The sequence below is a fragment of the Eleutherodactylus coqui genome, chromosome 10, assembly GCF_035609145.1.
Source record: "Eleutherodactylus coqui strain aEleCoq1 chromosome 10, aEleCoq1.hap1, whole genome shotgun sequence".
Lineage (NCBI taxonomy): Eukaryota > Metazoa > Chordata > Amphibia > Anura > Eleutherodactylidae > Eleutherodactylus > Eleutherodactylus coqui.
This window is the reverse complement of record NC_089846.1, coordinates 57,489,599-57,556,925: the sequence shown is the minus strand read 5'-3', so window position 1 is coordinate 57,556,925 and position 67,327 is coordinate 57,489,599. Positions and strand designations below refer to the sequence as shown.

The window sequence follows — 67,327 nt, the reverse complement described above, 5'->3', positions numbered from 1 at the left end:
GCGCTTTTGTCACATTTGAGAAAATGGAAACGGCAGACCAGGCGATCCAGGAGGTGAGATTAGGCTGGCATTTAGGAGCATGTGTGTACTGACCTGGTGTGCACTAGAGAAAAAGCCAATTCAGCTCGTACAGAGCTAGAAATCTCCTGCATAGACAGACTTGGGCTGAGCTCACAAGGGGGAATCTTTACCGCGTATAACGCAGGCTCTGTGAAGCCCGTGTGATACGCGGTAACTTGCAGGCAATCCATTACATTGCCTTACACAGTTTCTATCACTTTTGCGTGCTGGAATTGCGTAATATGCGAGCGTAAAAAAGAATGCAGCTTGTTCTATTTTGCCGCCTATATACGCGAGATAGAGCCCATTGTTCTGTATGGGTGTGTATATACGTGCACCTATACGCAATTGCATTGCACATAGGTGGCGTGTGTGTGCGCCGTTGCTTTGTGACACTGCTGAAAATATACACAATAAAAAACAGGTGAATGGTGCATGACAGCGTGCGTAACTACGCTGTTATGCGCAGTACAATTTGAGCACCATACGCAGCAGTATGCAGGGTCACAGTCGGCCCACAGCTGTAAAAACGCTGCGGGATACCCGCAGCGTTTTACGATTATGCCCCTGTGAGCCTGGCCTTAAAAGGGATTGTCCAAATTTAAAACTTTTTCTCTAAAAATGAGTCTCCCATGGCCGTAACATAACAAAGAGCCGATCCTCTCCTCTCCCTGCAATTCCCATGCCAGAGTTTCTGGGTCTCCTTGGTGACATAATGTGTACAGGGTGCAGTCAGCCTGTGCCGTCCTGTAAACCGGTAGCTGCAGCCAATCACAAGGCTCCGTCATGATTGCTGAGCTGTCATTAGTTGCAGCGGAAAGTTTACAAGACATCACAGGCTGACCGCACCCTATGAAAAAGACATCAACCTGGAGCTGCCAGCCGGGGAACCTGCGGAAAGTGGTGAGAGGCAAGTATGGCTTCTTGTTGTTTTGTGGCTATGGGGGACCCGGTTTTAGAGAAAAACTTTATCTCAGACAACTCCTTTAAAGTTTCTGGGCATCTTTGCATTGGAAGAAAAGGATTTCTACATATCTTAAAGGTTACCTTGACTTAAAGTTTCACAACGTTTCAGGATGCAATCTCCTTTCCTTCATTCTTTCCCAAATCCTGGTGTGCAGTTTACAATCTACTCCTAGTTTCAGACTTTTCTCATGTGTGCATGTCCATCCCAGTAATAGATGCTGGATGTCAGGTCTGTGTGTCTAGGATACTGCTGCCCTCAGTAGCTCTCATCTGTCAGCATAGCTTCATTACTGTACTGCTTTCCCCTTCTATAGCTCATGACGGATCTCTTCTCTCTTGCCCTGATGCCTAGGAGTGTGCGACTCCCCCATCCCCGCAGAGTTTTCTGTTGTGTGTTGCTGTCTCTCTCTACAGCCTGTGTGATTCTTCCCCTCCAAGAATTGCCTTGAGCATGTTGTCTTTCCTGCCTACAGCCTGTTTGTTCTGCCCTCCCTGATAATTTGGATGCTTTCTTCCTCTCCATGCTTTGATCTGCTGTGTATAACCTCCTCCCCCTTCCTGCTGCTATCTCTTATACTGCGAGAAGGGAGGACAAGAGCAAAGAGACGCAGCTAGGGGTATTACTATTTAGGTCAGGAGCAGCAGGACACCCAGCTGTGTGGAGGAGTAATGCAGACTCTAAAGTAGCTAATGGTAGAACAGTTTTAATTATGACTATTTAAAAAGTTACTTAATTTTGTATTTAAGAAGCAAATGAACAATAGAAAATTTCACTGCAAAGGTGTCCATAGTGATAAAATTCTAGGGACTTACTGCATACATCTTATATATTGAACTGAATAATAATACCGTGTGCAATGAGATCCTGAGCTCCCCCTAGTGGTGACTGCAGACAGTTAGAATTTGTGTCAGTGCAGGGGAAGAAACAGTTGTGTGCTGTGAACGAAAGGCTCCGGGTTATAGTGAGGCTCTGATCTCTCCTCCCCATGTTTCTGCAGCTTAATAACGCCATGATAGAGGATGTCTCTGTGAAGGTCAGCATAGCCCGAAAGCAGCCCATGCTGGATGCAGCCATAGAGAAGTCGGTGTGGGGTCAGTTGGGTGAGTATTTGGTGGCCACTCACTCTCTTGTTGTGGAAAACCAATTGGATACAGTTTTGGATCGCAAAAACTTTCTTTAGGGCTTATTTGCACAGGTGTATTTTCAGTCCCTGTGTATCTGCCAGCGCACAGATTCAATTAAAGTTGATGGGACTACTCGCGGGATTTTTTTTCTTTTCTTTTTTTTTTTTTTATATATGGACAGATGGCCCATATAAAAAAGAATCGCAGCGCGTGCCCCATTCATCAGTGAGAGGACAAAAAACAACGAGTGCACATGGATGTCATGTTTTTTACTCCCTATTGTTAAGCAATTGTAGAAAAAAAAGTTAGGGCCTTTTTAATTTTTTTTTTTTTTAAATGTTTGCCTGTGTTTAAAAAAAAAAAAAAAAAAAAAGATGACAAATGGGCATAACAACATACACAAGCATCACATGGGGATGTCGCATGCACATGCACACATACACATGCATTGACATTGATACATTTTTCATGGACCAAAAATTCGACATTATGTGAATAAATCCTCAAAGATTATGTAAATTGAAACAATCATTCAGTGTAAGGCCCTCTGTCCACCAGCGTGATTTCGCCGGTGGTAAACTGCCGTCTGAAGCTTTCCATAGCTTTGCTATGGAAAGCGCCGGCCCCATGTCCACGAGCGGAAAATCATTGCGATTTTCCGCTCGCGTCCGGCAGTTCACAGTATGCTGCAAATTGCCACGATTCTCTACGGTCAGCCTTTCTATCAGATAAGAAAAAATATGTAAATGTGACTTGCCATTTGAGTCGTGCTACACGTCTGAGCTCCAGCAATGATCCTCTCCACCTTCAGTGGATACACACCTGCAGCTTCACCGTCCAGACCCAAACGGCAATACAAATACAGCATGAATATTCTCTTATTCTTCAGCAGAAGATCATGAAGCCGATGTGTGATAAAAAGGACATGCTTTTCTTTATTTAATCCGTGCCATTGCATGTCCACATTAAAATACAGCCAGAGGACGCGTTTCAGCCCTTAAACAGAGCCTTGATCACCTGTCAGATAGGCTGACCGGCGGAGATTCGTCTGCGGCCCCTGCTCCCGGGCGTTGCGGATCTCCGCCGCGGGATACCGCATTGCCCGTGGACAGGAGGCCTAAACGTTGCCAGCGACTGAACGATAAACGATAAACGATAATTTGTTTGCTTACCATTTATCGTTCAGGTTAGGCAGGCATACAAGTCAAACAATGATCGGCCCGTGTAAGCTGGACGATGGCCTCTTTACTGTGAATAGAGGAGGGCGGCCGCAGCAATCCCCGGCGCGCTCTGCCTCCATTCACTGAACGATTATCGTTCCCGCGTGAAAGCATAAGAGTGTTGATCGCTGGGACGTCTTGTGTAAAAGGACGCTTAGTCTTGTTTATATGTGCAGTTGAATATAATCTACTCTTCCCTGTTATCAGCTTCTCAATAAGACCAAAACACCTATTTAGGTAAGGCTGCCTGTCCACAGGCAGGTTTGAATTGCGTTCTCCGCTGTGATAATCCGGCCGTGGGGAACGCAGTGAAAGCTGTCTGTAGCGTTGCTATGGAGAGCGTTTCCCCCCCCCTGTCCACGAGCAGAGAATCACTGCGATTCTCCGATTGCGGCCGGCAATGCTGCGATTTGCCGCGATTCTCCGCGGTCAGCCTATCTGTCAGATAGGCTGACAGCGGAGATCCATCTGCCAGCTCCTGCTCCAGGGTGACGGTATCCTGCGGCGGATACCGCAACGCCTGTGGACAGGCAGCCTAAGACTGGCCTCTGCAGCTTTTGCATGTTAGATTTACTGCCCCTTTTATGTTATCATGGGTTGGTCCTGCAGATTGTTTTTCTCCCCATAGTAGTTTACAGCTAGTGTACACAGCTTGTATGCAGACCTGTACGTCTCCATGGTTACAGACTATAAACAACTATAAACAAACCCTGTGAGTACTATGATCATAGTGCAGTCAGGGAATGTCTGTATCCTGAGACACACAAGTCTGCATAGCCGCTGTATACATAGACTGGTAGGATCAGTCTTAGGATAGAGTATTTGCAAAGCTGCTTCAATTTTAGTACTAAATAATGGTCATAAAAGTGAACAATCCCTTTTAGCAGAGTATAGAGGTGAATGCAAACCATCATGTCTCCTCTCCGCAGCCTTCGACAACCGTGTCAAGGGATCTCACAAAGACAAGCGATCCCAAGTCATCTATTCAGAAGATTACTTCAATGTAGCTTCATCCACCTCAAACCCCACTACTGGGTAACTGGTGCAGAAGGACACTCATGTGAGGGACGCGACAAGAAAGAGGCTTGAGGCATTGGACGTCTCCTAGAAGTGCGGATTTGTTATGTTAAAGGGCTTTCTTGCCATAGTGTTTTATGATGAACCAATAGAACACGTCATAAGGGGTCGGTTCAGCCGGGACTTCTCATCATCATGAAAAAGGGCGACAACACATATTGGGAACAATATCCTACAACTCTTAGAAGTTCCCCAATTAGTGATTTATGAATTGTCCTATCAACATGTCATCAGAAACTGGTGGAAAAGCCTTGTAAAGTGATTTGTGTTGTAGTTACAGGGGTTGTCCCACTTCCCACTTGTAGTCGTTTTGCTACAGGAAGCAGAGAGCTCCGTACATTGTACAGTGGCCAGGGCTGGTACTGCAGACTAAAACCCATTCACTGCAATAGGACTCATCCTGCAGTACCAACCTGGGCCACTGTGCAATTTATGGAGCTGTCTGCTTCCTCGAGCAAAACCGCTAGAAGGGGGACAACCTTTTTAAGTGAACATCTTTCAGTTTAACTTGTAAATGTGGAATACTGTATAATAAAGTTGTACTACTACACTCTTCTTTATTAGCTGGAGTTTTATAACTGTTCTCTACTCTTTTAAAGGGGTTTTTTCCTGTAAATTCTATTGATGATTTATCTTCAAGATAGGACATTAACCCCTTAACGACCAGCCCATAGTGTTTTTACGTCCTCCCGAAGTGGGCTTTATTCTCTGAGGACGTAAAAACATGCTTCCTGCAGAGAAAATGCCCCTCGGGCTGTGGACGTGACAGCTCCATGCTGTCGGTGTCCGCAGGTAGCTGACAGCATGGAGCTGTCATCCCGGGCTGTTCGGACACCCCCCCCCGGCATTGCGATCGGAGCTATGCAATGGATAGCGCCGATCGCAAAAAAAGTAAATAAAAGTACACAAAAGTTAAAGATTCAGCTGCTCTGATGGATCGGATCCATCGGAGCAGCTGAAATTACTCACCCAGGTCCGGCACGCTGCTCCCCGCTCTCCTGCCGCTCCGGGGCCCGAAGCCGGTCTTCTGCGCATGCGCGCCAGGCGGCATTACGTCAGCCGCATGCGCAGAAGGCCCGGCGGCGCGGGAGATTTAAAATCTCCTGGCTGCCGGCTCCTGTAGGTAGCCGGGAGGCAGGAGATGTCAGCGGGGACTGCGGTGAGCGGTCCCCGGTACCGCGATCGTCGTTATCCAATGGATAGCGCGACCGCGAAAAAGTTTTTAAAAAGTCAGTTTCACCTCCCCTCATGGATCGGATCCATGAGGGGAGGTGAAAATACTCACCCCCAGTCCTCAGCGATGTCCCGGGACCCGAATCCCCGTCTGCGCATGCGCGCCCGATGATTGACATCGGGCGCGTGCACAGACGGGCTCGAGCCCCGGGAAATTTAAAATCCCTCTGCTCCTAGCTGCCATGTGTAGCTAGGAGCAGAGAGATTATACCGGGGACATGATCACTGTCATCCAATGGATGACAGTGATCATGTAAAGTGAAAAAAAAAAAAAAAAAGTTTAAAAAGCGTACGTTTCATCTCCCCTCATGGATCATATCCGTGAGGGAGGATGAAAGTACGTACCTAAGGCCCCCAGATTTATCCGCGGACCTTACCACAGCTTCTGCACACGCGCCCGTCGCCAAAATGGCGGGCGCATGCGCAAAAGCTGTGGATTGCCAGGATAATTTAAATTCTCCCTGCTCCTGGCTACAAAACGTAGCCAAGAGCATGGAGATTTAATGGGGGTCCGCAGTGAGCGGTTCCTGGTCACGTGTTCGCCATTATCCAATAATGGCGATCACGTAAAAGTAAAAAAAAAATTTGAAGTTTCATCTCCCCTCACTGATGCGATCAGTGAGAGGAGATGAAACTTTTTACCGGAGGCCTGCGTATTTGAACCCCGATGCGATCTTCCTCTGTGGACCGCACCGAATTCTGCACATGCGATTGCCGGCAAAAAGCCGGACACATGCGCAGGAGTCAGGGAGCCCAGGAAATTTAAAATCTCCTTGGCTCCCAGCGACCAACGGTCACAGAGAGCCTGGAGCAGTGACGGGTGGCCTCATTGAACGGTCCTCGGTCACGTGATAAAAAGGTAGCGATCTACCTTAGGCCGGCCTCACATGACCGCATAGGAATTACGGATTCCGCATGCGTCTGATTCGCGGTAATACGCAGATCAATCGCATTGGATTACACAATTCCGCTCACATTAGCGGGTCGGAATTGCGTAATCCACTCACAGAAAAGAGAACGCAGCAGGTTCTATTTTACTGCGGATATTTGCAACGTAGAGCCCATTGTGCTCCATGGTCGTGGATATACCCGCAGCCCATACGCAACTACGTTGTATACGGACTGCGGGTACCCCCGTCATCGCTAAGCGACGGTGCGGGAAATACAAAAAAAGGTGTACTGTGCATGACCGCCTGTGTGAGTAGGCAATTATGCGCAGTACATTACGCAGCCGTACGCAGGGTCACAGCCGGGCTCACAGATGGAATCCGCTGTGGGCCTCCGCAAGCGGATTCCGCCTGCACCCGCGTGAGCCTGGCGTTATTCAGACAGCTACCTGTGATACGTATTTTACAAGAAGCCCCAGGAACGCTCGCCTTCCTGCAGTTCCAGGAGCACCTTGTTGAGCGCCTTCTGTGTGAGACCGCCGCACCTCATCAAGCTTACGGAGACTCACGGAACGCCACTTTCTCGTCCGTATCATTGGGGGCCACAGCCTAGACCATGGGATATAGCCACTGCCCTAGGAGGCGACACTAAGCAAAAAAGTGTTAGCTCCTCCCCACCTGGCTATATCCCCCCTGCAGGCACTCAGCTAATTAGTCTTTAGCTTAGTGTCTGCTAGGAGGCAGACGTGGAAAGAGCTATTCACGGGAATCCGGGGAGTCGGGGCTTTTCCCTGGCTCTACTGGCCTCCCGGGGGAGACGCAGGCAGGGGGTGTCTCCACCACTACTGCGGCGTCTCACCCAGAGAAGAAAAAGGGGCCCGACCATGCAATGCGCATCTGAGTCGGTTACCCGCCAGCCATAGGGCTCCCCCTCCCTGGAGTAGCGCACTGTCTGACGGTGACGCGTAGGGGGCAGCACTGCTGGAGCAGTCAACGCACAGGGCAGGCTGTGGCTCCCAGGACAGAAGACACCCCGCTTGGGACTATGACAGCGCGGCAAACATTCCGGCACCACACGGACAGCGCATACCTTAAGGAGCATCAGGACGGCGGCAGCGGCGAAGGCAGCGGCAGCTCTCCCGTCCAGGGATAGAAGCTTGCGAGTTGCAGGACGCCGAGACGCCGGCTGGCAAGCCACTTCCGGGCACGGCGCTCCGGGGGGCGGAGCGCCGTCGTCACGGCCGGAAAGCGTCACTTCCGGGTCGCGGGGACGCTTCCGGGGCAGGCCACGCCCCCTCCGACCGCGGCGAGTTGAAAAGGGACCGCTGGACAGAGGAATGGCCGCTCTCTATGGGACACTTCGTTTGTCTGCACCAGCACCTGCAGCTCTCTGAGCACACAACAGCCTTCCAGCCGTTCAGCCCTGCAGTCCTGCAGTTTCCGTCTGCAGTTTCCTTCTACTACGGAGAAAGCACCCGGACAGCAGCAGCACCTCCTGTCTCAGGCACCAGCAGCAGTAACAACTCCACAGCAGTCCCTGCCACAGCACCTGCCGGGTCACCAACGCCGCGAGATCGTGTGGTACACCAGCGTCGACTTCCGACAGCATACAAGCGTCAGGACCAGAGGCTCCAGCTGGACCGGGGGAACCGCAGAAACAGCTGCTAGACCGGGTAAGCCCTGCCCAAGGCAGCACTTTGCGGTGTTCTCCCCTCGCCCTCCCCGTCCCCCCTGCAGGCTTCCTGTAACGGTACGTAGCTTACCCGCTACCTGGGAAATGTTGTCTGTTGCCATGTCTGACCCTAGATCAGAGGGTTCCAGCCCGGCCAAGGGGAGGGTGAAGCATTACGCTTGCACTACCTGCAGCGGTAAGTTCGCTTGGGTTAAGTCGACCCCCGCTGCGCTAGATGTGCCGCGGTGCGTGCAGCTCCAGGGACCCCGGTGCCCCCCGCCGCCCCTGTGGAGCCAGGGCCCCAACCCCGATGGGCGAGGTCCCTGGCCGCTGCCGTTTCTGGCTTGGCCACATCCTCTGTGGCGATTTTACACCGGTTAGAGCCCAGCTCAGACGCGCCCTCCTCGGAATATGCACGAGGGAGGGCACACAAGAGGAGGAGGTCCCGTAGCAGCAAGGACACTCCCCATAGATCGCGCCACACCGGGAGGCTGTCTAGACCCTCAAAGTCCAGACGATCCAGGGACTCTCATGGCTCTCATGGGTCCAGGGAGTCCATGCATACTTACCATAGAGCAAGGCACTATTCACGGTCCCGGTATTCTGCGAGACCAGCCCGGGCTCGCCATGAGTCCCTTCGAGCATCTTGCGCATGGGTGTCCCAGTACACAGCCCAAGCGGCAGGCGAGGGCAGTGGGTCTGAAGACTACGACCACTCTGCAGGCTTGTCAGTTTCGGAACTAGACGAGGAACAGGTGTCGCGCCTAGCCAGCCTAATCGACGGCCTGGTAATATCCATAAGGGAAACCCTCCAAGGAATGGAGGAACCAGTGGAGACGCCTCCTTCCGCGGCGTCATTTAGACGGCAGAAGAGATCACGACAGGTCTTCCCAGACCATTCGGATTTTTCGGAGGTCCTTAACAAGAATTGGCAGAACCCGGATAAGAAGTTTAGGCAACCCGGGAAGACTTGGGAAATTACATATCCGTTCCCCAGGGGCCTGAAAAAGGGTTGGGCGGTACCTCCGGTAGTTGACCCGCCAGTGTCGCGACTGTCTAGAAGCACAGCGCTGCCAACAGCCGAGGTAGCAATGCTGGCTAATCCTCAAGACAGGAAGCTGGATACGTTGGCAAAAACCGTGTTTCAAGCCACAGGCACCGCCTTACAGCCGATTTTTGCGGCCGCATGGGTCAGCAAGGCATCCATAGCCTGAGCCAAGCAGCTACAGAGAGACATTGTAGCAGGCGCTCCACCGAGTGAGTTGCTCGAACTGACAGACAACGTCATACAGGCAAACAAATGTGTATGCGCAGCAGAACTAGACGCAGCCAAGTTCGTTGCCCGGGCATCCGCTGCATCGGTTGCGGCAAGGAGAACCCTCTGGCTGAAAAGCTGGTCAGCAGATACAGCATCCAAGATGGCCCTAACAAGGTTGCCATTCGAAGGAAACAGGCTGTTTGGATCTAAACTAGATGACATGATAAAGGACGTTACAGGCGGCAAGAGCACGTCGTTACCACAAATGCCGGCAAGAAAGGAGAAGGTTCCACTAAAAAGGAAACCGTTTTTTAGATCCCTTTGGCGTTTTTTTCATCCCGTCCAGGGTCAGGGCAGTGGTCCCAGTCTACAAGAACCCCGACGCAAAGAGGGGCCCCTCTTTCAAAAACAAGGCAAACATGGCGATCCCGACCCGGAACATCTAAAACGGCGGGATCAAAGAGCGCGGCATGAGATGCTGCCCCCACCCAGTGTCACCAGGATGGGGGGCAGGCTCTCCCAATTTCGGGAGACATGGGGGAGGCGCGTGAGCGACAAGTGGGTGCAGGAAAGTGTGACATCCGGTTACGCAATCGAACTCACGACTCTCCCACGGAATTCATTCTGCAGGTCCAGAGTGCCTACCACCCCGGAAGGAGTAGCCAACCTACAGCAGGCAGTGCGGAACCTTCTGGCACAGGGGGTTGTGAAACCGGTACCGGGGGCACAAGAGAGGCAAGGGTTCTATTCGAATCTCGTTCTTGTACCCAAAAAGGGACGGCAGAGTGAGGCCGGTGCGGGATTTAAGGAGGTTGAACCAATTCATCAAAACAAAACATTTCCGGATGGAGTCAATCAAGTCCGTGATAACCTCCATGCAACCGGGCGAATTTCTGTCCTCAATAGATATCAAGGACGCTTATCTCCATATCCCAATTCGGGAAACACATCAAAAATTCCTTCGTTTCGAAACACAGGGAAGGCATTTTCAGTTTACGGCGCTGCCATTCGGCCTGTCGGCCTCCCCAAGGGTCTTTACGAAGGTACTAGCAGCAGTGGTAGCGCTACTCCATGCGGAAGGTATATCAGCCATCCCATACCAGGACGATATACTAATAAAGGCACCGTCGTGGGTCGGCAACATCAAAAGCCTACACGTCACGATGAAGATTCTAGAAGAATTCGTCTGGATTGTGAACCGCGAAAAATCATACCTAATACCGACACAACGCTTGGAGTTTGTGGGCATGATATTCGATACCAGCCAGCACCGGGTCCTGCTACCCCAAGCAAAGGTAGACAAGCTCCGGCAGGGGGTCCGGTCCCTAATACGGGAAACCGTTAACCCTCAGACACTGCATGGCTATCCTGGGCCAGATGGTGGCAGCATTCGAGGCGGTTCCGTTCGCCCAGTTCCGGTCAAAGAAACTACAACACTTGATATTGTCACGCTGGAATGGGTCCCGGATGACCCTGGGACAGCGAATCCAGATAACCCCTCAAGTCCAAAGGTCACTGAAGTGGTGGCTGGAACCTGGGAGGCTTCAGGCGGGACGGCCTTTGGGCCCAAATCGTTGGATAGTAGTGACGACGGACGCCAGCCTTTCAGGTTGGGGCGGAACACTGGGGGACCAGTCTGGTCAAGGAGTGTGGTTTCAAAGAGAGACAAGGCTGCATATAAACATCCTAGAGTTGCGGGCCATATACCTGACTCTCCGACACTTCGGGCCCAGTCTCAAGAGAAAAAATGTACGCGTCCAGACGGACAACACCACAGCGGTGGCCTATGTCAACCGGCAAGGGGGAACACGGAGCGCGTCGGTAATGAGCGAGGTAGCAGGCATACTAACGTGGGCGGAGAAGCATCTGAGCTCGATTTCCGCAGTCTACATTCCCGGAATAGAAAACTGGGTGGCAGATTACCTAAGCCAGGAAACAGTGGATCCCGGCGAATGGGGGCTGCACCCAGAAGTTTTTCGGACGATATGCCTGAAATGGGGCACACCAGACGTGGACCTCATGGCGTCCCGACTAAACTACAAACTACGCCCATTTGTGTCCCGAGCGCGGGATCCACAAGCAGTGGCAACGGATGCGCTGACCATTTCGTGGGGGGAGTACAAGCTCCTATACGTATTTCCACCAATCCCTCTCATACCGAGGATTCTAGGGAAAATCAAGCAGGAAGGGCGACCAGCGATATTAATAGCGTCAGACTGGCCAAGAAGAAGCTGCTACGCGACCATCATAGAAATGCTGTTCGACATACCGTGGCATCTTCCAGAGCAAAGAGACCTGCTATCCCAGGGGCCTTTTTTCTACACCCGAATTTCAAGTCTCTACATTTGACGGCTTGGCCGTTGAGACCGAGGTGTTGAGGAGGAAAGGTTATTCGGAGAAGGTTATCCAGACTATAATACGGCCAGAAAACCAGCCTCATCGGCAATTTATTATAGAGTCTGGAAGCGCCTTTTCACCTGGTGTGAGGAGAGACGGGTACAACCGGTGCAATTTTCGGTGGCCAGAATTCTTGCATTCCTGCAATCAGGCCTCGAAGTAGGATTGAGGGTAGGTTCGTTAAAGGGACAGGTGTCGGCATTAACGGTGCTGTTCCAAAAGCCAATCGCAAATAGAATGGCACTACGTGCATTCCTGCAAGGAGTCGCCCATACGACACCCCCGTTTAAACCCCCGGTCCAAACTTGGGACCTTAATCTCGTGTTGGACACTATGACGGGCCAGCCGTTTGAGCCGCTGAAGGAGATTTCTATGCGACTACTGACCTGGAAGGTGGTATTCCTCGTCGCCATTACGTCAATCCGTAGGGTCTCGGAGTTGGCGGCTTTGTCTATACAGGCGCCATATATGACCTTCCACCAGCACAAAGTGGTGCTGAGGCCATCACCCGAATTTCTACCAAAGGTGGTATCACAGTTCATATTAATGAAGAAATTGTCTTGCCTTCTTGTTGTCCAGATCCAGTACACACAAAAAAAAATAAAAATTCTGCACCACCTGGACGTAGTAAGGGCGCTGAGGATCGATGTGAAAAGAACAAAGGAGTTTCGTAGGATCGACTCCCTCTTCGTTATTCCGGAGGGGACCCGAAGGGGCTTGGCAGCTATCCAAATGGATAATGTCCCTGATAACAGAGGCGTATCGCGCCTCAGGACGCTCGCCGCCATTTCGGGTTACGGCCCACTCCACACGGGCGGTAGGGGCTGCCTGGGCAGTCCGTCACTGAGCCTCAGCCCTTCAGGTGTGTAAGGCAGCCACCTGGACTTCCTTACATACGTTCCCAAAATTTTATAAGGTCCACACAGCTGCATCATTTGATGCAGCTCTTGGCCGGAAGATCTTGCAGGCGGCGATCGTTGACCGCACAGCCGAACTTTGAATGCCCACCCAATATATTGTTTTCGGGACTGCTTGTGGACGTCCCATGGTCTAGGCTGTGGCCCCCAATGATACGGACGAGAAACAGATATTTTTGGTATAACTTACCGTAAAATCTCTTTCTCGTCGCGTTCATTGGGGGCCACAGCACCCACCCCTTATTTATTTAGGCGGTTGCTGGAACGTTCTGTTCTTCGGTCACGGTTCGGCAGAAAATTGTGCCAAAAGTTTGTTTTTGGTAGGTATAAAACATAGTATGTATAAATGTTACTCCCACTGGCTTCCTACTGCTTGCAGACAGACTAATTAGCTGAGTGCCTGCAGGGGGGATATAGCCAGGTGGGGAGGAGCTAACACTTTTTTGCTTAGTGTCGCCTTCTAGGGCAGTGGCTATATCCCATGGTCTAGGCTGTGGCCCCCAATGAACGCGACGAGAAAGAGATTTTACGGTAAGTTATACCAAAAATATCTGTTTTTTACACCCCATACCCACCACTGAGGTCACGAAATACCCCCAAAAAGCATGAGAGGAGGGGGGGGGGGATACCCGGTTTTATTGCCCCATGGGCCCATTCCAACCAGCCTCCGTAATTACCCCTGTCTTCGGAAATACTACACAGTTCACATTTTTACTTTTATCTAAGATTTGCGAACGCCAAAAAGGGCGCGGAGGGGGGGGGGGATTTTTAGGGAGTCAATCTTTATTCTGTACAAATAAGCAATGGGGCCTGGAATTTATTCAGTTGTGCCCTAAAATCCAACAGGTGTTCCGTCCTTTATAGGCCTTGCCATGCGTCCTGTAAGTAGATTAGGGCCACAATGGGTATGTTTCTGAACTCGGGACAAACGGGGGTATCCATTTTGGGGTGAACGTCTTCATTCCTATGTACAATGTACAAAAAAAATGTTTTTAAATTGAAAAAATTGCCAAAAAAATTGAAAATCGTAACTTTTTCCTTCTGCTTTGCTTAGATTCATTCAAATACTGTGGGGTCAAAATATGCAGTACATCACTAGATAAATTCGTTAAGGGGTCTAGTTTTCAAAATGGGGTCATTTGTGGGGGTTTTCTATGGTTTTGGGCACTCAAGAACTCTACAAGTGGGCAATGGGGCCTAAAAGGACTTCAAGCAAAATCTATGTTCTGAAAGCCACCGATTACTCCTTTTATTTTGGGCCCCGTTGTGCATGCGGACATAAGATTAGGGCCACAATGGGTATATTTCTGAAAACAGCACAAACAGGGGTATCCATTTTGGGGTGTAAGTCTTCCTTCATATGTGTGCTGTACAAAAAAAGCTGTTTTTAAAATGACAGAATTGCCAAAAAAACAAAAATCCTAATTTTTTCCTTTTGCTTTGCTTGAATTTATTCAAAAACTGTGGGGTCAAAATACGCAGTACACCCCTAGATAAATTCGTTAAGGAGTCTAGCTTTCAAAATGGGGTCATTTGTGGGGGTTCTCTATGGTTTTGGGCGCTCAAGAACTCTACAAGTGGGCAATGGGGCCTAAAAGGACTTCAAGCAAAATTTGTGTTCCGAAAGCCACCGGTCGCTCCTTTCATTTTGGGCTCCGTTGTGTATCCAGACATAAGATTAGGGCCACAATGGGTATGTCTTTGAACACAGGACAAACAGGGGTATCCATTTTTGGGTGCAAGTCTTGCTTCATATGTGTGCTGTACAAAAAAAGCTGTTTTTAAAATGACAGAATTGCCGAAAAAACGAAAATCACAATTTTTTCCTTTTGCTTGGTTTGAATTCATTCAAAAACTGTGGGGTCAAAATATACAGTACACCCCTAGATAAATTCCTTAAGGGGTCTAGTTTTCAAAATGGGGTCATTTGTGGGGGTTTTCTATGGTTTTGGGCGCTCAAGAACTCTACATGTGTGCTATGGGGCCTAAAAGGACTTCAAGCAAAATTTCTGTTTTGAAAGACACTGACTACTCCTTTCATTTTGGGCCCCGTTGTGGACTCAGATATAACAATAGGGCCACAATGGGTATATTTCTGAACACGGGAGAAATAGGGGTATCCATTTTGGGGTGTAAATCCTGATTTTCATGTAAACTATAGGAAAAAAATATGTCTTTAAAATGACAGATTTGCAAAAATATGAAATTTTACTTTTTCTCCTCTAAATTGAATTAATTCCTGAAAAAAAACTGTGGGGTCAAAATACTCATGACACCCCTCAGTGAATACACTAAGGGGTGTAGTTTTTAAAATGAGGTCATTTGGGGGGGTATCTATTATTCTGACACTCATGAGCCTTTCCAATCTTGGCTTGGTATAGGAAAACAAAGTGTTCCTCAAAATGCTAAAAAGTAATGTTAAATTTGTACGTCTCCTAAATGGTTAAAAAAAAACGAAAGTTTTTCCAATGTGCACCCAAAATAAAGTAAACGGGTGGAAATATAAATCTTAGCAAAAATTTCTATATTATGTTTGCACATATTTAAGATATTGCAGTTGGAAATGTGAAAAAATGATGATTTTTTCAAAATTTTCCCAATTTTGGCGCTTTTAATAAATAAACACAATTTCTATCGGTCTATTTTTTCCGCCTAAATGAAGCACAACATGTGGCGAAAAAACAATGTCAGAATCGCTTGGATATGCAAAACCTTTCTGGTGTTTTTCCATGTTAAAGTGACACATGTCAGATTTGCAAAATTTGGCCTGGTCATTAAGGCGCAAACAGGCTTGGTCACTAAGGGGTTAATAGTTAATTGCCAAGGACCTGCCACTCGGGATCCCCACTTATCAACTGATCGTCTGGTCCTCTGTCAGTGCAGTGCGACCAGATGTTGTCATTGGGTTCGGAGACAGAAGCTTCCTAGAGGGTTTCACTCCCATTGAAATCAATGGAAGCTGAAGCCGCCTATTACACTTCCAGCACTTCTGCCATTGACACAGGTCAGACGCAGAAGTGTAATAGGAGGCAGTGCTCCCTTTGATTTCAATGGAAGTATGATGCTGATCCTTTTGTCTCCGAGACCAATGAGGACGTCCAGCCCTGCTGCAGTGACTGCAGGCTGAATGATCAGCTGATCGCCAGGGATCCCAAGTAGTGTGTCCCCTGTGATTAACTATTGATGACTTAGCCTGAGCATAGGTCATCAATAGAATTTGTCTATAAAACCCCTTTAACTACTGTTCTGTTCTATTATAGAAGACGGCCCAGGAGGATTATAGTATAGTAACCACTTGTTTCCTGTAAACTGGAATCTAGTAATATAGAAAATTTGATAATCTGGGATTTGCTTGGAGTACAAAGCTAAAATATAATGTGGAAGACTTGGAAAGAAACCAATTGCGAAATTCATCTGATGTTAAAGTAAAGTAGTAGATTTTTTCCTGAAAGTTCTTTATCGTTACAAGTTAACACCCGTCCATTAAACCAAGATATCTGATAATCTAGTACCTGTCAGGTTGCATTGGTGCTAGATTAGAAATTTCTGTGTCCAGACGTTCCGTTTGGAACCTTACGGCGCAGATACAGCACACAAAAAAAAACACACCCCTGCGCTATTTTGTCCACTAAAATTCCGTTTATAATGTCCGTTTTTAATGTTGAAAGTCAGATGAGTTCCATGGTAGTCATTGGGGCTCATTCAGCTTCAGCGGTTTTGGTATCTTTGTTGCTCAGCCCTGAGGACGGAGCTAAACAACAGAAATGACTCGTAGCTTCGGTGTAGATGTGAATAGGGTCTAATACTGCATTTTGTACTATAAAATGTGACAAAGTTTAGATAACAAAAAATAAGGGGGAAAAATATATAGACTACTTTTGACTGCCCTGGTGGTCTAGAGCAATAGAGGGGTTAGTGCCAGCTTTCCTGATGGTCAGTTTTAGAAAAGTAGTTAATATCCACTTCTCTGGTTGTCTAGGATAGTAGGAGTTAATGCCTGCTTTTTGTGGTTTAGTATAGTGGAGTTGTTAATGCCACCATCCTTGTTGGTCTAGGCTAGAGGATAGGTTAATGCCAGCTTTTCTGATAGTCTGTGGTAGACAAGTAGTTAATAGCAATATTCCATATTGGCTAAGCATAGCAGAGGGGTTTATTGCCTGATTTCCTTGTGATCTAGTGTAGTAGTTAATGCCACTATCCCTGATGGTCTAGGCTAGTGGAGGGGTTACTACTAGCTTTCTGTTGCAGAATAGTTCTTAATGTTGGCTTTCCATGGTGGTCTGGGATAGTAGAGGGGGGGTTAATGTCTGCTTTCCTTATAGTTTAGTATACAAATGGTATTAATGGCACCATCCATGATGGTCTAAGCTAGTGGAGGGGTTAACGCAAGATTCCCCAATGGTCTATAGTAAAGCAGTAGCTAATATCAGATTCCATGGTAGTCTATGGTAGTAGACAGTGTTGGTGCTTGCTTTTCTTGTGGCTCAGTGTATAGGAGAGGTTATTGTCATCATCCCTGTGGTCTAGGCTAGTGGAGGGATTAATAACAGCATTTCCAATGGTCTGTGGTAGAGAAGCCATTCATGTCAGCTTTCCTGATGATCTAGAGAAGTGGAAAGGGTTAATGCTATGATGTAGGATGCTCATTGTGTTCAGCTTCCTCTTCCTACAGATCGGTGCTGGGCATGGAGAGAGGATTGTCTTCTGTCAGCACATTATTCTCTTTTATTGTGTAGAGCGATGTGTTCATGGAGGGGAGCTGATGTTGATGCTCCATATGGCTTATAAAGTCCAAAAACTTTGCAATTTAAATAAATCAGTGAATTAAAAAAACAACGTGGATATTAAAAAATTTTTTTATTGCAAAGCTGAATAATACACATGAAATGCCGAGCAGGTTCACAATTTCCTATATGTAGCACCTCTCTAATCTTTTGCTACATAAATTATTAATTCCATGAAAAGCAGGCTTGGAAGGGGCTCCTTAAGCTGGTGACTGCTCATACATAAGAGTTCTTTACAGTAACAGAATATAAACACTGGATTGTCTACATAAAAAGATTCCATACTGTAAGAGTTGTTAATATGGTGACTGCTCATACATAGGGACTCTTTACAGTAAGCAGTTAATCTGGAAATTCATAGGTAGGGGTTCTTTGCTGTAGGAGCAGCTAATAGGAAAGGATTCTGTACTGCAAGTGGTTAATCAGGTGAATTTTCATATAAAGGGCTTTTTCTTAAGGTAAAAGCAGTTACAGAATAACTGTATTTTATTTTTTCACTAAAATGTACAAAATTGGTGATTCTTTGCATTTTTGCCATAGGTTTTATCAGCCTATTCTGTACATTTTTCTTAGAAAACCCCTCTTCAGCTAGGCGAAGACAGTGCTGAGAACTCCGTCTTCAGCTAACTAACTGCATAGCTTAACGGGGTGCTCAACTGTGTCTGCTCTGTTCTCTCTAGTGCAGACACAGCTGTTTCCATATAACAATATGTATATAAAAGCCTGCTTTATATTTTACTGATTTTCCACCATGTTTGCTCATGTACCCCCTTTGTCTTTTATTAGTCTTCTGCCTCCGATTATCTGTCGCTCGCTGCTATGTAAGGAGAAGCCCTTGTGTGTTGCAGACAGCTTGTCCTGTTCAGCTATGCAGTTAGCTAGGTAAAGAAGGATTTCTTAGCACCGTTTTCCAGCTGCATAGCTGACGAGGGTTTTCTATGAAAACTGTACAGGATAGGCTGATAAAACCTGTTTTTTACATTTTAGGGGGAAAAAATTAGGTTAATTTACTTTTTCAAACTCCATTGTCTTAAGATAGTGATTCTATAAAAGAAGAGCAGGTAATCTAGAAAATTCATAGGTAGGGGTTCTTTGTGGTAAGAGCAACTAAAAAGTGGATTGTCTATAGGAAGGATTCCTGTAGAGTAAAAGTGATTTATTTTGGTGAATTTTAATGTAAAGGGTTTTTTTCTCTACAGCCACAGCAGTTAAACTGAATTGTATGCAGAAAGTGATTCTTTTCTGTAACAGCGATGAATTTGGTGTCTGTTTATAGGTAGGGGTTCTCTACAGTGAGAGCAGTTAAACTGTGGATTATCTGTGGAAAGGGATTCTTTACAGTAAGTCAGTCTGTGGAATGCCCTACTGAAAAAGGTTGTAAAGACAAAATCATCTAATATGCGTAAGAACAAAATTAGGAAGGTAATGGACTCATGAGAATTTATCTGAACTTCAAAAATATTTTTTCTGAACCTGATGGACATTTGTTGTCTTTTTTTCAATATGTGTAACTTTCTGTTTTTCTCAGTTTTTTTTTTCACTAAAGTACATCTTACATGAGGCATATGCACCTTGGACATTGGAAATTTGTTCTTTGAAGGTTAATATAGTGCAAAGAAGACACTTATGGCAGTTCTTGGCAAATGTGTCAGTCTTCTCTGTAGCTCTGGCATCCCATTCAGAAGGCTGGGAGAACATAATGGAAATTCTAAGACAAATCCACATAAGTAGCATGTGTAAGTAATGTTACATTAAGGTGGGCTACCTGGAATAGCTCATTTGATAACACTGGATGTCACTTTTGTAGCCTGAAAACAAAGAAGCCACTTAATACAGCACATCACCTCCGTCATGTGAGGTGGCCACCATTTGCCCAGAGGTCAGGTCTGTGTATTGTGTCATGTAGGACAGACGACCTCATTGTAGTCCTTTATGCCTGGTTGAAACTCTATTTCTTCTTTAAGGTTTTTGTGAAGCCAGGGCAGGACCTCCAGAACGTTTACATAAAAATCCCGAGCATAACTTGGAAAAGAGGTTTGCCTTTGAGGTGTATGGCAGGGGTTAAAAGTACCAAAACTGAGGATCCCGACCTAAGAGAAGCAAAAACAGTATGAGAAATCATCTTCATGGACTTCTAGGGCTGCTGATGGTCCTGTAGGTAAGAGAAGTGCCCACACACCCTAATGAGTATCTGCACTGTCCTATTTTGCCCCCCATTATTGCACACTGAAGGGCATTTGGTTGAAACAATTACAACACCTTGTATAGCCCTATGATGATGTCTGGGGGGGCTCTTCTACTGGCAGATTATCTTGTTTGTTCCTTTATATCTCACCTGAAAGAATCTGCTCCTATCCCGGGTATTCACAAAGAGAGAGCCTCCGGATTCACCTGTAAGAGAAGAAGATGCCATCCATCATCAGCAACAGTCCTTCCCAAATCAGGCTCTAGATATCTGACTTATGGCACACCCAGCGGTTCCCCTCCTACCCCTACCAGTTACATCCAATGGCACCCTCTCCGGTGCAGCGGACGCTGCAGAATCTTCTATGCTGTCAGCATCATCTGTGGGGTGCACACAGCTTTTCCATCCTCAACCAATCCCAATGGTCCCTAGGTAATTTATGGCACCCTCCTCCACTGTATGTTCCATTAGGTTCTGTTATGGTGCTATTAGTTTTGATTGACTTCTGGCTTTGAGCTATCCCTGTATACCCAGCTTTCCCAACTTCTTCTGTCCTGATCTCAACTGTCCTGATCTCAACTTCTGTCCTGATCTTGCTTGACTGATTGCCGCCACCTACCCTGACCTTTTTGCTTGTCTCTCAATTTTGCAAGAATTCCTCTTGTCCTGACCTTGGGCTGTTAAATCAGCTATGTCTCTGCCTGTTGCTCTAGTACTGTACTACAGTGCTTCTAACCTGTCCATATGAGCTGCCACTGCACCAAGACAACTCTTGGGGTAATGGCCTGAAGACCAATGCAGCTAAGACCAGATCCCACTTGGAGGGGTTAAAGGGTGAACACCAGGGGACCCTAGATTCTGCCTCGAGAGTACACAAAGCCAAATTGACATTTTTCTAGCAGTGACAATTGCTATAAACAGATGAACATGAAAGGGTTTAAATGACCTCCTGGAGAATTATGAGTTAAGAGAAGGGAGTACAAGACCCCCCTCAATAAGCCATAGCGGAGAGTGACTGTGAAAAACACCTCTTGCTTTGGGCATTACACAGACAAACCATTCATTTTTAATGAGCACAATGTAATTCTTCATTTTTTCTGCAGGGGGCTTCAACATTTGCTGCTGGGTTCCCCCAAAGTGTACGTCTGTTAGCTGGGGGTGCTGAGACTTCTTGTATCACTGGAGGACACACTTACCCTTACAAGACATTTGTCCCTGTACACAGAGGTGGCGCGGAGATATCATCTCATGGGGGGTGATGTTTTTATACTTCTCAGAGTTTTGAATACCCAATATGCAGGCTTCTCTCTGGATGATAAAATAAAAGTCATTTGCAGTGACAGGCCAGCTGCTGCAGAACCTCTTTTTGAGAATAAAATGGCAGGTAATTGTCGATCACATGTTTAAATAAAAGCATGCATGTACAACAGCCATGGGGTGACATAAAGGTAGTGCCAACATGTATTACATTGCCGATGCTGTTTTGATCGTTTTAGCCCAAACTATTTTTTCTTCTTAAATCCCTTTGGGGCAGATATATTGGAGACACACACGTCCTTCCTCTATTATCTGTATAGGCAGTATTGGAGGTTGTGTGTATTTAATGGCAGCCATCAGCAATCCAGCGATGATTTTTATGCTGGTTAAAAGTGAGCGACAAACAAAAAGCAAATGAATAGTAAACTATGGCTTTGCATTTAGACATAACAATTATTGCGCATTTTCCTTCATTTGAACAAATTTTGTGCGATAATTGTGTAAGTAGTCCTTTACTACTATGTCTTATCTAGGCCTCCAGCAGTACCATAACGCTATAATTAACTAACCAACACTCTAATGATAATTAGATGACTCTGCTCATTTGTCCTAGTCCACACAGCAAAGCTGACAAGTGAATTATGGAAAATAGTGTCAGCCTATTGTCTGTTCTAATGGGCAGTGTGAAATTATTGAATAGTAACAAAAAATAAAATTTAAAAAACTGCATGAACATATTTTTTTAACAAAAATAACCTGATGATAAATTCCCTTTTAAGTAATGTTAAACAAAATGAATCTATGCAGCCCCTTCATTCATGTTCTGAGAGGTTTAGGGATGGTCATGATGTTGTACCGCCTGACTCTATGGTCTCTCTGAGACTCTACTTATACATTGAACTGAGTAGTAACACAGTGAGGGCCATCTAGTGGTGGCTGCAGGTAGCCAGAAAGTTAGATTTAAATTCTATGTCTATGTCCCCTGATGGCTGGTGGGACGGTTCTTCATAAGTTCTGTTTCATTGACCTCAGGACTCACCAGATTGTTGTTCTTTATGTCCACATGCAGCTCTTTCAGCTCATTCCTCTGTTGCCCCTCTCTGGAAAGATATCTGGCCGGCACCTCACTGCTGCTCAGTAAGAAGGTACCTGAGATGAGGGAGAGGCCATTATGTGGGCAGGTAACATATACAACCTATAACTTCTTTACTTTTCCATCATCCCGTGTAAGGGACTATTTTTGCGGAGTGAGCTGTAGCTTTGCGGAAAGTCTGCACAGAAATTCCTCTGCATTTCTGCCCCATGTGAACCCAGCCTTGAGGGGCTTTTACACCTAACAATTTATCGCTCGCTCGAGCCAACAATGTCAGAGTACACTTAGGCAGCCTGTTTATACATTGTTGGCTCGTTCACTCGTTAAAATGTTCAGTTATTCACATTTACTGTACAAGTGACTGAACGATCGCTATTTAAACCGAACAATCAGCAAACGAGCCAATGATTTTTATGCCTGCATAAAATGAATAAGTATAGGAGTTCTCGTTCATTAGTTGATCATTGGCTGCGTTTACACTGAACGATTATCGTTTATTTTCACTTGTTTAAACAATTTTTTGAATGATAATCTTTCCATATACAGTATAAGGTCCTTTAATTATATACGTGACCCTTCAGGTAGCCATGGCAACTAGAATGACAATATCTATTGTCTATATCACACTGGCGTTCCCCCTTTAAAGGTCCACTCCAGCTAAACCTTTTGGGTTTTTTTTCCAGGGTGCAGTTGGCATAAAGGTCATATTAGGGGATATAACATATCTACACTAATCCCTTTATTGATGAGAAAACCAGTCCGGTCCCCCAGCGCCACAAGTGACCCGCGCTGTAATGAGCTGGATCCTCCAGCATACCAGAAGTCACGGTCTCTATTCTTTTCTATGAGACTGACGTGTTGACTCTCATAGGAATGAATAGAGAAAGTCTCTTCCAGTCCACACAGCAGACACTGGGGGATTCAGCTAGTTACAGTGGAGGTTACATGGGACGTTGGAGGACTACTTTGGGTGATAATCGTCCCGTGTACACACGACTGCTGACGACTGGTATGCCTCCGTTCACTTGAATGACTATTGCTCTTTTTAAGCATGGGAGCAATAGTCAGGCGGTAGTTCTTGGGTCAGCTGTTGACCATTTATACACCTGACAGTTAACCCATGTAAAGGAACTTTTAAGTATGTTATATCCCCAAATATATACTGTATGTTAATTGCACCCCTGGGGAGTAATAAAAAGTTTTTTCAGAGTGGCCCTTTAAATGTACTAGCTGGTATGTAGGTACATTGTCTTCTATTGTGCTAGATGGACACAGATGAGACATTACGGTGTTCTTCGCAGCTTGCACTTTTCTTCTGTTTCATGGCTCTGTTGGCAGGCTCCGTACAAGGAAGACAGATGGGCCTGTAATGCAAAAAAAACCCCACAAATTCACTATTCATTTCCATTCATCAGATTGTCTGGTGGAGAAACCCCTTATGTATGAGCTCCATCAATTAGCCGGAGCAGACAGCAGTAATAAAGAATGTGGCGTTAGAGGTCCCAGAACATCCGGATACTACACAGACACATCATTGATTCCCATAGGTACCATGTAATGCTCCATTTCACCAGTGGAGGTGCTGCAGAACAGTTGATCACTTGTTGCCTAGAGTCGCTGCAGGTTACAGATGATTGCTGGTGTTACCAGCTGAATAACTTGTGTTTAGATTATTTTTGGAGGATCCTTCTGATGAAAGGGGATTATAGTACTATGGACAACTCTTTTATAGGGACTTCCAGGAATTCAACAAAGTGCAATTTGTGGAAGCCCATCCTAGGACGGGCTGAATGCATCTGTAGATCAGAGAGGGAACAAGGCCGAGCCAAGGGTGGAGCTTGACCCCACACTATTTGGACCTGTTAGGCTGAATGGTAAACCTGCAGGAACAAACCATGTGGCACTAGGCTCCATTCCCCGATCCCTTCCCCTTCCAGTCTTGAGATACATTTAACATATCCTAGGATGGGTTTCCATGGGCTGACGTTTTGTTGAATTCCTGTACAACCCTGTTAAGGCTGTCTATTTAGCACATTTGCTGTTTAGGACACTAGCTCTCTTAGTATCCTTAAAAGAGTTCTCATCAGTAGACAACCCCTTTAAGAATTCAGGACCCTGGGTGATCAGCTGATCATTTTGGGTCACGCTCACAGCTTACCCTCCCCCCCAACAAACAGCTGATATTGATTGAGAAAGCCAGAGCAAGCCAGGCACTTCCTCTGCAGGAAAAATGTAGATGAATGCATCACAAGGATGGCTAGTACGGAGCAGCCCTCTGTTCTGGCTGATAGAGGGAGTCCATTAGTGATGGCTATATAAACCTGTATGCAGGGAGCTTCTCTTAGAGATATCGGTATATATCTGTATACAGTGAGCTCCCTCTAGTGGCGGCTGTAAGTAGCCTCTAGTGTAAGATTTAGCAGTTAATGGCTGGGTCCCATAGCAGTCTCATGCCCAGTATAAGTACAACACTGGCCATATTGGTTGCCGCCTTTGCTTAAACACATACAACTGAGAAACAACTCTTGACTGCAGAGGGCGACTCAAGGACTTGCATGTACAGGAAACCACTAAACTGTCCTACCTGGCGCTCTTGGAGAATGTCACTTTCTTGCTTAGTTTTACGAGAGCCACATCGTAGTCGTAATCCTGAATAATCCCTTTACCCACTTTACGGGTAAGGTTGTAGCAGTCGTGAATGAAAATCTTTTGTCCTTTGTATGTTTCTTCACCTATAAAACATGAAACAACATTATAAGCTGTGTACCTTCAGTGTCTGAGGCTCAGTGCACACTGCATCTGACCTCTACCATTATCGTATATGTCATGACAAGCTCCTCGCATATATGTAAACCTATCCATGTGCCCTCATTCAGCCAACGGAGGCCAAAAGATTGTCGTTTTAGTCTCTGTCTGGCCAGTATGCATCTGGGTACGTTGTTTCCAAGTCCATAGGAAAGTACAGCAGACTGTGATTTCCTATACAGATGAACATCGCAAAAAACATATATCATGCGGTATAAATTTTTTTCACAATGGGACCCTATAGACAATGTATGCCACTGGATGCTTATATAGTGGGATAAGTCTGGACCGCATCACATCAAACGTAGGCTCAAAAGCTGTGTACACAGATCCTAAAGGGCCTTTTACACAGCCTGACGATCAGAAAAGAACATTCCTAGGAACTTTTCTTTGCCCCATCATCGGGCGATGTGAAGGTGCCATCAATCACCCATAATCACATCTTCTATGCAGCACAAAAAAATGATCCTTATGATGAGACTAGCTGAAATACCCGGCTTCGCCCGAGTTAATTTGGTACTGGTGTTTATCTGGTGTTCACATGGAAAATCTTATGAAGTCGTGGTTACTTTTGAGATACCGGGAAAAAAATATGTTCACCATTTTGCATGGTTCTTTGCGTTACCCAGGAAACACCACGTGGAGGTAACCATGTGACGTTTCCTTTATATAAAATGACATCAGGAAGTGAGAGAATTAGATTTCGTATGTAAAATTTGGACGCTAATTCTTTTTTGCTTAGGATTGAAAAATCGAGTTGGGACCCACTAGCTTTTCATATTTATGACACAATCAATGGCCGTGCCAAATTTCAAGTTTCTATGACATCGGGAAGTTAGGACCCATTAACTTTTCCTATTTATGACATAATTAATGCTCGTGCCAAATTTAATGTTTCTATGACATCGGGAAGTGAGAGAATTAGATTACGTACATAAAGTTTAGACGCTAATTCTTTTGTGCTCAAATTGAATAATCGATTTGGCACCCCTTTACTTTTCCTATTTTGGGCAGGATTTATGCTTATGCCAAATTTCATGTTTTTACGACATCGGGAAGTTGGAGAATTAGTGGCGAGTCAGTCAGTAAGTCAGTCAGTGAGGGCTTTCATCTTAATGTATATAGATCAATGCCCGTGCCAAATTTCAAATTTCTATGACATCGGGAAGTGAGAGAATTAGATTACGTACGTAAAATTTGGACGTTAATTCTTTTGCGCTTAGAATTGAATAATCGAGTTGGGACCCATTAACTTTTCCTATTTATAACATAATCAATACTCGTGCGAAATGTCACGTTTCTATGACACCAGGAAGTGAGAGAATTAGATTACGTACGTAAAATTTGGATGCTAATTCTTTTGCCCTTAGAATTAAATAATCGAGTTGGGACCAATTAACTTTTCCTATTTATGACATAATCAATGCCCATGCGAAATTTCAAATTTCTATGACATCGGGAAGTGAGAGAATTAGATTACGTACGTAAAATTTGAATGCTATTTCTTTTGCACTTAGAATTGAATAATCGACTTAAATAAACGACATTAACTTTTTCTATTTATGACATAATAAATGCCCGTGCCAAATTTTAAATTTCTATGAATTCGCAAAGTGAGAGAATTAGATTACATACGTAAAATTTTGACACTATTTCTTTTGGGCTTAGAATTAAATAATCGAGTTGGGACCCATTAACTTTTCCTATTTATGACATAATCAATGCCCGTGCCAAATTTCAAGTGAGAGAATTAGATTACGTACGTAAAATTTGGACGCTCATTCTTTTGCGCTTATAATTCAATAATCGAGTTAGGACCCATTTACTTTTCCTATTTATGACATAATCAATGCCCGTGCCAAATTTCAAGTTTCTATGACACCGGGAAGTGAGAGAATTAGATTACGTGTGTAAAATGTCAACACTAATTTTTTTGCGCTAGAATTGAATAATCGAGTTGGCACCCATTAGCTTTTCCTATTTATGACATAATCAATGCCCGTGCCAAATTTCATGTTTCTATGACATCGGGAAGTGAGAGAATTAGATTACGTACGTAAAATTTGGACGCTCATTCTTTTGCGCTTATAATTCAATAATCGAGTTAGGACCCATTTACTTTTCCTATTTAAGACATAATCAATGCCCGTGCCAAATTTCAAGTTTCTATGACACCGGGAAGTGAGAGAATTAGATTACGTGTGTAAAATTTCAATGCTAATTCTTTTGCACTAGAATTGAATAATCAAGTTGGCACCCATTAGCTTTTCCTATTTATGACATAATCAATGCCCGTGCCAAATTTCATGTTTCTATGACATTGGGAAGTTAGAGAATTACTGGCGAGTCAGTGAGTGAGTCAGTGAGGGCTTTCGTCTTTATATATATAGATAGATAATGTGCTGTTGACAATGATGAAGCGTCTATGTGAGACGATCATATGAACAATCGTTCAACCTCCAATGGAACCTAAATCAAGTCATGTGAAGACCTGGTAGAAAAGTGCCGATCTCATTGATCAGAGCTTCTAATTGGTACTTTATCTTTCTATGTAAAAGGACCGGTAAGGTCCTTTTACAAGCTTGATTATTGGGTGCGAACTTGGGTGTTCTTTTGCCCAATCATCGGGCCAAGTGAAAGGTAAAGCAATCGGCCAACAAGCAAGTGAATGCTCTTTCGTCAGCGGATTGTTGCTTTTCAGCAAGCTTAAAAATGTTCACTGGTTGGCTGTACATCTGGTGTGACTAGAGAGATGTACAGCCAACTATATGGGGTGAACAATCATAGTTAGGATCATTCGTCCCCCTAACCAGTAATTCTCAGCTAATGTAAAAGAGAAGTAAACAAGTGATGCTCAACATGCTTTGACGATCGGCACTTATTATGTCAGGCCGAGAGTCAGCCTATGTAAAAGGACTCTTGGGTTAGATGAAGGAAGGAAGCAGGCCTAGCTGATTGCTGTACCGATATCCATCCTGCTGAGCGGGATTATAGGGGAGTCACATACATATACAGTATGTCAGGATGCAGGAGGGAGGCTGACTAAACTCTGTACTAAATTGTGCTAATTTACTTCTGTACTGAGATATGATCACTTACAGGCCAGTGCCTGAGGCTGCACTACTGAGACATCACATGGATACTGTAGATTTTGAAGCTAAAGTATTTACTTACCAATTTCAAATAAGTATTTTTCTGGTGTATCAAAGTCCATGAAACAGTGTGCTGCAGAAAGAACCCAACTGCTGGAAATAAGAGACCCAAAGCATGGGCTTGTAGACTGCGTCTAGGAAAAAAATAGTTATGTACAGCTGAAGCGCCATTGCTATTGTATTCAGTGATTTGCTGGATGCGGTTCTTGACAGGAAATCTTGAGGGAAGTCTCAGCTGGTGGAACCCATTTTATTACTTACTTATGGCTCTATTACGGCATTGGAGAAGGAACCAGAACAGGGTGCACTAAGGGCTCCTGCACAGTTGCGGTTTTCTTGCGCGTTTTTTTCACGTGATATCGCTGCGATTTTTTTTTCACGGGTTTGTCAATGGGACTTTCTAATGTTAAAAACGCATCGCAAGTTAGTGCTTTCAATTTTTGTGCGAGGCATTTTTAACATTAGAAAGTCCCATTGAGAATTGCGTGAAAAAAACGCAGCTATAGGCCGCCTGCAGACGGGCGGAAATTCCGCGGCGGGATTTCCGCCGCTGGAAGCCTGCATAGGATTGCATTAACAAACGCAATCCTATGCAGACGGCTGCAGTTTGGCCGCACAAAATCTCGCGTGGCAAACAAACTGCGGCATGTTCTATTTCTTTGCAGGGCTCGCAGAGCCCCGCACAGAAGCGTCACTCACCCGGCCGCCGACTCCGGTCTGCGCATGCGCTGGCAGCCGGCACATGAAAGATTCGGAGCTGCGGGGCGCGGGTAAGTACGCGCTGCTCTCTGCAGGCGCTCGGGTCGGGTCCCGCGGTGAGAATTCTCGCTGCCGGGTCCGACCCGGCCGTCTGCAGGCGGCCATATCGCGTAAAAAAACGCGCAAAAAAACGCGAGTGTGCAAGAGCCCAAAGTGGGTCAGGAAGATACCTTGCCATATTTGCTGCTCCTCTCTGTGAGTACGGTTAGCTAATCAACAGGGTCAAGATTGGTCTTATGGTACTTTCCATGCGGATACAAAGATAAGGACCTACAGAAATTGGAAATGTTCTCTTTTCCACTCACTTTAATCCTCACGTTCCAAGGATAATGAAAACTCTTCTCATCTTCCGTAGTCTCGTCGTTCAGGCCACACATTTCTCCATAATCGCTAATATCTGTAGATACAGAAGATGTAAAGGAGTTCTCTGGGCTGTAGATGTCTTTTAAATTGGCTTTACTATTCATTAAAAGGATTACCCTACCAAAAAAAGTTATCCATTGTCCATAGGATAGGCTATAACTTGCAGATCGGTGGACGTTCTGATCGCTGGGACCCCACTGATCCTGAGAATGGGGGTCACAAAGGTTCCTGAATGAATGGAGTGGTGCTTGAGCATGTACCCTGCAGCTCTATTCATTTCAGTGGGACCGCTGGAGATAGCGGAGCTCAAGTTCTTGACTTTCTCTGGCGATCCCGTTGAGGTGAATGGAGTGACAGGGCACATGTGCGACCGCTGCTGCCCACACTGCTGGACCGGTTCTTAAGATCAGTGGGGGTCTCTGTGATCAGACCCCCAGCAATCTGCCAGTTATCCCCTACGCAGAACCCCTTTAAGCCTTTTTGATTAATCAGTGAAAGTCATGCAAAAGATAATGACACATTGATGATAGACAGACAGGCACATATTGTATAGCTTTATGCCTGTGAGGGGTTAATTCACGTTTATGCCTTATTGACTACAGCGACTCCATTTTGTATTCTTTACCTTTGCTAAATACATGTGTAAGGGGTTAATTCTAGACTTTCTTCCCCTTTTAATGAAAATAAGAAAATACATTTAATTTCTTCTTCTTAACAAGCTCACTCCTTATCTGTTCTGTTCCCGCTATATGACCCTGAACTTTTATTAACCATCCTCCCATATATGTTATCCTGTTTTCTTGTTCCTGTTCCGAGAAGCGCGTCCAAGGACATTATGTTCTGATACAGTTGTCACCGGACATTGATATAAGAAATGTCTTTGAAAGATATATTGTTCAATTAAAAATCTGCAGATGTTATGTAGCCTTGAGCATGCCTGGGGCATGCGCAGTAATCAAATCATACGTCAGCAAACTTTTCCCTATAACTTCTGTAATACTCTGAATAAACACACTTCACTCTGACAACTCATCCAGCATGTGGTTGTCCATTTGTGTCGTCTATGGGTACCCATATCTCAAGACTAATCTGGAGGCAGACAGCATCCGCTCTACGGTCAAGACTTGATTGACCCCCTACAATGCCGCACAGTAAAGAAGACAATATGCGAGAGAGATGAGATTTACGTATGATTTTCTGGAAAGTCGTCTTCATGTCTTCTGCAGTGTTCAAGACAAAAACATGTTTTTCATTCTCCTTCTGAGAGGCCAATTCACTGAGCTCAGTCTTATCTGTGTCTTCCCCAACACCAAATGAGTAAACGTCTGTCAAAAGAGGGGAAATGTGGAGCCACAATGGAGTGAATATCAGCGTTACATTGCATATACAGTATGTATGTGTATATATATATATACATTTCCTGATTTTTCCTACAGCTGCAAAGAAACAAGATACAGCCAGAAAGAGACAGGTTAGTATGCTCCAATAAAGGCAGGACCAAGACACATTGTATTACTCTTTTCTCTAGGTGTATCACTCAGGTTTCTCCATTTTGGACCTAATTTGCCTCCCAGGATGTATAGGGGGGTTCCCCATCCCTCGCCCTGACCTTAGATTGTCAGGGTATCAGTTCCCTTTGTATTTATAGAGCCCCTCAGTTTCCACAAGCCGCTGCTTATGCCCCTTTTTGCTCACTGGCGGACGAGGGAACCTGCCCTTTGCATGTTGTTGGCGTGCGGTAGCTGGCAGGATTGGTGTAAACTGCTATACTTGCAGATCTGATACTTTGTATCCTGATACCTCTGTGTTTACACAAGGCTGCAGAGCTCTTTCATCAACCTGAAATGCTTTCCCCTCTGATATTTGCACAGATTGCACTTTACCCAGAGGTTGCTTCTCATCACAATGAGGCCTCATTCACACAAGCGTTTTTACGCGACTGTGTATATATGTCGGATGAAAATCGCAACCACCTGAAGCATTGGCTTCCAATGTATTCATTCAGATGAGCGATTTTTAGCACGAAAACGACAACCAACTTTATACGCAGCCAGAAAAGATAGGTCTTGGCCTGTCCTTTAGCTGATATACGCTCTTAGGGGAGCTGCAAAAAAATTGAGGGCGGCTTAGTTTAGCAGCGTTCAATGCTGCAAAAACATGATAGCTGCCACTATTTAACTATCAGAAGTAATTTCGAGGATTTATGCCGACCGAGGGCTTTCTGGAAGGCCACGTATATACGCTGCAGCCGCTCATGTGAGTGGGCATAAATGATGGACGATGAGCTGATCGTTAATCGTACAGTGTAAATAGCAGCTGTTCAGTACTGAACGGCCGCTATGTTAAGTTAACGGGGGCGGGGAAAAGCGAGGAGAAAAATTTCCAGTCTACCCGCTGGGGGCCAGCGATACTAGTTCCTGTGCAGCAGCAAGGCAGCGAGTATGCGCGGGGACGAGTGTCGGGCATTGTTTGTGTTATGTCAATGGAGAGGAGCGAGAAATCTCCTGCAGCCTCCCCCCCCCCCCCTGCTAGCTACTCTGTGTGTGAGCCAGCGCACCTAGCTCCCGTGCAACAGCACAGAAGCCAGTATGTGCGGGGACAAGTGTCGGGCATCGTTTGCCCAACATTCGTCCCATCTAGATGGGCCTTAAGAAACAGACCTAATAAAAGGGGAGGAGGTATTGCGTTGTATGTTAGGAAAGCATACACCTCCACAGAGATTCAAGCTTCACAGCATGGGGGTTCTGTAGAAACTGTTTTGGTAAGAATACAAGGAGAGAACAACAGAAAGGACATCATTGTGGGCATTTACTATAGGCCACCTGGACAAGCAGAAGATATGGATGAACTCTTTCTACATCAGATGGCCAAGCTCTCAAAAAAGCATGACATAGTGATCATGGGAGATTTTACCTATCCAGGCATTTTTTGGGAATCTCTTTCACGCAAAAGTAATGAATCCAACAGATTCTTATCCGCTCATACTGACCACTTTATCTTCCAGAAGTAGAATAGAAAAAAGGGGATCTGCTATCTTGGACCTAATTCTTACCAATAGGGAGGGAATGGTTGAGGAAGTAAAGGTGGCTGGGACCTTAGGAGGCAGTGATCGTGCTATCCTTGAATTTTGGATAACAAGGAGAGGAAGATCTGAGAAGACTCAGACTTTAACCCCTTTGTGACTGCCCTATAGTGTTTTTACGTCCTGCAGATGCAGTACATGTATGAAGGGCATTCGCGCGGTGACCTTCCTTCATGCATCCCGGGTGTCGACTGTTTCTTACAGCTGACACCCGGCAGCAACAGCTGCGATGAGCCACGTGACTCATTGGGGCTGTTAACCCTCTAAATCCTGCTGTCAATTCTGAGAGCAGCCTTTAAATTAGATTGCAGGGAGACGTGGGGGTGTCATGGCAGCCGGGGGCCTTCTGAAAGGCCCCGGGGCTGTCATGGCAGAATGCCTATCAAGCCATCCCCATGGGGTGGCTTGAGAGACTGCCTGCCCGATTGCAGTATGATGTAATGCTATGGCATTACATCATCCTGCAGGAGCAATCAAATCATTTCAAGTTGTGGTCCCCTAGGGGGACTAAATAAAATGTAAAAACAAGATCAATAAAGTTTTATTAATTGCAAAAAAAAGTAATAAAAGTTTAAATCACCACCCCTTTTGCCATATTTATAATAAAAGATTCTAAATCATAAAACAAAAATACATATTTGGTATTGCAGCATCCGTAAAAGTCCAATCTATCAAAATAACACATTTGCCCTGCACGATGAGTGTATACATATATAAATAATTCCTCTATTGTGCTGCTTGTATGTAAGAGATAGATAGATCTCACCAAGATGATCTTCCCTGTTCTCTGTGATTCTCAGGTGATTTCTGATCATCCTTATCATCTCCACAGGTCGACCACCCATATTGGCTTTTCCTAAAATGAACAGTAATGTGTTTGTTGTTATTTCTGCTGTTATATCTCCCATGCTCTATAGAATGAACCTCCTTATTTAGCTAGAACTCAGGCGCAACTTGCATTGGTCAGCATACAGAGTCTGTGGGTTGTCTGATATATATGGACACCACACATCCATATGTATTGGCATGTCCTATTTATGGTGTGTGAAATTTTTCATACAGACAATAGGTTCATGTGCATAGCCTCATAGAAATGGAATTATATGGCCAGCACATAGCCCCAAAACACGGTAGTGTGCTGGAGGCCTTTGTCTGAGCCAGTCATAGTGTCCAGCATTTGGTCTCATAGATATCTGGCTGGATTTTTTATTCAGATCGTCATGTCCCATATGGAGAGACCAGTGGTCCTACAAGATTTTGTAGGCTTCTGTGATGGCAACCTTTACTGAAGATTAAAATGGAGCTCTGACACCTTTAATGGACCACAATTATCCCCATTTTCAAACTCAATATCTTCCCTGGGTAAAGATCCTCAAATGTGGAAGATGTAATGGCAGCCAAATAGGGAGGAGGCACAAAACTAGCCCTCTGGAAGTTTGAACCCTCCTTTTGTCATAGAGCTGTTTTTTTATGGAATAACCTGTATGGCAAGTTCCCTGCCAATTAGTGTAAGAAAACCATTAAGTTCACATAAGTATCAGACCTAATGCAGTTAATCAATCATATGTTGGATGTTGGATCATTTGTACAGACTAAACTGGCAGATCAAAAGGGTACTCTAAAAAAAAAAAAAACAAGACAGTTGTCTTCAGCTAAGTGAGAAATGATCTGTCATATTCAACAGACCATGCCATACATTTGTATTTTCAGCTGAACCTTAAAAACCCAATGTGACACATCACATTTACGATAGTCAGCTTAAACAGTCAAAATCAGCCATTTCGTCTAGGGGCCATTTACACGGAGCAATGATTGCTCAAAAATCGCTAAAAAGCGATCGCTTGAGCAATAATCGTTGCGTCTAAACACGCGGCCATCGTGCACTTTTCGGGCACTGCTAGTTGATCGTTAAATTCAGTCCAACCTAAAAATCGTCCTTCAGCCTTATCAGCAGTTCTCCATGGGGAGTGCTGATAGCATTGTTTGCCTCTGGAGAACAAAAGAACTGAAAGCTGATAAGACCCTGAATGCAGTTAATAAGGGCTATTAACTGCATTCAACTAAGCCTTCATTTGCACACTTAATTGCTCTTAAGTAGTTGAGTAGCTACTTAATAGTTTATGCAAAATGATCGCTCAAAGCTGTCACTCAAACTGTCGTTTGAGTGAACTTTGAGCGATCATCGCTTTGTGTAAATGGGCATTTATATATATGAGTAGCTTAACATAAGTGCAATGCAGTTCATTCTTTATATCACTCACCATCAGTTAGTAGTACAATGACATGATGAATAGAATTCCACACCGTTGGGTCCTTATACTTCTGCTCTTGAAACGATATCATCTTATGCACTTCTTTTAGAGCAGAGTAGGTATTGGTCCCTGATTTGTCCCTGTGATCTAAAGTCAAGGTGAAGAAAGAAACGGAATTGCCAAAATCCCACTTATAAATGTTTGTCACTACACGTGCACGCTGCAGGACTCACTGCTGTATTTCACTTCATTTTCGATAAGCTCCATTACTTCATCGGCGTCGTCACTGTTAGCAATGTTGACAATAACTTTAGGCTCTGTGGCGAAAGAGATCATTCCAAACTCAATCTTCATATCCAATCCCCCGAGCTAGCGGGACAAAACAAATGAGACAGAGTTGCCATAGATCTATAAGGTGTCTTTCTCATCATTGGATTTTGCAGTGTTAAAGGGGTTATCTTGGACTTTAAGTGTTTTTTTTTTTTTACTATTGATGACCCTTCCTCCGGATAGGTCACTCATGAATAGTTGATTACCAGAGGTCTGCCACTTGGGATCCCTACCGATCAGCTGATTCCCAGTGCCACTTCCACATCTGGCAGGAAATAACTTCCCAGTCCTCAACTGGCTTTGATCCCCTTTTCTCCTGCACCTTCCTCTAGTTCACTATCAGCATTTGACCCAATAAGAGAAGTCTCGAGGCTCCTCTTTACTTCTTGCCGTACATCCTACATTAATGACCGTATTCCCTCTCACCTCCTTAAGTCCCTCTCCCCGCTTGTCATCAGTCACCTCATAACAATATTCAATCTGTCTGTCTTTCGGTACCTTTCCTCCTCCTTCAAACATGCTGTCATATCTCCATTGCTAAAGAAACTTTTGACCCGTTCTGTGCTACCTGCTGCTGATCCGTCTCTTATCTCCCCTTCACCTCCAAACTTCTGGAATGTCTGGTCTACACTAACCTAATAAGTTATCTCTCAGATAACTCTCTTCTTGACTCCTTACAGTCTGTTTTCTCTCTCTACATCCTACAGAAAATGGTCTTATTAAAGTGTCAAATGATCTCATGACAGCTATATTGAATTACGACAACTCTCCACTGATTCTTCTGGATCTCTCTGCAGCGTTTGACAGTGTAGATCACCAACTCCTCCTCAATATGGTCTGTGCTATCAGCCTTAAAGTTACTGCACTCTCTTGGTTTTCTTCCTACCTCTGTTTCCATTCATTTATTGTCTTGTTTGCTGACTCTACTTTTCCTCTTTCCCTTGCTGTTGGGGTTTCTCAGGGTTCTACCTTGTCCCTCTCTTCTTTTTCATCTACATGGCCCTCATTAGACAAATGATCAGTAGATTTGGGTTTCAATACCATCTGTATGCTGACAACACCCAATTATTTACTTCTTCCCATGACATCACACCCTTCCTACTACAAAACATGTAGTGACTGTCTGTCTGCTGTCTCTAAAACCATGTAATCTCTCTATCTAAAACTTAACCTCTCAAAAACGGAACTTCTTGTGTTTCCGTCATCTACTGACTGAGCTAAACATGTTATCTCCATCTCAGTCTGTGGTACCACCATAACTCCTCGGCAGCATGCCCACTGTCTTGGGGTCATACTTGATTCCGACCTTTCCTTCCCTCCCCATATTCAGTCACTTGCTTGTTTATGTCACCTGCACTTCAAAGACATCTCCCAATCCCGCCCTTTGCTTACTGTGGAGATATCAAAAACTGATGCCTTTATCCATTCTTGGCTTGATTATTGCAACTCGCTACTGATCAGGCTTCCCCTCTCTAAACTCTCTTCTCCCCAATCCATCCTGAATGCATCTGCCAGACTTCTCTTCTTGTCGAGCTGCTACATTTATGCTTCTACCTGTGCCAGCCACTTCACTAATGCCTCCACCCTGTGCCAGTCACTACACTGATGCTTCAATTCTGTGCCAGTCACTACTCTGATGCCCCCACCCGGTGCCAGTTACTACACCGATATCTATACCCTGTACCAATCACTACACTGATTCCTCCACCCTGTACCAGTCACTACACTGATGCCTCCACCGTGTGCCAGTCACTACACTGATGCTTCAGTTCTGTGCCAGTCACCACTCTGATGCCTCCACCCGGTGCCAGTTACTACACCGATGTCTATACCCAGTACCAGTCACTACACTGATGCCTTCACCCTGTTCCAGTCACTTCACTGATGCCTCCACCCTGTGCCAGTCACTAAACTGATGCTTCAATTCAGTGCCAGTCACTACTCTGATGCCTCCACCCGGTGCCAGTTACTACACCGATGTCTATACCCAGTACCAGTCACTACACTGATGCCTCCACCCTGTACCAGTCACTACACTAATGCCTCCACCGTGTGTCAGTCACTACACTGATGATTCCACACTGTGTCAGTCACTACACTGACGCCTCCACCCTGTGGCGGTTACTACACTGATGCCTCCACCCTGTGCCAGTCACTGCACTGATATCACCACCTTCTGTCAGTCACTACACTGATGCCTCTACCGTGTGCCAGTCACTGCACTAATATCACCACTTTGTGTCAGTCACTACACTGATGCCTCCACCTGGTGCCAGTTACTTCACCGATGGCTCTACCCAGTACCAGTCACTACATCGATGCCTCCACCCTGCACCAGTCACTACACTGATGCCTCCACCGTGTGCCAGTCACTACACTGATGCTTTCACACTGTGCCAGTCACGATACTGACACCTCCACCCTGTGTCGGTTACTTCGCTGACCCTTTGCCAGTCACTAGACTGGTGCACCCAGCCTGTGCCAGTCACTGCACTGATATCACCACCTTGCGTCAGTCACTACACTGATGCCTCCACCCTTTGCAAGTCCCTGCACTGATATTACCACCCTGTGTCAATCACTGCATTGTCTGCCTGTGAAATAAAAAATACAATTTAAACTCATTATTCTCATCCATAAGGCCCTCTGCAGTTTTTTACTACCCTATATCACCTCCCTTATCTCTGTCTACCCCCCTACCCATGCTCTCCGCTTTGTTAATGACCCTAGACTAAATTCCTTGCTAATCCGGACCTACCACTTCTGCGTCCAAGATTTTTCCCGAGCTGCACCAGTTCTCTGGAATGCACTACCATGGACAATCAGGTTAATTACCAATGTCCACAAATTTAAGCGAACTCTAAAAACATATCTTTTTAGGGAGGCCTACCATCTTCCTAATCTAAGTTCTATTGCATCTACCTTGCTTCTACACCTGTCTTGTCAACCTGACCCCCTTCTTCCCACTACATCCCCTACACACTGCACCACTATTTACAAACATGGCTGGTGATCTACTCGCACCCCATGTGTGTACTGCTTTATAGTCCTGTGAGTTCTTGTGAACAAGATCCTCACCCCTATTGTTCAAGATTCACATCAGTTAAATTTTGGCTACATCCACGCGGGCTACAAAATCATCACTACAAAACACATGTAGGTGAGGCTCATGGTTCCCAATAGGTTCTTTCAGGCTACATGTGGATGAACCCATTGGAAATCATGGGCTTCACATACATGTGTTTTGTTGTGAGATTTTGCAGCCCGTGTGAAACACGCCTAAGGACTAGTACAGATATAGGACAATACAAATATAGGACCCATACTCATACAGGACCAGGACAGATACAGAACTAGGAAATATACAGAACCAGGACCAGTATAGATATAGGACAATACAGATATATAACTCATACAGAATCAGGACAGATATAGAACCCATACAGATACGGGAACAGTACAGATATAGGACCATGATAGATATGGGACTAGTACAGATATAAGACCAGGATTATAGAACCAGTACATACACAGAACCAGGATAGACATGGGACCAGTACAAATATAAGTACTGAACAGATATAGGACAATCACAAACCTTGCTGACAAGAATCTCTGCACATTCTTTGAAGATCTCAAAGTTGTCTTCACCGACACTATTAGAAGCATCCAATAGAATATAAACATGAAGAATCCCATCCTTCTTTATCTTCACTGTTCTCCCCACGCTTCCTGCAAACAGATGATGCATCAAAGAGGTTGTTTTATGGTTTCACAAGAAACATCAGAAATACAGAGTTTCCCTTTTTCCAATGTTCTTATTGTCTGGTTGTTAGTTATGCTGGTCTCCTTATTAGTAAGACTTGCTGTTTTTATGTTATAAGATTGGTTCTGGTATTGTATCCATGTACTGAGGTTGGCTTGTCCTGCATTTGTGCTATGAGTTTGTTTCTAGTGTTGTATTTATGTTAAGAGCTTGGTTATTGTGTTATATCTATGTACGGGGCTTGGTTCTGGTACAGTATTTGTTCACTGAGATGTTCTGTTGCGGGTATGCTGCTATCCTGCTGCCTTCTGCGCCAGTCTTAGGCCCATATAGGTCATAGGACTTTTGGAGTTACTAGTCGGTGTTGAACTTCATTGCCATGCCTGGCTATTCTGTCAGAACACATGTACATCATTAGGTACCTATATGTTCATTTAAGGATCCCACCTGAGGCAACAGAATAAAAGAGGGGGGGGGGGGTAATAGCAAAAACGGTTGTCTGTAACCTCATTCCACATGGTAACGCCATTGTTGGCCCTCATGTTACTGGGATTTATGTTCCTTGCTGTTATGACCCATTGAGCAGTTTAACCCTGTACAAACCGCCCCCTCCTGATGGCAGTCCAAGGACTGTTCAAAGACCACATTGCATGAAGGTAACCTGGTTAGAAAGTCAAATAATAACAACAAACTATAATGATAGAGGGGAGGGGCATTATTTGCTTCAGAAATAGACCACCAACCCTCAGTGTCAGTGGCACAGACGTCTCTGCCTGGTGCAAAGTCACCATTGTTTGTTAGTAGACAACTTACCACTCTTTTTTTCAGAAGTTTTCAGGATTCCAGAAAGTGACCCCGCAAAGTACTCTCCAGCTTCTTCTGGAAGGTCAAACGTATAAGAAACTGGAAAAATGAGAGAAGGCCATCTATTGTAAGCAGCTAGAGGAGATATGGTGTATAGAGATATATACTGAATGGCCACTTTATTAGAGACCCCCATGTAGTGGCAAGTTGGACCTCTTTTGGCCTTCAGAAGTACAGAAATTGCTTGTGGTGTAGATTCCACTGGGTGCTAAAGTCATTCTGCAGGAATATTGGCCCCTGCGGACAGGAAGCTTATTGTAGTTACTGCAAATCAAATGGAGGGGTTGACATATACTAATCAGCTGACAGGAAGGGTTCATCAATGTGTGCTGCTTGTGCCAAATTCTGACCTTGCCATCAGCATGGTGCAACAGAATCTGGGTTCATCTAACCAGAAGATGATTTAACACTGCTCAGGGATCCACTTTTCGCATTATTTTGCCCACTGGAGTCTGGTCTTTCTGGTTCTCTTAAACAATAATGGCTCTGGAACAGGTCATCTACTGTTATAGCCCATCCATGCTAAGGAACGGCGAGTTGTACATTTGTACGTTAGTTGGAGCACCAGCGTTGTATTTGGCTGCAATTTCTTGACTGTTTGCTGAATGATTCCTGACATCCTCCTCTGACCCCTTTCAGTGATGAGTTGTTTCCGTCCACAGGATCCCCTTTCGCTGGATTTTTTTCTTGGATCACACCCTTCTTGGTATACTCTTTACACTACTGCAAGAGAGCCCCACAAGGTTGGTAATAAAATCCCTGGCTAGTCTAGCACTGATGACCAGGCCTCGTTGAAAATCACTCAGATGGCTGGAATTTTTCCATCTAATGTGGAATTAAACTGAAACTGATCCACAGAAAACTTGTCACATGATTTTATGCCGCACTCCGGTGGTCACAGGGATAATTTCCATACAGTGAAGATTCAATACTGAAAGGCCTGAGTGCTCTAATACAGGGCCGTTCAGTGTATATATGATGTATTTTTTGAGTGAAAGAAATGTCCCAAATAGAACAGAGAAGGACATAATAGGTGGGCAAAAGTGAATGCAAAAGGGGCTCTATTATTTGGACTTATGTGTCAGCTCTTGTGCCCAGTACTCACACTGACAAGTGGCCTCAGTCCCACTCCATCGCCTGCTCTCTAAACAGGTTCTTTTTGATGATCCAATCAGAGTAAGGCCAGTGCTACATTTATATGAGACAGTTTCATCCATGTTATATCGAACACCTGTTTTCAGTGCACCCGGGGGTAAACCTGGATCAGGACAGTGGCCGGCTGTAGGGCAGAACACATACAATAGTGACAGGTAATGCAAATACCATTAACAACCAACAATCACCTTTAATCCCCTTAATAACTCTTGTTATTATACTATTATATCACTCCTAGCAGATCAACTAAACTCTTCTTACTGCTCACATATACATCATGCCCGTCCCATGTATTTGCATTCATATACTATGTTCCTTAATTATACTGCTTTATGAAGTCTTCTGGACAATCCCAAACATCCTCATGTATTCCAAAATTCCCAATGATTTAAAGTGATTGTCCAGCATTAGAAAAAAAGTTTTTTTTTCCCATAAACAATGCCATTCTAGTCCCCAGGCTGTGGTCGTTACTTCAACTCAGCCCTATTCACTTAAACGGAAATGATGAAGCTACTGGACTAGTGTGGTTCTATTTTTGGAAGAATTGCAGACCCCTTTTTTCTACTCATGGGTAACCCATTTAATCTTCCCTTTCTATAAATGTTTTGCATTAGTTTATCCATGTATCATGCCAGCCTATGATATCCATGCACTCACCTCCATTATCACAGATTGCTGTCTCTCCACTCCATTTTCCATTTGTCTTACATGTTCTTACCATAGAGCCCCTGGGAATGTAACCATCATTACATATAAAGGTAATATTTGAGTCTACAAAGAAAGGCCCTCTTGGGTGAAATTCTCCATTTTCAAATATAATGGGGTCTGGGCATCTAATTTCTGAAAATAGAAGAAAAGACTACAGGTAGAAGGGACATTTGTATCAATATGCAGGTTGCTATAATAAACTAATTCCCATTACTCATGATGTCCATTTATGCAAGTGGCATTCATGGACTTAGGTTGGTACCCACAGCAGTCCCTGAGAATCAGTCATAGCTTTTCATCACAATTCTATATTATCCTATCTGATAACATGGTTGTACTATTTTCACTTTGTGTCCAATGCCACCACTATGAAAAGGTGATCAGAAACTATGTAGGCATCCCTTTTTGACTTCAGTAAATGTTTAGCATCATTGTCTGTGCCCATTACCATCCCATGCATCATCTATAGTAAAATGCCAATAGAGTTCTCTGCCCATTACTACTCCATGCAGCTGCTTATGACAATCTCTTGAATATATACTATGCACTTTGGCAATTCTTCAATGACAAGTCAAGGGAGCATCTTCAACTACCACTACTCACTATGACATTTTTCATACTTATTAATACTGTAGGTAGAAAGGATGTTTGTATCAATATGCAGGTAACTATAATAAACGAATCACCATTACTTATTAGATCCATTTATATAAGCGTCATTCATGCACTTAGGTAGGTACCCATAGCAGTCCCTGTGACTTGTTTATAACTTTCCTTCACAATTCTATATTATCCTATCTCATAAAGTATAGGTACCAACTTAACTTTGTGACCCATGCCACGACTATGAAATGGTGATCAGAAAGCATGTATGCATCCCTTTTTGCCTCCAGAAGTGTTTAACATCATTGTTTGTGCCCATTACCATCCCATATACCATCCATAGTAAAAGTCAATTACATTATTAAGTGCCAACAGAGTCCTCTGCCCATTACTCTTCCCAGCAACTGCTTACAACAATTAACCCTTTGCAATCCAATTTTGGATTCAGGGTTTCCTAGGGGGTTTTCTCTTTCTGCCATTATACAATGGCGCCATCTGCTGGCTAGAGCCTGTATTGCGGTATGTGACATGCTGGAGAGGCCCCAGACAACAGAGTGGCCAGTAATCTACAGTAAGAATACCCTGCCGGACGTCTTCCAACATCGGAGCTGTACAGCCTTCAATCAGAATGTCTTTAGACGTCAGACAGTGGATTGGAAAGGGTTAATTAAATATAGAATAAGTTCTTTAGCGGTTCCTCATTGGCAATTCAATCTTCCACCACCACAGAGCTAAGACATCTTTCCTTCTTATTAGTACGCACGTTTACATGATATTTCTTTCATCTTCCTCCCAGCGGTATTCTTTATGTCTGTCCATTTGCCATTTGCTTGGCATGTGCGGCTGCTTTGTGGCCAGGGATATTGTCCTGAGGGGCACAGGAATTTGGCGTTGCTTCCCACTTTCAGTCCATTTGTAAAGGCAACAGTAGCAGTCCGGTTGCCAAGATCTTGGGGGCACTGAACCTCAGTTTCACATGCTGTTTACAACAATGGAGATATGAGATTAGAAGAAAATACAGCATCCTATGGTAAAGACGTTTCAAGCATCACAGAGTACCAACATGCAAAATACAATATACAGCACTAGTGCCCATACATGGAGTTGTTCTATTCAACTTGGTAACAACCCATATGGCTGCCATTACATTTCAAAGGTTGTTTGGAGAATACAATGGCGGAGAACCCATTTTGGTACTTGGTGGACGGGCCCTAAATGTATAGTGAACCCGTAAGTGCAACGAGGAGGTCAGAGAATGTTGGAAGCTGCTGCCAGCCGAGAAATAAGAAGGTGAGGATGACATAAGCTAAGATGCAGAACAGGATAAAAACAGGGGTTATGGTGCAATCTTTTGGAATAAGCACAGAGTCAGAAATTATCCTCACTTCTCTTTTATTAAAATAGGTGCCAGCACAGTATAGATACGTTTCACCGCAACAAGACTCTTCCTTAGTGGTGCTGAGGATGCAAGGCTGTGGAGGTATCAGTAGTGTAAGGGGTTACCCTGAGAGGGTTAAATTGCTGCCATGATGATGGTCTACGAGATGCACTAAAAAGTGGGCCAAAATACCATGTGCGTGAGAAATTGCGCCAAATTGTGGCGCTTGAGTGTGCCTTAAGGACTGTTACTGATAGGTTGAGACCCCTGGTACAAAAAGGAAGTTCTTGTTGTGCCAAACGGAGAGTGCATGGACTGTCACAGTCAGTAGAGGTGCTGATGTGACCGCTATCAGGAGAAGTGCAATAGTCTGCAGGACAGCTGCTGCTGAACTGGCTGTGCGCCCTAAGGCCCAATGTCCACGGGCGGATTTAATTTGCGGAATTCGCACAGGTGACCCGTGCGGAAGATCCACAATTCAAAGTGCCTGTAGGGAAGCATTGGCATCTGCCACTGAATTTAAGCATGCCGATTTGATTTGCGAACCATTTGGTGTGGAAAACAAATCGCAGCATGCTCCATTTCAGTGTCGATCCCATGAGGATGGGCTCAATAGAAGTCAATGGGTGTGGACGATTCGCAGTGCATCCACAAATACAATTGCAGATGCACCGCGGATTTGAAGGCTAAAATCAATTAGGGAGGTGGGGGAAAGGCTGGGAGGTGAGGTTGCAGATTTTTTTTCTGCACGGATTATCCGCAGTGCATCCGCGTACATCTGTGCGGAAAAAACATTACATCCGTGATCTCCCACAAATGGTTTCTGCAGATCTCTCACTGCGGAAATCCGTATGCGGAGTCCCTTCCACCCGTGGACATGAGGCCTTATATGGACATAACACCAGTAGTTATCCAGCAAGCCTGCTCTAACTAGGGAGAGAGACCGTAGTGAGACTTCAAATGGCTGGACTTGAACACTGGAGAGTAGACTAAGGCCACTTGCACGCATGGATTCCACTGCTGAATTCCGCAGTGGTGTCTGTATGTGCCCGCGGACATGGAGAGGAAAAGACATTTTCTTACCTCTCCGGATCCAGCGCGGGTCTCCTCAGTGGCGGCCGGATCTTCTTTCTTCAGCATGGCCAACGCACCCAGCGCATGCGCAGTGCTGTTTTTTGGGGTTTTTTTTCAAATATCCTGCTTTCCGTGGATCCGTGGCCTGTCCACAGTGACAGCTACGTCAATGGAAATCAATGGCAGCCGTCAGCGCAGGATCCGCAGTAAAATGGAGCATGCTGTCATTTCTTCCCGCACGTGCGATCCGCACGCTGGGAAAAAATTACATCCGCATGCTTTTTACTGTCCTGTGGATGGTAATGCATCCCCATTGGCGGCTTGAATCCCGAATCTCCTGTGCGGGTACCGCAAATCAAATCCGCCTGTGGCCATTGGGCCTAAGACAGCTAACAGTTGAGCCTGAAAGCACAGAGATGCTGATAACAGAGTTTCATTTCAATGTGATAGACATACTGAATATTATGTTACGTAATTTATATCTTTGGATTAACGGGACTGATTTAGGCCGGGTTCACACGCGGGTAAGCATAAAATGCGTGAGTCACACAGTGCTTTACCGCCAGTGACCCAGTTTACCGCCACTTATGGCAGTGAAATTGTACTGCGCCTGAAGCGTATCTCACGCATGCTGTCATGCGCAGTACAGGGTTTTTTTTCCCTTTACATTTCTCACGCCGTCGCTTCGCAATGGCACACATACACGCCGTCTATAAGCTATTACATTGTGTGTCTATAGAGAACAGTGGGCTCTCACGTGCGTACATATGTGGCAAAATAGAACATGCTGCATTTTTGCACTCACGTATTACACAACTCCAACATGCAAATGTGATTGGATCTGTGTAAGACAATGTAATTAATTGCCTGCGAATTACCGCGTATCACGCGGATGTACAGCGCATGAGTAATACGCAGTAATTATACGCCCATGTCCTGTGGGACACAAACACAAACCAATAAAAATGGATAATTCATCTAATGAGCTCCACGTGTTCTTTTTTAGCGCAATTATGCAGTGTTTCACGCATCTCCTTGCATATCATGCACGGATTTGCACACGCTCCATTGACTTCTTATGGGGGACCTCTGGTGCACAAAAAAATAGAGCATGTTCTATCTTTTTTTTGCGCATTCAAAACGTACGTGCCAAAATATGAAAATGTGACCGAACCCAATGACATCAATGGGATCTATTCTCTGCGTTGCACACGCAAATACATCTGTGTGACGCCGGCTTAAAAACAGGTGTTTGGGAGAAGGTAATCATATAAAGGGAATCAATGGTTGGGGCACTTATGGTGGTACAGCAGTATTAGGACACTTACGGAAGAACGCTTGTGGTTGGCACACACTGTTTTGAAACTTTTTGAGTTTACTTTAAGGAACTTTGAGCCTTAGAAAAAAATAAATCTAAAAATTGTGCACAAATGGAAATAACAAGTAAAACGTTTGAGAATTCTACGTACCTGCGACAAATATTGACCCTAGGAAGAGCACGACCCGAAGGAGGCGACCCAGTGAGAGGTTTTCTGCCTGCACTCTGTGCCCCATTGCAGTCTCCACCGCTCCTGAGCTCTGCTGCTTTGGTACAGAGGAGTGAGAAGCGTTCAGCCCAGAATACACTCCCGGGGAGGAGGGAACCACAGGGACTCAGGAAGAAGAGGTGCTGGGTTAAACTGTAACAGGACAGATAAAGATGACTTACATTGGCCCCATAGGGAATTATCTCTAGTTACGGTCTACAGAAATCCTCTGCCGAGTCATGGGGGCTACAGGGTCAAGGAGTCAAAGATAAATTATCTTTAACCTGTAACCTATTTTGTGGTGACCTTCTCCATATTACAAGCAGCACAGGGACATTAAAAAGAAATCTTTCAGTCCCAGGACAATATTTTTCCCGGGACTGCGTGGGGGAAAGTATGTTTCTTGTTCATCCTCTTTCTGGGTTGGCCAATGATCCACCTGATCTTAGGGTCGTTCTTTGTACATCCAAATTGGCTTCAGAAAATCTTAAAACACACAAGGCATACTGATCACCAGTGGTGCATCAGTAGTCTAGGACACCGCACACTGCTACGATTGGTCAGTACTAATAACGTGAGCAGCGCTGGCTAATCAGGAAGCAGCATGTACCATCTGACTACTAATACACAGAAACAGGAGGGCCACGGACATGTTGGAGGAATGAACAAGCAGATCAGCAGCGGAACAGAGAAAAGGACGGCATCGGGTAATATAACTCCCCCTATGGTCCGTGGACACAATTTTTCCCAGGACTGGAGGGTTACTTTAAATGGTTGTAGCACAATTGACTATCTACAGGATAGGTGATAAAAGTCTGATTGGGGGTGATTTCACCAACTGATTCCAAGAACAGAGGTCCCATGTTACCCTCTTCTCGTCATGGCAGGCTCAATGCACCCACCTGCAGTGACGTGGAGATTAAATGGAGAAATGGTCATATATGTGTGGTGCTGGTGGATTCATTTCAATGGGGGTTGATGGAAATAGCCAAGTACAAGCGCTTGACAGTAATCTATTAAAGATGAATGGAGCAGAGCCGCACATGGCTGACTGCTGCAACATTTATTCTCCTCCACACTATGGGGAGGACAGAGAGCCTACAATGAGGAGGAGAGGGATTACAGGACCCCCATTCTCAGGATCAGTGAGGGTTTCAGCAGTGAGACTCCCACTGATCAGACTTTTTATTACCTATCCTATGGAGAGGCGATAAAAGTCAGTTTTGGTGCAAAAACCCTTTCAATGGAACTCAGCACCCCACCAAAGAACTCCTCATATGTTAGCTTCCTGGACCCCGTAAGTGTAACATCAGGGGGAGACAAACAGGCAATAAAGTGACTCCTGACCGCACTCCTGTCAACTGTCAGTCTTTTGCTATAGTGGACGTGCCTTTACATACTAGAACAAAAGACCAACATGATAGGACCGACACAATATTTGGAAGCACATACTTAAAGATCCTCCGTAAAGTCCCCTTCAAAGCAGGCCAGCGGCCATTTTTCCAAATGGGGCACCAATATTTGTTACCAGCCCTTCACCTGTAATGTGAGTGGCTTCGGGTCTCCACAGGGTTGTTACCAGCCTCCTACAGTGTTACTGAGCGACAATAAAGTTGTAGTATTGAATCCCTAATGAATAAATACGATGGGAAATTATGTCTTATTTTACTGGAGTTCCCCTTTAAATGCCTTTTTTTTATTTTTACTGGAAATTTGTAGTGTCTGTTACTCTCACTTTCATTTCGCTTTTTTCTCTTCATCTGTTTACGATTAGCTGGCAATTTCTCAGTCACCACTGGCTGATAAGTTGGATTTCACAAGAATTGCTTATGTAGGGGGATAACTAGAGGTTAAAGGTATCTGCTGTTTTATGTCACTTAGGCAAATATAAGAGACTGGGCTCGGAGACTAGTGCCCCCTGATGGCTATATCACAATGAAGCTTAAGATACGCTGCGGGATATCGCAACGTCCGTGGACAGGCAGCCCACGAACGTTGCGATATTCCGCTGCGGATCTTCGCCACGGGAGCCGCCACCGGGGAGCAGGAGCCAGCTGACGGATCTCTGTGGTGAGCCTATCTGACAGATAAGCTGACCGCGGAGAATTGCGGCAATTTGCAGCATGCATCATAGTGATTGTCCGCTCATGGACAGTGGGACTGTGCTTTCCATAGCAACGCTATGGAAAGCGTTCACTGCATTCCCCGCGGCCGGATTATAGCCGCGGAAAGGGCAGTGAAAATTCGCCCGTGGACAGGAGCCCTTATCCCAAGAACACAAGACAAAACAGAAGAAGAAGCAAGAACTACTTAAGGGGTATACCATAAATAACCAGCATATACTCACCTCTCCCCGCTCCCACTGTATCCCATGTCACCACTTTCGATCTCCCCTTTGATGTCACATCTACAGATGGGATGTCACAGGCTCTGCAGCCAATGACAGAATTCATTGCTCGATCGCTGTCTGTCATTGGCTCACTGGCGTAACTATAGGGGATGCAGAGGATGCGTTGGCACACAGGCCCAAGAGCCTTAGGGGACCCATAAGGCCTCTCCTCTTCATATAAGGAGCCCAGTACTTTAAACAAAGCATTATATTTGGGGGCCCTGTTACAGATTTTGCATTGGGGCCCAGGAGCTTCAAGTTATGCCTCTGGTTAAGAGAAGTTGGGAGGCCCCAAGATAAACTTTTGCACCCGGGCCCGTGAGCCTTTAGCTACGCCCCATTGGCTGCAACACCTGTGATGTCCCGTAAACTGTGAGAGACTGCAGCCTCTAAACATACAAAGGAACGGAGCACCGAGCTGTTGTACTTAAAAAATACAACTTGGACAACCACTTTAATCAAACTTAAAGGGTATTCTAGTTGGAATACGTTATTCCCTATCCATAAACACAGCAATCTCTAGTGCTGTCGCTGAAAAGAAGGAGAATAGTGAGTGCAGCTCTGTAGTATAATAAAGGGTATAACTCAAAATCAGTATAGGATAAGTAATGTGTGTACACAGTGACTCCACCAGCAGAATAGCGAGTGCAGCTCTGGAGTATAATACAGGATGTAACTCAGGATCAGTACAGGATAAGTAATGTATGTACACAGTGACTCCACCAGCAGAATAGCGAGTGCAGCTCAGGAGTATAATACACAATGTAACTCAGGATCAGTACAGGATAAGTTATGTAATGTATGTACATAGTGACTCCACTAGCAGAACAGTGAGCTCAGCTCTGCAGTATAATTCTATATATAAACTTAACTATGCATTCTATAAGGTCGGCATTATCCTCTCCTTATTTACTAACTAACAACATTCGGGCATTGACACGGACCATGACTGTCAGGCAGTTGGCACGTGTATCTGTTGCATAACTTCTTGCAAGTGCAAATAATTCAGCACTTCTTGCAAAATCTTTTAAGAAAAAATTCTCAGATATTATTACTCTATGCAATGAAAGAGGAACAAGTAAAATACACTGAGTGGCAACTTTATTAGAGCGCCCGGCCCTTTCACGATTGGAGCTTCCCTGTATGGAAATTAGAGCCGTGACCCTGGAGTGCAGCATAAAATCATGTGACAAGTTTTTCATGGATCACTTTCAGTGGGAAAATCCAGCGATCTGAGTGACTTCCAACGAGGCCGGGTCATCTGTGCTGGACTAGCCGGGGCCAGGATTTCAAAGCCAACCTTGTGGGATTTTCTTGTGCAGCAGTGTGGAGAGTATACAGAGAATAACATGATCGAGGAAAGCATCCAGTGAAATGGGATCCTGTGGATGGACACAACTAGTTGATGAAAGGGGTCAGAGGAGGATGTCAAGAATTACTCAGACCAACAGTCGGTACACAGTCAAGCAAATTGTAGCTATATATAATGCTGGTGCTCCATGTTAAGCGTTCAAATGCACAGCTCTTTGTTGCTTAGCAGGGATGGACTATAACCACAGACAACCAGTTCCAGCGCCTTTGCTGTCTAAGAGAAACAGAATGATGAGACTCTAGCTGGCAAAAGAGCACAAAAATTGTATCACTAAACAACAGAAAAACATCATCGCCTGGTCAGATGAATCTAGGTTTTTGTTGCACCATGCTGATGGAAGGTCAGAATTTGGCACAAGCAGCATGAATCAATGAACCCTTCCTGTCTGGTGTCAACATTTCAAGCTGCAGTTCTGAAGGCCAAAGGATAGCCAACGAGCTACTAGATGGATGTCTCTAATAAAGTAACCATTGAGTGCTGCATGAGGGAGGATGCTTCTCATACCATTTAGTATCTATAGCTGCAATCAAAATGATTCACCTCAAAACCTAATTTGCCAAGGGGGTTGAATAAGTTTCATTGCAACCGTATCTATGAATATACAGCCATAGTGTCATTCCAGTTCCTAGTGCAGTACAGTATAAGGAACAATAGTGCCCACCTAAAGCTAAACTGTGCCCACACAGAGCTACACAATGCAGACATAGGACCCAACAAAACAGAGAGTCTAAATAGTGTACTTTTGTGCCCACATAACCATCTAGAGCCCTCATAGAGCCATGGTCTGCTGAGATAAATAGTACATCCAGTGTCCATTTGCCTCTGATAGCATCTAGCGACAGTCTCAATAACAGAGCAGCACCAGTTATAACCCTGGATCTAGCTTCCAGAATGTGTCGCAGCCATATGGCTATAGCCTCATTGGAAGAAAAACATTTGCTAAGATGCATCTAAGCTTAGAATGTTTTGGATGATTCATTCTTGCTGTAACTCTATTCATCAGGCATAGTTTGAGGAGACGATATCTCTAAGATATAACACATCTTGAGTAATATGATAAGACCTCCCTATTAAACATGTCTGGTTGTCAGACTGTCCATGCATGCTATTCTCAGCTGCTGATGTAAAGTTACTCTTGGTACAAATTTAGCTGAAAATATGACGGCTTATTTGCATTTGAATAGTCATCCTATGTCACAGTTTATCTATATTGGTGCATCTAAACACGGATCATAAGTCAAGAAAACGAGAAATCCCTATATAAAGGTACAGAACTGGGCAGCTTTACTAAGCAAACTCCCCTGCCCCACAGGGATTACCGCCTCAGAGGTTCTGTTGTAACATTGTCATCTAATAATAATATTTCTCCAGCCTTCTATGTTATTGTATACCAATTCCACCAACACTCAATATTTAACTTTGGGTGGAGTTTATTACCAGCAGAAAATGTAAAGTTTTCACTGAGTGATGATTCCAGTGGACTCTCTGAAAGACTTTATGGGTACTTACAGTCACTACTGATATTAATACTGAGAGAGCAGAAAACTGCTGCCCCATGTGCAAGAAAATAACTACTATAATACTGCTCCCTATGTACAAGAATATAACTACTATAATACTGCCCCCTATGTACAAGAATATAACTACTATAATACTGTCCCCTATGTACAAGAATATAACTACTATAATACTGCCCCCTATGTACTAGAATATAACTAATATAATACTGCTCCCTATGCACAAGAATATAACTACTATAATACTGCTCCTATGTACAAAAATATACCTACTATAATACTGCTCTCTATGTAAAAGAATATAACTACTATAACACTGCCCCCTATGTACAAGAATATAACCACTATAATACTGTTCCCTGTGCACAAGAATATAACTACTATAATACTGCCCCCTATGTACAAGAATATAACCACTATAATACTGTTCCCTGTGCACAAGAATATAACTACTTTAATACTGCCCCCTATGTACAAGAATATAACTGCTTTAACACTGCCCCCTATGTACAAGAATATAACTACTATAATACTGCCCCCTATGTGCAAGAATATAACTACTATAATACTGCCCCCTATGTACAAGAATATAACTACTAAAACACTGCCCCTATGTACAAGAACAAAACTAATATAATACTGCCCCCTATGTACAAGCATATAACTACTATAATACTGCCCACTATGTACAAGAATGTAACTACTATAATACTGCCCCCTATGTACAAGAATGTAACTACTATAATACTGCCCCCTATGTACAAGAATAAAACAACTATAATACTGCCTACTATGTACAAGAATATAACTACTATAATACTGCTCTCTATATAAAAGAAAATAAATACTATAATACTGCCTCCTATGCACAAGAATACAACTACTATAATACTGCCTCCTATGTACAAGAATATAACTACTATAATACTGCCCCCATGTACAAGAATATAACTACTATAATGCTGCCCCCTATGTACAAGAATATAACTACTATAATCCTGTCCCCATGTACAAGAATATTACTACTATAATACTGCTCTCTATATAAAAGAATATAACTACTATAATACTGCCCCCTATGTACAAGAATACAACTACTATAATACTGCCCCCTATATAAAAGAATACAACTATTATAATACTGCCCCCTATGTACCATAATATAATTACTATAATACGGCCTCCTATGTACAAGAATATAACTACTATAATACTGCCTCCTATGTACAAGAATATAACTACTATAATACTGCCCCCATGTACAAGAATATAACTACTATAATGCTGCCCCCTATGTACAAGAATATAACTACTATAATCCTGTCCCCATGTACAAGAATATACCTACTATAATACTGCTCTCTATGTACAAGAATATAACTACTATAATACTGCCCTCTATGTACAAGAATATAACTACTATAATACTACCCTCTATGTACAAGAATATAACTACTATAATACTGCCCACTATGTACAAGAATATAACTACTATAATACTGTCTCCTATGTACAAGAAGATAACTACTATAATACTGCCTCCTATGTACAAGAGTATAACTACTATAATACTGCCCCCTATGTACAAGAATATAACTACTATAATGCTGCCCCCTATGTACAAGAATATAACTACTATAATCCTGTTCCATGTACAAGAAAATTACTACAATAATACTGCTCTCTATATAAAAGAATATAACTACTATAATACTGCCCCCTATGTACAAGAATACAACTACTATAATACTGCCCCCTATGTACCATAATATAATTACTATAATACGGCCTCCTATGTGCAAGAATATAACTACTATAATATTACCCCATGTACAAGAATATAACTACTATAATACTGCCCCCTATGTACAAGAATATAACTACTATAACACTGCCCCTATGTACAAGAACAAAACTAATATAATACTGTCCCCTATGTACAAGCATATAACTACTATAATACTGCCCACTATGTACAAGAATGTAACTACTATAATACTGCCCCCTATGTACAAGAATGTAACTACTATAATACTGCCCCCTATGTACAAGAATAAAACAACTATAATACTGCCTACTATGTACAAGAATATAACTACTATAATACTGCTCTCTATATAAAAGAAAATAAATACTATAATACTGCCTCCTATGCACAAGAATACAACTACTATAATACTGCCTCCTATGTACAAGAATATAACTACTATAATACTGCCCCCATGTACAAGAATATAACTACTATAATGCTGCCCCCTATGTACAAGAATATAACTACTATAATCCTGTCCCCATGTACAAGAATATTACTACTATAATACTGCTCTCTGTATAAAAGAATATAACTACTATAATACTGCCCCCTATGTACAAGAATACAACTACTATAATACTGCCCCCTATATAAAAGAATACAACTATTATAATACTGCCCGCTATGTACCATAATATAATTACTATAATACGGCCTCCTATGTACAAGAATATAACTACTATAATACTGCCTCCTATGTACAAGAATATAACTACTATAATACTGCCCCCATGTACAAGAATATAACTACTATAATGCTGCCCCCTATGTACAAGAATATAACTACTATAATCCTGTCCCCATGTACAAGAATATACCTACTATAATACTGCTCTCTATGTACAAGAATATAACTACTATAATACTGCCCTCTATGTACAAGAATATAACTACTATAATACTACCCTCTATGTACAAGAATATAACTACTATAATACTGCCCACTATGTACAAGAATATAACTACTATAATACTGTCTCCTATGTACAAGAATATAACTACTATAATACTGCCTCCTATGTACAAGAGTATAACTACTATAATACTGCCCCCTATGTACAAGAATATAACTACTATAATGCTGCCCCCTACGTACAAGAATATAACTACTATAATCCTGTCCCCATGTACAAGAAAATTACTACTATAATACTGCTCTCTATATAAAAGAATATAACTACTATAATACTGCCCCCTATGTACAAGAATACAACTACTATAATACTGCCCCCTATGTACCATAATATAATTACTATAATACGGCCTCCTATGTGCAAGAATATAACTACTATAATATTACCCCATGTACAAGAATATAACTACTATAATGCTGCCCCCTATGTACAAGAAGATAACTACTATAATATTGCCTCCTATGTACAAGAATATAACTACTATAATACTGCTCCTATGTACAAGAATATAACTATTATAATACTGTCTCCTATGTACAAGAGGATAACTACTATAATACTGCTCCTATGTACAAGAATATAACTATTATAATACTGCCTCCTATGCACAAGAATATAACTACTATAATACTGCCTCCTATGTACAAGAATATAACTACTATAATACTGCCCCTATGTACAAGAATATAACTTCTATAATACTGTCTCCTATGTACAAGAAGATAACTACTATAATACTGCCTCCAATGTACAAGAATATAACTACTATAATACTGCTCCTATGTACAAGAATATAACTACTATAATACTGCTCCTATGTACAAGAATATAACTACTATAATACTGCCCCTATGTACAAGAATATAACTACTATAATACTGCTGCTATGTACAAGAATATAACTATTATAATACTGCCTCCTATGTACAAGAATATAACTACTAGAATACTGCTCCTATGTACAAGAATATAACTATTATAATACTGCCTCCTATGCACAAGAATATAACTACTATAGTACTGCCTCCTATGTACAAGAATATAACTACTATAATACTGCCCCTATGTACAAGAATATAACTTCTATAATACTGCCCCTATGTACAAGAATATAACTACTATAATACTGCTCCCTATGTACAAGAATATTATTACTATAATACTGCTCTCTATATAAAAGAATATAACTACTAATACTGCCCCCTATGTACAAGAATACAACTACTATAATACTGCCCCCTATATAAAAGAATACAACTACTATAATACAGCCCCCTATGTAGCAGAATATAATTACTATAATACGGCCTCCTATGTACAAGAATATAACTACTATATTACTGCCCCCATGTACAAGAATATAACTACTATAATGCTGCCCCCTATGTACAAGAATATAACTACTATAATACTGCCCTCTGTGTACAAGAATAAAACTACTATAATACTGCCTCCTATGTACAAGAATATAACTACTATAATACTGCCCCAGTGTACAAGAATATAACTACTATAATACTGCCCCTATGTACAAGAATATAACTACTATAATACTGCTCCCTATGTACAGGAATATTACTACTATAATACTGCTCTCTATATAAAAGAATATAACTACTATAATACTGCCCCCTATGTACAAGAATACAACTACTATAATACTGCCCCCTATGTACCATAATATAATTACTATAATACGGGCTCCTATGTACAAGAATATAACTACTATAATACTGCACCCTATATACAAGAATATAACTACTATAATACAGCCTCTTATGCACAAGAATATAACTACTATAATACTGCCTCTTATGTACAAGAATATAACTACTATAATACTGCCCCCTTATGTACAAGAATATAACTACTATAATACTGCCCCCTTATGTACAAGAATATAACTACTATAATACTGCCTCCTATGTACAAGAATATAACTACTATAATACTACCCCCTATGTACAAGAATATAACTACTATAATACTGCACCCTATATACAAGAATATAACTACTATAATACAGCCCTCTATGTACAAGAATATAACTACTATAATACTGTTCCCCATGTACAAGAATATGACTACTATAATACCGCCTCTTATGTACAAGAATATAACTACTATAATACTGCACACTATATACAAGAATATAACTACTATAATACTGCCTCTTATGTACAAGAATATAACTACTATAATCCTGTCCCTATGTACCAGAATATAACTACTATAATACTGCCTCCTATGTACAAGAATATAACCACTATAATACTGCCCCTATGTTCAAGAATATAACTACTATAATACTGCCCCCTATGTACAAGAATATAACTACTATAATACTGCCCCCTATGTACAAGAATATAACTACTATAATACTGCCCCTATGTACAAGAATATAACCACTATAATACTGCCCCTATGTTCAAGAATATAACTACTATAATACTGCTCCCTATGTACAAGAAAATAACTACTATAATACTGCCCCCTATGTACAAGAATATAACTACTATAATACTGCCTCCTATGTACAAGAATATAACTACTATAATACTGCCTCCTATGTACAAGAATATAACTACTATAATACTGCCCCTATGTACAAGAATATAACTACTATAACACTGCTCCCTATGTACAAGAATATAACTACTATAATACTGCCCCTATGTACAAGAATATAACTACTATAATACTGCCCACAATGTACAAGAATATAACTACTATAATACTGCACCTATGTACAAGAATATAACTACTATAATACTGCCTCCTATGTACAAGAATATAACTACTATAATACTGCCCCCTATGTACAAGAATATAACTACTATAATACTGCCCCCTATGTTCCAGAATATAACTACTATAATACTGCCCCTATGTACAAGAATATAACTACTATAATACTGCTCCCTATGTACAAGAATATTACTACTATAATACTGCCCCCCATGTACAAGACTATAACTACTAATACGGTACTTCCCCCACACGCAATGTTATATAAGGGTGTCATGTCCTTGACTGTCCTCTGATTTGATCATGTTGTGGTGATGGATGATTTCTTTGCAAGCGGCTGGTTATTTGTAAAGGGCCTATGCTGTGTTTGCTTGCATTTATGTCTCTAAGGTGTGTGATGAGTGATCCCATGTACTCCCCTTCTGTCCTCCATGTAGAAGCAGGACAGGTTTCACCAGCTTTCCACATGGTGACTGTAACTTTATTTACCATAAACAATGGATGGCATGGGGGACTGCTGATATCAATGGGGCTTTGTCCAAATAAATATAAACATTGTGGCTTTCTATCATCTCTGTGTTAATTCCCCAATGTGGGTTCTGCGCAGATTCCACACAGAATCTGCATTAAAAATTGACGGGTCATAAAGATAGTAAAAAAAAAATGGGAAAGAAAAAAAATAGGAAAAAGTGAAGGAAGTGGAAAGGAAAGAGGGAGCGAAAGAGGAGGGGTAACAGGATATATCTCCGGGTAACTCTGCTTTGAGCTCCAGATTCAAAAATTGTACGGGAGATCTGTTGAAATGAAGAAGTATTTAAATTTACAAATAAAGAATTTATACAAAAAAAATAAAAAATTGACGGGTCAATTATTTTTTTCTTCTAAGATGGATTTTATATCCAGATGCAGAGAAATCCATATGAACTGCAGTGCGGATTCCCATTGTACATGCTAAGTCGATGCGGATTCTGGTGCAGAATTCCTGAAAGGTTCGTACACATTCAACAACTGTTGGACGGCCGATCATTCATCCAATGGCTGTTTCTCCCGACAAACAATACTGTGATGGAATCCCAGAACATTCACTGTCATTAGTCAAACGAGGTCCATTTGACAAAGGTTCTGGTCATTTTCGCTGTATTTGGAGTATACAATAATGTATTGCATACTCCACTGATGTTTTCGGCACCTGAGACAAGACCCCGGACAGAACTCCACAGAGCGTACAAATATACTGTGTGAACGATGCCTTAGGGTACCTTTACAACTATCGCTTAACTAGACGCTCCGAAGTTGTTTGAAAGCCATTACATTTGGTCTCATGGCTCGCATTACATCTACGGCCTTTGACACCCACCAACCATCGCCTCTGTTTGTAGTGGTGTTCTGAATATCAAAACTGGACTGCTACAGAGTGGAACAGGGTTGTCTTCAGCGACAAATCCTAATTTAGTTTGGGTGCTGACGATGGCCATGTTCATGACTGGAGACCTCAGGGTGAGTGCTTCAATCCTGCCTTTTCTCTGCAGTAGCACACTAACCCCACTGCTGGTCGCTCTGTGACGTAATCGGACCCCCGCAATGTAATTTTGCAATTTTGCCTCACAAAAAATGCAATAAAAGTGATCAAAAAAGCAATATGTACCCCAAATTGGTACCAATATAAACTACAGCTCATCACACAAAAACAAGCCCTCCCAGAGCTCCGTCCATGGAAAAATAAAAATCTTATAGAACTTTGAATTAAGCGATGTAGAAAAAAAAAATAATTTTAAAAAAGGGGTGTTATTGTTGAAAAGTTAAAAAAACTAAAAAAAAAAATAAGAATTTTGGTATCATCATAATCACACCGAGCCGCAGAAAAAATGTATCATGTTGCTTATGCTGCACAATTAACACAGTAAAAAAAAACAAAAAACTATGGCAGCATTGATGTGTTTTCTCTCCCTGCAATCAAAAAAAATTATAAAAATTTAACAATACAGTATATTTACCCAAAAATGGCACCAATAAAAACTACAGTTCGCCACGCAAAAAACAAGCCCTCATATGGCCGTGTCGACGGAAAAATAAAAAAGTTGTGGCTTTTGAATAAGTGGAGATAAAACTCCCCAAACAATCGTTGTGTCCTTCTTATGCCCAAAATAGGCCATGTCATTAAAGGGTTAATGGCTATCAGAGTCATTATATATAATCCTTATATTAGCATGGTGCCCTCATGCCACCCTGGATCTGTAGATCTTTAGATAGTCTTCTATGCATACACTCATTGCTGCTTCTGCACTGCCCCCTTCTGGTACATGGCAGTAATGCAGCAAAGCCGCTGTGCGTTCTGGCAGCAGTGCCCCTTTAAATACCAAGCACAGGACCGGGAGGGGTGGCAGGGAAGAAAGAAGAGGAAGAGGAAGAGGAGGGCAGAGAGCCGGGCAGGCCGCAGGGTGGGCAGGTAATGTGCCTTTAAATGAAAGTGGGGGACAGCTGAGGGCGAGTGCTGGGGTGCAGGGGGGAGGGGGGATCGTTCAACTTTATCATTTGCATACGATCGTCCTATTATTTCATGCACCAATCAGAGGTCACCCAGCCTTCTTAACCCCTTCAGTGCTGCTCCTCAGGACATCCTAGCTGCCTGGTGCAACACCCTGCACATCGAGCAGCTCCTTATATAGTATTTGGGTAACTTCAGTGGGGCTCCCTGGCAGCTTGGCATATGCCACGTTGAACCCCTTTTGCATCCAATGTGGGCAACTTGATGAGATTGTGCCACCACATTGCGCCAAAGTTGCAACCAATAAACTTTAGTGTATTGCGGCAGCACCGCGAGGAAAAACGTACATGTCAGGTATTAACTAATTGTATCAGAGCGCAGCTCTAGGGGAGAATAGTGGGACGACTTGAATCTTACCTCGTGCATTTTTGATCTTAGGGGGAAAAAATCACAGATATGCCCGATTCCTGGTCACTGCCAACAGTTACGTACGCCCGATCCTTTTTGGGGCTCGTTGTCATCAGTGTTTTGTTTTATGTTTTTAACGAATCCTTTTTTTTTTTTTAATGAAACGAATACTAAAATGTATTTAAAACGGATCCAAACAGAAACCATAGTTTTTCCTTTTTTTAATAGTTTCTATAGCTAACACGCGTATTTCCGTGCGCAAAATTTTTACGTACAATACGTAGAGATTACAACTCATTGATTTTAATGGGTTCATTCACAGGCGCATTTCGGTCAAGCAAAGTAAAAACCCCGCAGCATGCTCTATTTTCCTGCGCATTTGCTCACCAAAGGTCCCCAAAAAAGTCAATAGGGGGGAGGTGCACAAATGCACGCACAATGAATGAGGAGATGCGCATACGCTCGCGTGAAGGAGCCCTAACATTTTTCACGGATCTGTTTTGTATTATTATTTCTTCTTCCCTTCTGCACATGCTCATTTATTAAGCGGAACAAAAAAAAAAGAGTACAGAAACTTGTCCGTTCAGCTCCGTCACCCATTGACTATAATGTTAAAAAAAAATGGAAACGTCTTTTTCATTTGTTTCCGATTTATTTTTAGGGGAAGCAAAAAAAAAGATATTTAAAAAAAACAGCAAATGGAGCAGAACCAAACTGAGCGCAACTAACGCTAGGTGATAAAAGTCTGATCGTGGGGGGCTCGTGACGGAGACTCCACTAATCCCAAGGAGAGGGGTACCAGATACCTGCAGTGAGGAGGAGCTGGAATGGAGCGTTGGTCAAGCACATGTGATTGGGCTCCATTCATCTTCAGTGGGCCTGCCGGAGATAGCTGAGCACTTGTACTCGGCTAGCTAAGTCAGCCTCATTGAAATGTATGGACTGGCACTGCGCATGCTCAGCTGCTGCCCCATTCAATTTCCATGTCATTGCTGGGGATGCAGTGAGCTCACACTGAGAAAAAGAGCGGGACATGGGACCCTCATTCTCAGGATGGGTGGTGGTCTCAGCTGTGAGACCTTCACCAATCAGACTTTTAACACCTACCCTATCGATGGGTGATAAAAGTCAGTCTTGGGATAACCCCTTTAATATTGATTATATTTGATTGGTGGCACTACCAACTCCCGGGAACACTGCCAATCAACGGAATGAAGAGTTGCCTTCATAGTTTAAACAGCAGGGTACAAGTGTTGTGGCTGGGCCTGGTACTGCAGGTCTTCAGCTGGCACCATGGCCCTTCATTCTGCCAATCAGTGAGTTCCCAAGAGTTGGACCATCAGTGATCAAATATTGATGGCCTAAAGATAAGTCATTACTATTCCCAGAAACTCATTTACACCCCATAGGATATTTTTCACCGGAATCCTGTGTTAAGGTCATGGCAAAAACTTTAGAATCTTCTTTGAAGATGTATCTATCACTGTCCATTACAGCCACAGATGTCTCCTGCTTGGAGACTCCAGGTTTTGTTTTACTGTCCATGACTAATCCACCCTATGTCATTTGTTTCAGAACTTCACAGCATTTTTACAATTTCCTAACAAGTTGTTTCATTTTATTGTTGAGATTGATTCTCACTTTTCTTGTCTGCAGGGAAAGCTGATTGCTGATATGTTCGATCCAGAGGAAGGAGATCAGTAGACCATATCGGGCAACTAAGAGAAGATCTACTGTTCACATGTGTCCTTCTAATTTCTTAGCTTTTCTCATATTTTGCATTTGGACAACCTAAAAAAAGAAACGAAAACAATCTTGAGATTAAAAGGTCTCAAATAAAAAAGAGCAACGGCATCCAGAGCTTTTAATTTTTATATTTTCATTGTTCTTATCAAAGATGACGTCTCCCTACGATGTCCTTCGCTTCCAGCTTCCCGGCCATGAAGCAGCCACATTGAGGAGCATGAACCAGCTGAGGACGGAGGAACGCTTCTGTGATGTAACTGTTCTTGCCGATGGACTCAAGTTCAGAGGGCACCGTGTGGTACTTGCTGCCTGCTCTCCTTTCCTTAGAGACCAGTTTCTTCTAAATCCTGGCTCTGAACTCCAAGTTTCCCTCATGCATGGACCAAGGGTTGTATCGGACCTTCTACTGTCTTGTTACACTGGACTACTGGAATTCACAGTCAGGGATATTGTAAACTACCTAACCGCCGCCAGTTATCTGCAGATGGAACACATTGTTGAAAAGTGCCGCCAAGCTCTCACGCAGTTTATTGATCCACAGATAGGCCTGAGGGAGCCAAAAAGCATGCCGTCTCGTGGTGCCACGTCAACAACCACCACAAGTACAATGCGCCCCATTCGTCCTGCTGAAACCTCCAAGCCTATGAAAGCGGATGAGAGTGAAGAGGAGATGTTGATGATGGCAGAAGAGGAAGAAGATGAGGAGGAGGAGGAATCATCTTCGAATATTTGTATAGTGAAAGTGGAAGCTGGTATGAGTGGTGGAGCCGGAGGAAAAGGAGGTCGATCTTGGAGGAAAGGAAAAGAGGAGCATAATTTAGTAGCACAACCAGAAGAAGCTCTGGTAAATTCTACAGTAGAGGGAGAGACTGGGGATGGAGCTGTCCAACAAGGAGTCATGAAGGCCATCTACAGTGATGAAGTGGAAGGTGGTGAAGGTGTGCTGATCATACCCAGTAGCTATCATGAAGAAGAGGAAGAGGTGCTGGATGGAGGAATTGGTGGGTGCCAAAGTAGCGTTGTGATGGATGGAAATGCTAAAAGTTCTATCGGTGGACCAGGAGGCTCATTCCTTGGCACAATGGTTATCGGTGATGCCAGGTTTGGCAACAGACGATTATTAAGATGCACTAAATGTGAAGAAACTTTCCAAGGTGTGGAGAAACTTGTCTTTCATATGCGGGCGCAACACTTTGTCTTCATGTGTCCACGTTGCGGCAAGCAGTTCAATCACAGCAGTAACCTTAACCGACACATGAACGTACACAGGGGCGTAAAGTCCCACACCTGCAATATATGCGGTAAATGCTTTACACAAAAATCTACTCTTCATGACCACTTAAACCTGCACAGCGGTGAGAGGCCGTACCGCTGTTCTTACTGTGATGTGCGATTTGCCCACAAGCCGGCCATAAGACGTCACCTCAAGGAACAGCATGGGAAGACCACTGCACAGAATGTCTTAGAGGCCGGTGTGGTGGAGATGAATATTTCTGCACACAATGCCCTGGAATCTGGGGTACCTGATATAAATATAATGATGGGGTAGACTCAAGAACCTGACAAAATCAGATCTTTTTGGAGCTTTACATTTGTTTTTGGCTAATTTGCACTAATACACGGCCGGTTGTACTTCCTTTTTATAGACGTTGTGACTTGGTTTTTTAGCTTTGTTGACTACTGTAGTTTATAGACTTCACTTTAGCAAGTAATGTGCGCCCTAGACCTGAAGATTTCAAGGCAATGAAGATTTGGACTGGAGCATGTTTTCTCATCCAACCAACAACTTTCTCGTCCGTGTCTTCTCCATGGTTTCTTCTGTAGCAATACTGAATTTTTTTTAAAAAAACATTACCTGTTCATTAAGGGTTTGTCCTCGTCTTTCTGACCCTCTTTTTATTGTTGTAGAATGAAAATACTGTTAGGTGTTTTCAATGAAACAGAACATGGCATTGTGGACATTACCGGGTTAGATTAAACACTATGTGCTGCTGTTAATAATCTGATTAATTGAAGGCTGTTATAGTTTAGGCTGTTACAGGTGTGTGTGGCCCCTTAGGCAACAGAGTCACAATGGGCCCCTGCTGAACCCCACCTAAGGATTGCTCTAGTCCACTGCTCTCCGACTCCGGTGGACCATTGGCATTTGCCAGGGTTTTCTGGTGCTGACTTTCCATCTTTCTTTTGGACCCCCACCTATAAGGAGGCCCAGGTCTTCTGACCCCTATAATCTCAGGCAAGACGGTGGATGACTGAATGGCATGGTGGCAGCAGCATGCTCCAATGTACAGATAATTCCCTACTTATGACCAGGTTCTGCTCCAAGAAGCTGTTCGTAAGTGCATTTTTTTGTATGTCCGAACAAATGCTTGTATGGTGGGAGATCGTGGGTGGATCCCGCTCCACACAACGTTGAGTGCCAGCTGTTTCTCTCAGCCTGCACCTACCTGCAACACCTCCGATAAGCTGCGCCACTCATCGGAGCTGTTAGCTGTTTAAATACCGCTGTTGACAGAACCTTGTTGTAAGTAGAGGATTATCTGTGCACTGGGGCATGCTGCTGCCACCACTCCATTCAGTCATCCACAGTCTTGCCTAAGAATACACGGGTCAGAGGACTCTGGGCCTACTTATGGGGGTGGGGGTGGGGGGTCCAAAAGTAAGATGGACAGGCTTGTTCATATCTAGCCAAGTTCATAACTCAAACGTTCACAAGTAGAGGACTTACTGTATATTAGAAAGTTGCAGAACTGACTAAAGTAACTGCTGCTCTGACTGGACAGTGATTCTGGATCCTGCATACAATCATATAAACAATAGTGGGTATTTCAAATCCATGTCCTTTGTTTTCTGATGCCATATCTGACTGAAGGGCATGGGCAGAGGTTGGTAAGTGATGTCACTAACTATGCCTAACACTCTATTCACTAGACTGACTGTTTAAAGGGATCCTGTCACCTGCCTAAAGCACCATAAACTAACTTATGGAGCTGTTAGGGGAGGTAACAGGGAGCCGGGTGATGTATTTTTCATACTTGCACGCTTCCTGGATGCTGCGGTGCTAGCCTGTAAAGTCTGTGCACTGGCCGAAAATCGGACTCTTTTCAGAGTCACGTGTGAGTGCTCACCTATACAAGTCTGTAAGCGAGCGCACGCACGGGACTCTGAAAAGAGTCAGATTTTCTGACGGTTTGTGGACTTCATAGGCTGGCACCACAGGATCCAAGAAGCGGGTATGAAAAATACAGCACCTGGCTCCCTGTCACCACACCTAACGGCACCATAAGGGCTCTTCCACACTTGCATTTTTCTTGTGCATTTTTTACATGTGAATGTCAGTGGGACTTTCTAATGTTAAAAACGCATCACACAAAAATCCAGAGCACAAACTTGTAATTTTTGTGCGATGTATTTTTAACATTAGAAAGTCCCACTGACATTCGCAATTAAAAAAAGCAGCAATATCACGTGAAAAAAAACACAAGTGTGGAAGAGCCCTAAGTTAGTTTATGGTGCTTTAGGCAGGTGATAGGTTCCATTTAAGCCATGTGCACCTGAGAGACTTGGGCACAATTCACATCGGACAGCACGTGGACACCAATCCATGTGCTGTCCGATATACATGGACACTGCAGTAGATTAACATGCACTTCATGTCCTATTTTGCCCGCCTGCACATGGCACGTCTGGATTCCGTGTGCGGATTTCCACCACAGAAGACTTGCAATTCATCGTGGAAATGTATACTTACCTATGGCGGATTTTAACAGTGAATCTTCCACGCGGGTGCCGATTGTGGATTCTGCTATTCACAATCTGTCCGTGTGCAGGGGGCCTTCTTGTTGATGAAACGGACAGGAATAGGGTGGGCTGTGAATTTTTTCACGTGGACCATCGGTTTATTTAAAAAAAACATCCATGTATATAATCTCCACGGCTTCAACAAGGCCGTGTGCCATTCATGGCAATACGCTGACGTGCCCAACAAGGCCATGTGCCATTCATGGAAATTCGCTGACGTGCCCAACAAGGCCGTGTGCCATTCATGGAAATTCACTAACGTGTCCAACAAGGCCGTGTGCCATTCATGGAAATACACTGACGTGCCCAACAAGGCCATGTGCCATTCATGGAAATACGCTGACGTGCCAAGAGGCCTTAGATGACCACTTCCCTCTACAGCGCGAATGGGAAGAAGTGGTGGTCACCAGACTGAGATCTCAACCTCCTCCCACCCAACCATAGGACCACAACTCAGAGGGGTTTGAATGAAGCAGCGGTCGAGCATCTGCCCTGTAACTGCGTTCATAGCCTATTGCACCGATAAACATGGCCAAGCCCAGTTGTGTTCATCAGTGCCGTAGACTTCGAATGGAGCGACATGGTGTATACTTGACCACCACTCCTTTTCAGTTCCTTCTAGCCGTGGCCTTTTGGCTGGGGTGAACAGGAGATCATGGTCCACTGTCATGGTGGTCGGTGGAGGTCCCAGCGTTCCGACCCCCACTAATCTTGCTGTGGATGTGATAGTTTTTGCAGGCCGGAAAACCCCCTTAATTCATTGTCAGTCAGAAGGGATGACAGTAACTGGTACCGAGGCAGTTACTGGGGTACGAAAGCTGAAAACATTTGCGCCAGTATTACATGCGATATGTACAAACTACAATATTGTATGCACCAGAGAAAATAATAGGTGCCGTTAGATGGGTACATACAGAGCAACATACTTGGTAACGCTATATACCATTACTGGCAAAACAGGCAAATGGCAGACACGGACATAGACGCGTCACACAAAAGGTGGTCTTATGGCATTTGTAAAGATGGCGGTAAACAGGCCAAAATCAGATGTGACCTTGGAAGCCATGGCATATCCGTTATGACCCATTTTGGATCCCATTACCTTCGGCAGTCAGTCAGGTTAGGGTTTGTTCGCATCAGCAGGTTTGTTTTCTATTGTGCGGTTCCGTCAAACAAAAATCGCCAGTTTGTTCTTTACGATTTTTGTGCGATGCGTATTTAACATTAGAAAGTCCCATTGACATTTGCATTAAAAAAAGGCACCGATATCGCGATCGCAAGTGTGAAGGCACCCTAAGGTTTCATTCACATGAGCGTAGGCGTTTTTACGTTTGCCCGCCGGCACCGTAAAACCACATGAATGGGCATTTTAGCAAAAACATACGCCGCACCCCAGAAAATCTTCGCTCTGCAAAAATCTTCAGGATGCCTTCCAATGCCTACATAGAGGCACCTGTAAGCTTTTCGCAGCGTTGGACGCTGCAAAAATGCCTCCCCCTACCTTTGTTTCCCTCTGCCATATATTGGCCGGCGACGTATATTGGATAAAAGATAGTTCCAGAACTATCTTTTTGGCCCCCGTATATACGCCGGGCATATTTTGGTCGCATATGTTCTATTTTCAGTGGGTGTTTTCACGCACCGTATATTCGCCTGTGTGAACGAATGCATTGGAAACGAATGCCTCAGATGGACCCGTATATAAAAACATGGCATATATGTTCTCGTGTGAATAAGCCCTTAAAGGCGGTTTCACACAGACGAGAAAACCGCCCGATGCGAGAATCAGTAAAGAAGCTGATTATGAAGCCAATGATTTATAATGGTTTCCTTCCCATCTGTGATGTGTGCACTGATGCGAGGTTGAGAAAACAAAAAATCGCGGCATGCTCTATTTTTCTGCGATGTGCGATTTTTAAATCTCCCATGTTCCCTATGGAGCCTCCTTTTATCTCATCGCAACGCGATCTTAACATTAGAAAGTCCTATTGACTTCGGTGATAAAAAAAATTGCACGTTTTTATCATGCGATAATCATGCAATATATATGATGCGAGATTATTCTAAAAAAAAAAGCATTGCTGATGCCCATAAATCGCGTGATTTATGGGCATCAGCGCCCGTGTGAAACTAGCCTCACACTTGCGATAAAAATTGTGCGATTTTTGTGCGATGCGAGAGTGAGT

At 43.7% G+C, this 67,327-nt stretch overlaps 3 protein-coding genes across 4 annotated transcripts in view; 2 read left to right on the top strand and 1 right to left on the bottom strand.

Annotated features, from left to right (window-relative positions):
• Positions 1-5,001, top strand: part of NELFE (negative elongation factor complex member E) — an 11,293-nt gene extending 6,292 nt beyond the window's left edge. Inside the window, exons 9-11 of the mRNA XM_066581069.1 lie at positions 1-53; positions 2,025-2,127; positions 4,301-5,001. The exon at positions 1-53 is cut by the window's left edge and continues 2 nt beyond it. Of these exons, the coding sequence (XP_066437166.1) occupies positions 1-53; positions 2,025-2,127; positions 4,301-4,410 (266 nt within the window). The 3' untranslated portion in view covers positions 4,411-5,001. The remainder of the gene's footprint in view (positions 54-2,024; positions 2,128-4,300) is intronic.
• Positions 5,002-17,680: 12,679 nt separating this feature from the next.
• LOC136580478 (complement factor B-like) lies at positions 17,681-46,016 on the bottom strand. Its single transcript, XM_066581068.1, has 18 exons — positions 45,892-46,016; positions 42,734-42,949; positions 41,317-41,499; positions 40,610-40,783; positions 39,454-39,543; positions 38,473-38,606; positions 34,778-34,913; positions 34,554-34,691; positions 33,059-33,148; positions 30,398-30,535; positions 29,153-29,244; positions 28,111-28,222; positions 24,716-24,863; positions 23,419-23,495; positions 22,078-22,187; positions 20,978-21,089; positions 19,932-19,987; positions 17,681-19,686 (listed from the first exon to the last, which is right to left on the bottom strand). Exons 1-18 carry the CDS (start codon positions 45,974-45,976, stop codon positions 19,495-19,497), a joined length of 2,283 nt encoding a protein of 760 aa, XP_066437165.1. The 5' UTR covers positions 45,977-46,016; the 3' UTR covers positions 17,681-19,494.
• Positions 46,017-59,098: 13,082 nt separating this feature from the next.
• Positions 59,099-63,582, top strand: ZBTB12 (zinc finger and BTB domain containing 12). Of its 2 annotated transcripts, none has more exons than XM_066581065.1 (2): positions 59,099-59,147; positions 61,251-63,582. In XM_066581065.1, the coding sequence occupies exon 2, from the start codon at positions 61,492-61,494 to the stop codon at positions 62,887-62,889; it is 1,398 nt and encodes a 465-aa protein (XP_066437162.1). In that variant the 5' UTR covers positions 59,099-59,147; positions 61,251-61,491; the 3' UTR covers positions 62,890-63,582. The 2 variants fall into 2 exon arrangements, with proteins under 2 accessions (XP_066437162.1, XP_066437164.1); XM_066581067.1 differs by lacking the exon at positions 59,099-59,147 and adding an exon at positions 59,519-59,540.
• Positions 63,583-67,327: the final 3,745 nt, after the last annotated feature.

Excerpts from the sequence above, each read along its gene's own strand:
- LOC136580478 (XM_066581068.1), bottom strand. The coding sequence starts at position 45,976 with ATGGGGCACAGAGTGCAGGCAGAAAACCTCTCACTGGGTCGCCTCCTT. Across the intron at positions 41,500-42,733 it reads GAAAGAAATATCATGTAAAC|AAATTAGATGCCCAGACCCC; the intron begins GTGCGTACTAAT and ends TTCTATTTTCAG. Across the intron at positions 30,536-33,058 it reads GAACAGGGAAGATCATCTTG|ACGTTTACTCATTTGGTGTT; the intron begins GTGAGATCTATC and ends CTCTTTTGACAG.
- ZBTB12 (XM_066581065.1), top strand. The coding sequence starts at position 61,492 with ATGACGTCTCCCTACGATGTCCTTCGCTTCCAGCTTCCCGGCCATGAA.